The sequence below is a fragment of the Leptodactylus fuscus genome, chromosome 6 (assembly GCF_031893055.1).
Source record: "Leptodactylus fuscus isolate aLepFus1 chromosome 6, aLepFus1.hap2, whole genome shotgun sequence".
Classification (NCBI taxonomy): Eukaryota; Metazoa; Chordata; class Amphibia; order Anura; family Leptodactylidae; genus Leptodactylus; species Leptodactylus fuscus.
In genome coordinates, this window is record NC_134270.1 from 182,502,706 (window position 1) to 182,574,794 (window position 72,089).

The 72,089-nt window shown below is 48.7% G+C and overlaps 4 protein-coding genes across 4 annotated transcripts in view; 2 read left to right on the forward strand and 2 right to left on the reverse strand.

Moving 5' to 3' along the window:
• PLAUR (plasminogen activator, urokinase receptor) overlaps positions 1–3,149 on the reverse strand; it is a 37,704-nt gene extending 34,555 nt beyond the window's left edge. Inside the window, exons 1-2 of the mRNA XM_075278145.1 lie at positions 3,074–3,149; positions 2,531–2,614 (exon numbers count right to left, since the gene is read on the reverse strand). Of these exons, the coding sequence (XP_075134246.1) occupies positions 2,531–2,614; positions 3,074–3,149 (160 nt within the window). The remainder of the gene's footprint in view (positions 1–2,530; positions 2,615–3,073) is intronic.
• A 7,105-nt stretch (positions 3,150–10,254) lies between these two features.
• LOC142209044 (interferon-inducible GTPase 5-like) lies at positions 10,255–15,499 on the reverse strand. The gene is made up of 3 exons (XM_075277982.1): positions 15,383–15,499; positions 13,525–14,168; positions 10,255–12,950 (listed from the first exon to the last, which is right to left on the reverse strand). The coding sequence occupies exons 2-3, from the start codon at positions 14,163–14,165 to the stop codon at positions 11,837–11,839; spliced, it is 1,755 nt and encodes a 584-aa protein (XP_075134083.1). The 5' UTR covers positions 14,166–14,168; positions 15,383–15,499; the 3' UTR covers positions 10,255–11,836.
• A 10-nt stretch (positions 15,500–15,509) lies between these two features.
• LOC142209045 (uncharacterized) lies at positions 15,510–23,778 on the forward strand. The gene is made up of 3 exons (XM_075277983.1): positions 15,510–15,600; positions 16,588–17,242; positions 19,360–23,778. The coding sequence occupies exons 2-3, from the start codon at positions 16,596–16,598 to the stop codon at positions 20,402–20,404; spliced, it is 1,692 nt and encodes a 563-aa protein (XP_075134084.1). The 5' UTR covers positions 15,510–15,600; positions 16,588–16,595; the 3' UTR covers positions 20,405–23,778.
• Positions 23,779–25,578: 1,800 nt separating this feature from the next.
• LOC142209049 (uncharacterized) lies at positions 25,579–40,296 on the forward strand. The gene is made up of 3 exons (XM_075277989.1): positions 25,579–25,672; positions 36,764–36,869; positions 38,998–40,296. The coding sequence occupies exons 2-3, from the start codon at positions 36,794–36,796 to the stop codon at positions 39,966–39,968; spliced, it is 1,047 nt and encodes a 348-aa protein (XP_075134090.1). The 5' UTR covers positions 25,579–25,672; positions 36,764–36,793; the 3' UTR covers positions 39,969–40,296.
• Positions 40,297–72,089: the final 31,793 nt, after the last annotated feature.

Below are 72,089 nucleotides of genomic sequence, written 5' to 3' on the forward strand. Positions count from 1 at the left end.
TATTACAGTCCTGTATTTGGGACACGAGGTGATAATAGTGGGTGATATTACAGTCCTGTTTTTGGGACAGTCAGTCATAATAGTGGGTGATATTACAGTCCTGTTTTTGGGACAGTCGATGATAATAGCAGGTGATATTACAGTCCTGTATTTGGGACCGTCAGTGATAATAGTGGGTGATATTACAGTCCTGTTTTTGAGACGCTCAGTGATAATAGCATGTGATATTACAGTCCTGTATTTGGGACAGTCGGTGATAATAGCGGATGATATTACAGTCCTGTTTTTGGGACAGTCGGTGATAATAGGTGATATTACAGTCCTGTTTTTGGGACAGTCAGTCATAATAGTGGGTGAAATTACAGTCCTGTTTTTGGGACAGTCGGTGATAATAGCGGGTGATATTACAGTCCTGTTTTTGGGACAGTCAGTCATAATAGTGGGTGAAATTACAGTCCTGTATTTGGGACACTCGGTGATAATAGCGGGTGATATTACAGTCCTGTTTTTGGGACAGTCGGTGATAATAGCGGTTGATATTACAGTCCTGTTTTTGGGACACTCGGTGATAATAGCGGGTGATATTACAGTCCTGTTTTTGGGACAGTCGGTGATAATAGCGGGTGATATTACAGTCCTATTTTTGGGACACTCGGTGATAATAGTGGGTGATATTACAGTCCTGTTTTTGGGACAGTCAGTGATAATAGCGAGTGATATTACAGTCCTGTTTTTAGGACATGAGGTGATAATAGTGGGTGATATTACAGTCCTGTTTTTGGGACAGTCGGTGATAATAGCGGGTGATATTACAGTCCTATTTTTGGGACAGTCAGTGATAATAGTGGGTGATATTACAGTCCTGTTTTTGGGACACTCGGTGATAATAGCAGGTGATATTACAGTCCTGTATTTGGGACAGTCAGTGATAATATTGGGTGATATTACAGTCCTGTTTTTGGGACACTCAGTGATAATAGCAGGTGATATTACAGTCCTGTATTTGGGACAGTTAGTGATAATAGTGGGTGATATTACAGTCCTGTATTTGGGACAGTTAGTGATAATAGTGGGTGACATTACAGTCCTGTATTTGGGGCAGTCTGTGATAATAGTGGGTGATATTACAGTCCTGTATTTGGGACACTCGGTGATAATAGCGGGTGATATTACAGTCCTATTTTTGGGACAGTCAGTGATAATAGTGGGTGATATTACAGTCCTGTTTTTGGGACACTCGGTGATAATAGCAGGTGATATTACAGTCCTGTATTTGGGGCAGTCTGTGATAATAGTGGGTGATATTACAGTCCTGTATTTGGGACACTCGGTGATAATAGCGGGTGATATTACAGTCCTATTTTTGGGACAGTCAGTGATAATAGCGGGTGATATTACAGTCCTGTATTTGGGACACTCGGTGATAATAGCGGGTGATATTACAGTCCTGTTTTTGGGACAGTCAGTGATAATAGTGAGTGATATTACAGTCCTGTTTTGGGGACACTCAGTGATAATAGTGGGTGATATTACAGTCCTGTATTTGGGACAGTTAGTGATAATAGTGGGTGATATTACAGTCCTGTATTTGGGACAGTTAGTGATAATAGTGGGTGATATTACAGTCCTGTATTTGGGACAGTTAGTGACAATAGTGGGTGATATTACAGTCCTGTATTTGGGAGAGTCGGTGATAATAGCGGGTGATATTACAGTCCTGTTTTTGGGACCGTCAGTGATAATAGCGGGTGATATTACAGTCCTGTATTTGGGACAGTTAGTGACAATAGTGGGTGATATTACAGTCCTGTATTTGGGAGAGTCGGTGATAATAGCGGGTGATATTACAGTCCTGTTTTTGGGACAGTCGGTGATAATAGTGGGAGATATTACAGTCCTGTTTTTGAGACGCTCAGTGATAATAACAGGTGATATTACAGTCCTGTATTTGGGACAGTCGGTGATAATAGTGGGTGATATTACAGTCCTGTATTTGGGACCGTCAGTGATAATAGTGGGTGATATTACAGTCCTGTATTTGGGACAGTCGGTGATAATAATGGGTGATATTACAGTCCTGTATTTGGGACAGTCGGTGATAATAATGGGTGATATTACAGTCCTGTATTTGGGACAGTCGGTGATAATAGTGGGTGATATTACAGTCCTGTTTTTGAGACGCTCAGTGATAATAACAGGTGATATTACAGTCCTGTTTTTGGGACACTCAGTGATAATAATGGGCACTATTACAGTTCAGTTTTTGCCATGCTCAGCTATTGGCTGCCGTCCCAGTAATATCGACCCTGGGTAAATTGCCCGCTTATCCCTGCCCTCCGCGGGTTACCGTCCATTAGTGCGATACGACGCAACTCTCATCTACTTAATCCATCTTTGTTAAAAAGAGAATTTGCCGGAAAGCCGCATTACATTAATTACACCTCATTATCGGGGGGATTTCACACCATTCAGCGTCTTAAGCCACTTACAGAATTAGATTCGGTCATTATAGCAGCCAGCGAGGACTTACCCAGACACAGGAGGGCGCTGTAGAGGCCGGACTTCAGAAGCAGCTTCATGATGGGGTGAGATGTGACTGTCTGCAGGCTGGATCCTACAAATGGTGCGGTATATAAACAGGTCCTACTGCTCCCGACATGGGAGGACCAGGGAGGGGTGACAACCAGGGCGATGGTTAGTACTAGTGATACCTGCAAGTCAAGGCCTGATCTTCCCCGGAGGGGATTAACCACTTCATGGCCACACATCTTGTTTATTGGGAGCTGCGGTGACTAAGTGGTATATAAAGTAATTTGTCCAGACATAATAGGGCGCCATAGGAAGACGTGACATCTGCAACGCGCAGAAATCCTAAAGTTTACTTAGGGTTGGACTGACTGGCCCTTGCATCCTTCAGTGGATCTAGAAGAAGACAACCCCATGTGGAGGTAACTTTGGAGCAAAGACTATTTCTTATTGCTGATCACAAGTAATCTACTAGATCTTATTACAATGTGGATATAAGTGGATTTGTCCAAGATCTGCAGAGGTGACCCTGGAAATAGATAAATACTATCTGACTGCTCGGTGACCACTCTGTAGATTGATTGCTCAGCCAGTTCTAGATCTACCCATCCATATACATTCATGCTTGGTTCATATGAGTGTGCAGGTGTTGCCAGAGGAGGGCGGTGAGTAAGACACTGTCAGTCCACTCGGTCCCCTCCAGACCCCACTTGCCCCTTCAAAATGCTCTTTCTCCTTCCAGACTTCTGTGTCCCTCTCTAGACTTCTCTGTCCTAATCCAGACCCCTTCGTGCCTCTCCAGACCCCTCTGTTCCCTCCAGACTCCTTTGTCCTCCTTCAGACTTCTCTGTCCACTTCCAAAATCCTCTGTCCCCCTCCAGACTCCTCTGTCACTCTCCAAACTCATCTGCCCCCCTTCAGTCCCCTCTGTCCCCCTCAAGACTTCTCTGTCCCCCTTCAGTCCCATTTTTCCTCTTCCAGTCTCCTCTGTCCCCCTCCAGACTCCATTGTCCTAATCCAGACCCCTCCTTTACCCTCCAGACTTCTCTGTCCACTTCCAGACTTCTCTGTTTCCCTCCAGACTCCTCTGTCACTCTCCAAACTCATCTGTCCCCCTTCAGACCCTTAGTTCCCCCTCCAGACCCTTCGTCCCCCCTCCAGACCCTTCGTCCCCCCTCCAGACCCTTCGTCCCCCCTCCAGACCCCTCTGTCCCCCTTCAGACCCCTCGTTCCCCCTCTGTCCCCCTCCAGACTTCTCTGTCCTCCTTCAGACTTGTCTGTCCCCCTCCAGACCCCCCCTGTCCCCCTCCAGACCCCCCCTGTCCCCCTCCAGACCCCCTCCAGACCCCCCCTGTCCCCCTCCAGACCCCCCTGTCCCCATCCAGACTCCTCTGTCCTCCTCCAGACCCCCCATGTCCCCCTCCAGACCCCCCATGTCCCCCTCCAGACCCCCCATGTCCCCCTCCAGACCCCTCTGTCCCCCTTCAGATCCCCCTGTCCCCCTTCAGATCCCCCTGTCCCCCTCCAGACCCCTCTGTCCCCCTTCAGATCCCCCTGTCCCCCTCCAGACCCCTCTGTCCCCATCCAGACTCCTCTGTCCTCCTCCAGACTTCTGTCCCCCTCCAGACCCCCCATGTCCCCCTCCAGACCCCTCTGTCCCCCTCCAGACCCCTCTGTCCCCCTCCAGACCCCCCATGTCCCCCTCCAGACCCCTCTGTCCCCCTCCAGACCCCCCTGTCCCCCTCCAGACCCCCCTGTCCCCCTTCAGACCCCTCTGTCCCCCTCCACACCCCTCTGTCCCCCTCCACACTTGTCTGTCCTCCTCCAGACTCCTCTGTCTTAATCCAGATCCCTCTGTCCCCTTCCAGACCCTTCTGTCCCTCTCCAGTCTCCTTTGTCCCCCTCCAGATCCCTTTGTCCCCCTCCAGACCACTCTGTTCCACTCCAGACCCCTCCGTTACCCTCCAGACTTCTCTATCCTCCTTCAGACCCCACTATCTTTGCCCCTCCTTTTCTGTTCCCTTCCAGACTCTTTTGCCCCCTCCAGACCCCTCTGTCTTCTCCTGACTCCTCTGTCCCCCTCCAGATCTATATACACACAATCATATGTATTTATACTTTACACGTCGCACCTTGTGTGATCTTGTAATTGTAGATTGGGCAATGATAAGTGAGACAACGTCACCTGAGTCACCACAACACCCAGTACTATCCGCACATACAGATAATCTGGGCGGAGGGGAGACCCAAATACCCAGCCGAAACTCTTACCCAAGATAAAACAGTAAAACTATAGGAGCAGATAATACTGCTGATACCTATGAGCGCTCTATATCCCGTATACATAGGTGACATCTGATACGGCGGCACTGATCACTAATCCGAACGTTCCTTTACGGTTTTATTATCTCCTGGCGATATATTTTAGTGCAGTTATATTAATGCTATTAACACCAGGTGACTCCTAGTGACCAATCAGTGAGCAGCCAATGACATACCAAGCCATAGAGACCGCCCCTGAGGATCCCATAAGAGCTGGGACTGGTGGCCTCCATCTATCTTATGACTACTTGGAGTACAGGTTCTTGTCTGGTCCTGGGGACATCTAGGCCCTTGTTCTAGGTACTGGCGGGGGACGCACAGTGGGACCCCACTAATTTGACATATGTCCTCAGTATACAGCATATATAGGGTGGGCAAACGCCTTGTTCTAGGTAATGGTGGGGGGCCATCAGTAGGACCCCACTAACCTGACATATGTCCTCAGTATACAGCATATATAGGGTGGGCAAACGCCTTGTTCTAGGTAATGGTGGGGGGCCATCAGTAGGACCCCACTAACCTGACATATGTCCTCAGTATACAGCATATATAGGGTGGGCAGAAGCCTTGTTCTAGGTAATGGGGGGGGGGGCATCAGTAGGACCCCACTAACCTGACATATGTCCTCAGTATACAGCATATATAGGGTGGGCAGATGCCTTGTTCTAGGTAATGGTGGGGGGGCCATCAGTAGGACCCCACTAACCTGACATATGTCCTCAGTATACAGCATATATAGGGTGGGCAAACGCCTTGTTCTAGGTAATGGTGGGGGGCCATCAGTAGGACCCCACTAACCTGACATATGTCCTCAGTATACAGCATATATAGGGTGGGCAAACGCCTTGTTCTAGGTAATGGTGGGGGGCCATCAGTAGGACCCCACTAACCTGACATATGTCCTCAGTATACAGCATATATAGGGTGGGCAAACACCTTGTTCTAGGTAATGGTGGGGGGCCATCAGTAGGACCCCACTAACCTGACATATGTCCTCAGTATACAGCATATATAGGGTGGGCAGACGCCTTGTTCTAGGTAATGGGGGGGGGGGGCATCAGTAGGACCCCACTAACCTGACATATGTCCTCAGTATACAGCATATATAGGGTGGGCAGACGCCTTGTTCTAGGTAATGGGGGGGGGCATCAGTAGGACCCCACTAACCTGACATATGTCCTCAGTATACAGCATATATAGGGTGGGCAAACGCCTTGTTCTAGGTAATGGTGGGGGGCCATCAGTAGGACCCCACTAACCGTACATATGTCCTCAGTATACAGCATATATAGGGTGGGCAAACGCCTTGTTCTAGGTAATGGTGGGGGGCCATCAGTAGGACCCCACTAACCTGACATATGTCCTCAGTATACAGCATATATAGGGTGGGCAAACGCCTTGTTCTAGGTAATGGTGGGGGGCCATCAGTAGGACCCCACTAACCGTACATATGTCCTCAGTATACAGCATATATAGGGTGGGCAGACGCCTTGTTCTAGGTAATGGGGGGGGCCATCAGTAGGACCCCACTAACCTGACATATGTCCTCAGTATACAGCATATATAGGGTGGGCAAACGCCTTGTTCTAGGTAATGGTGGGGGGCCATCAGTAGGACCCCACTAACCGTACATATGTCCTCAGTATACAGCATATATAGGGTGGGCAAACGCCTTGTTCTAGGTAATGGTGGGGGGGCCATCAGTAGGACCCCACTAACCTGACATATGTCCTCAGTATACAGCATATATAGGGTGGGCAAACGCCTTGTTCTAGGTAATGGTGGGGGGCCATCAGTAGGACCCCACTAACCGTACATATGTCCTCAGTATACAGCATATATAGGGTGGGCAAACGCCTTGTTCTAGGTAATGGTGGGGGGGCCATCAGTAGGACCCCACTAACCTGACATATGTCCTCAGTATACAGCATATATAGGGTGGGCAAACGCCTTGTTCTAGGTAATGGTGGGGGGCCATCAGTAGGACCCCCAGTAACCTGACATATGTCCTCAGTATACAGCCTATATAGGGTGGGCAGACCCCTTTAAAGGGCCGGATCCCTCTAATCTTCCTTGCTGCGTCTAATCCCATTAGCATACATAGATGACAGATCATTTTCCGGTCTTAGGATGCGGCGACGTCTGAAATCCGCCATTTACGGTACATCTGTGAGATATAAAGCTTGTGAGCGCCGCGAAGATCAAGCTGAATAAATAACAATAATCCGCAGACTAGAACAAATCCACAAAGAAATAAAAGAGAAAATAAACTAAATCAGAGCAAACGCCGCGAATTCTCCGGCAAACACAATGTGATATTTATTTATTGACTGCTCGGAAAGGTTACGGCGATCCCGCTGATACGGGTGATGTATGCGCGGCAACCTACAAGTGCGGCCTAATCGCTCATAAGCATCAGCGCGCCCGCCGCCACTATTTCACAATGATAATGTCGCCACTATATCGTACTTTACACCGCCGATATATGGACGCTATTGTACCGGAATAGCATTAGTATTAAATAAACCCCACTGACGGCGAAAAGCGAATCCCTTGCCTGAATGGCGCTAAGTGAAATAAAGGCGGCAGATTAATAGACGGGAGTGAAATACGTCAAGGCTGAGCCGTGGGCAAAGGGAGCGGCGTATCGTCATCCTCTAGGGGGCGCTGACAAGGCCTTCAAGACTCCCTGAGTATGGGCAACAGAGGATACAGGAGGTCGGTGACAACCCTAATGTCCATGCTATGGTGGCGAAGCAGTGTTGTCACTGGCACCGAGGCGGACTGATGGCAGATGTATATCGCAGGTACGCTCCACCGCGACGCCTCAAGACTCCTCTTCTATTGGGTCATAGTAATGGGCAAAGGCTTGTGGCCCCCGTGTCATACCAAACCTGACTTAGGGACACCTCTGAGGCGTCGTCTGAGCAGTCTCTGGTTGATCTGGAGTTCACTACGGATAGTCGGCCATGTCGCTACCCCCTGCAGTAGTCCTGGGGTGGTCACAGGAATGGAGCAATGTACCATTCCTGTTACCCATAGGCCAGAGGTAACAGAGGTATAACAGAAGCCTATAGGCCACAGGTAACAGAGGTATAACAGAAGCCCATAGGCCAGAGGTAACAGAGGTATAACAGAAGCCCATAGGCCAGAGATAGCAGAGGTATAACAGCAGCCCATAGGCCAGAGATAGCAGAGGTATAACAGCAGCCCATAGGCCAGAGATAGCAGAGGTATAACAGAAGCCCATAGGCCACAGGTAACAGAAGTATAACAGAAGCCCATAGGCCACAGATAGCAGAGGTATAACAGAAGCCCATAGGCCATAGGTAACAGAGGTATAACAGAAGCCCATAGGCCACAGGTAACAGAGGTATAACAGAAGCCCATAGGCCACAGGTAACAGAGGTATAACCAAAGCCCATAGGCCACAGGTAACAGAGGTATAACAGAAGCCCATAGGCCACAGGTAACAGAGGTATAACCAAAGCCCATAGGCCACAGGTAACAGAGGTATAACAGAAGCCCATAGGCCACAGGTAACAGAGGTATAACCAAAGCCCATAGGCCACAGGTAACAGAGGTATAACAGAAGCCCATAGGCCACAGGTAACAGAGGTATAACAGCAGCCCATAGGCCACAGGTAACAGAGGTATAACCAAAGCCCATAGGCCTCAGGTAACAGAGGTATAACCAAAGCCCATAGGCCTCAGGTAACAGAGGTATAACCAAAGCCCATAGGCCACAGGTAACAGAGGTACAACAGAAGCCCATAGGCCACAGGTAACAGAGGTATAAGCAAAGCCCATAGGCCACAGGTAACAGAGGTACAACAGAAGCCCATAGGCCACAGGTAACAGAGGTATAACAGAAGCCCATAGGCCACAGGTAACAGAGGTATAACAGAAGCCCATAGGCCTCAGGTAACAGAGGTACAACAGAAGCCCATAGGCCACAGGTAACAGAGGTATAACCAAAGCCCATAGGCCACAGGTAACAGAGGTATAACCAAAGCCCATAGGCCACAGGTAACAGAGGTATAACCAAAGCCCATAGGCCACAGGTAACAGAGGTACAACAGAAGCCCATAGGCCACAGGTAACAGAGGTATAAGCAAAGCCCATAGGCCACAGGTAACAGAGGTACAACAGAAGACCATAGGCCACAGGTAACAGAGGTATAACCAAAGCCCATAGGCCACAGGTAACAGAGGTATAACAGAAGCCCATAGGCCTCAGGTAACAGAGGTATAACCGAAGCCCATAGGCCACAGATAGCAGAGATACAGACATAACAGGAGACATGGGTCTTAACATGGCAGGTGACTAACACATAGAACAGACAAGGTCCGATGGAATGACATATATATATGTCCATGCAGCAGCAGAGATACAGACATGGTCTATCGTCCATACAAGAATAGTTAACACGTGTCCACATGTGAATAGTTGCCAACATGGCAGAAGACCAAAGGCCAAACATCCAGAATGGAAGGTCAAATGTCCAAACACAGCAGAGACCAGGACACAGGGATGGGCTGGAGGAGGTTTAGCAGGTGAGAACACTAATTCTTAAAGAGACAGGAGCACACACAGAGGTAGCTAGGCCGCTAGGACTGCTGGGACAGGTAGTGCACCAACAAGCACACAGCTCCGGCGTTGCCGTCTCTCAGCCCAGGGTTTTTCAGTAACCTGTATTCCTAGAAACCTGTGGGAAAGTAAATAAAAATGTGTCGTGTTCAGGTCCAGATTTGATAGGAGTTTCTTTCTTTGGGCCCCGGTTACATCACTGAGCCTTAGTATTGGGGATTTTTAAGGCGATCACATTCAGGCCCCCTCCCTGCAGATGCTGCTTAGGGCAACCCATATTACCTGCAGGGCTGAAGAAGGGATAGTGGAGCACAGTAGGTTTGGGGGTGTGGCCTATTAACAATTTTGGGTGATGCTTAGGACACCCCTTCTTGCAATCTCCGATCCCAATGTCGCCTCTGGATCCTGGCAGAACGTATCTCAGAATCTCCGCACTCTCAGATGAAGTTGTAGACCAGTGATCGGGCCGTGGACGGCGCTGGAGCCGGGGGAGGTAAGTGACTCCGAATTAACCCTTTCAGTTACATCGAACCCCTGTGATATTTCCATTAACCTCTTCTCTACCAATGCCCCCTCACTATTGACTTGGTTGTACGGTTTGGGAGAGGGCGCACGGTTTTCCTCACTTGTCTTGAGCCTTGCGTCTCTTTCCTCGCGTCCTCTCATTTCTTACTAATTGCAGTTCCCTTGCCGCCCAGCAGGTGAACGCTTCAGGGCACAGCATGATACGTGAACCTCGGCAGGTACGCTAAATGGATGGCGACGCTTGTTGACAACACGAAGAAACAACAAAACCCGAATTTCATTTCATGTTCTTTTATTTTACAAGGTCAAATAAATTAAACCAGACGCTGGCGGGCATGCAATTATATTTCCCCATGGAAAGCTGCCACAGGACGAAGGATCGGTCACCTTACTTCAGCGTCTTCCTGGAAGCAGCAGGTGGCGCTATGTGTCACAATATAGCACAAGGCATATGGCTGTGTGTTAATTAACCGCGCGGCGCCCCAGCGAAGGCCGCACTTCTGGCCGCTAATGAAGAGCGCTTGTATTACGGTATTAATTAGTGCGTACGTCTGGGATCCCGCTACAACAGAGTATGGCGACAAATCCCATGTAGTATATCACAGCAATAATTATGACTGTGCGGCATCTCTCTGCTTACTGCGGATGCATTGTAATAAAACAAGGCCTGTTATAGAGAGGAGAGATTATATACGGTGACTGTGCAGGCAATGAGCGGTTATTCACTATGGCCGCCTCCACTGCATCTAGACAACACACTGCAATATAAGGAATATAAAGGAGACGGGGACTGTATAGCGGTTTTTTAACACAGTAGGTTAGCCTTATAGATGCTGCTGTGCCCTAAATGTCCCATATGTATCATAGGGCTCAACCATACTGACCTACGTCTGATTTTTCATCTTAAACTGGTATATAGTGTGGGCAGGGACTGTATACTGGTTATTTCCAATAGGTCAGCCTTATAGATGCCGCTGTGTCTTACATGTACCATATCATTCATAGAGCTCAACCACATTGATGTAACGTACAGCAGGTCCATCATCATATTAAACCATTGCATGCAATTCGTAAAAGCCCAGGTATAAAGTGTGGTCAATAGGTTAACCTTATAGATGCCGCTGTGCCCTACATGTACCATATACATCATAGGGCTTAATCATGCCGACCTACGTAGGGTCCATCATCTTAAACCATTGCATGCAATAGCTAAATGCCCAGGTATAAGTGTGGTCCATAGGTTAGCCTTATAGATGCCGCTATGTCCTATATATACCATATACATTGTAGAGCTAAAGCACAGGGACTTCACCTATATCAGGTTCTTCATGTGAAACCATTGGATCCAGTGCCCACCAGCTTGGGGATGAACGGTGGGTCCAAAGGAGCCATTGGAGTCAGGAAGGTCACCTTTACGAATTATGACTGAAAACCTTGCTATGTGCCAAAAAATCCTAAAATACGATGAGGATGATGATTGTAACTCAGTGGGTAAGAAATACGAGGCAGATGCCCATAGCAGCCAACCCGGCCGTCATCTGTCCAAGGCCCCTCTGAAAATGAGAGTAGTAATGTGATTGGTTGGTATAGGCCGCCGCCTCCTTGTACCTTCCTGCATAAGACTATGTAAAGTGCAGATAAAAACATAAAAGTTAAAAAGCATCAAATTAGAATCCCGGGGACTGCGCCCGGCCAAGGACGATGGTGCAATGTAATAGTAACAGGGGCCTTTAGGTCATCGGTGGGTTTCTCAATAACCATCCCCATACAACTTACATCTATGACAGGTGCTCCTCTAAACATGGCTAGATGTAGTGGGCGGCCATATTTATTGTATGCAGTAGCTATAGACCCCATCGTAATAACACAAGGTCTAGACAGGTGACTGTGCTCTGGATAGCACTCTCTGAGCATCCTCCGCCATGGCCTCCAGACAACGGCTCAACACCAAGTAACTGGCGTGGAAGGCAAATCCTCCAGTGGCCAAGGGACCTAGAAGAGGAAATCTATGCAAGAAAACTCCCGCCACCTCCAACCCAATTCCAGTGGCTGACCCTAACATTTTCTGGACAAGCTCACGTGTCACCCCTTTCCCTGCGGGGCTCTGGATCTCTAACATCAGCTTAGGGACCGGCACTCCTGATTTATGGGAAAGGTTGGCTAGCGAGTCAGCATCCAGTCCTAGTTCTTGGCGATAAGTGTCCAGACGGGCGGTGAGCAAGGAAAGGTCACATGCAATGGCAAGGCCCGGGACAGGGACGCTCGCCACCAGGCTGGACAGCAGGGCGACCTTCCAAACTTCCTGATAAAGGGCTTCCTTTTTCTTCTGAATGACTTCAGTGGAGAGGTTTGGGAGGGAGAGCATGAAGGCTCGCATTTTATGACTGGACAGTTTCTTCTCCAGATGAAGCAATAACCTATGAAATTCTGGCCCGGGAAGTTTTGCAGGGGATAGAACAAAAACTCCATCTTCTGTTGGTCCAGGTGGCATCTCATCCCCCTCACAATCCTGGATGAAAACGCTCTTCTTGCCCTCCTTCTTTAGCTCAAGCACCAGAGATCTGTAGCTGCTCGAGGCCTCCTGCCAGGGCGTGAGGAACAGTAGGGTGAAGTCGTATCGATTGATGTGCACACTCTCCAGATACTTCTTTGGCTGAGACTCTAAGCTTTCCATTCCGGGAAGGTCCCACAAGCTGGCCTTGGGGTACTTCAGACTAGCATACTCTATTGGGTTTTCTGGATTTCCACCATGGGCCGAGCCATCCTCTCCATCCTTCAGTCCACGAAGGGAATTTAGAATAGAGTGACGGTATCCGGGGTTACCCCCCATTAATGCCAGATCAAAGCGGGTGTCCAAAAGAGAGTCCAAGCTGCTCTGGATGAATCTGACCATCTCTGAGATCCCACCTCTTTCTAGTGCAGACTGTAGTTCCGCAATTTCTTCATAGCCGATCACCTCGTAACCCTGCTGGGCAAGACACAAGGCCCTGTGGAAAGAGAAGAAGAGGGGTTAAGATGGTGAAGAAGAAAAAAAGCCAATATCCTCCTCCTCCTCTCTGCCTTGTGCCTGGTGGTAAGACAACTGGCTGCAGCAGGAGCCCTGTTCTTTATATCCCACACTGGTTGGTCTATGGCCATGTCCCCTCCCTTTCCTCTCCATTCTGTGCCTGGTGGTAAGACAACTGGCTGCAGCAGGAGCCTCCCCCTGTTCTTTATATCCCACACCGCTTCGTCTATGGCCATGTCCCCTCCCTTTCCTCTCCATTCTGTGCCTGGTTGTCAGACAACTGGGTGTCACAGGAGCCCCACTGCTGATCTTTCGGCCCCACCCTTTGGCTAAGCATCCCCCACCGGTTTGTTTTACCGCCATGTCCCCTTCTCCTCTTATATGTCCTTTGCAGGAGCAGGAGCCTTCCTCTCTGATCTTTCTGCCCCATCATTTGGCTAAGCCCCATCCTTACAACCAAGTCCCGTCAAAGTGGAGGCAGACCAGCAGGAGATTTTGTTCGTACAGTGAGGGTGACCTACCATTACTTCTATTTTGCCCAAGTGTCAGCTCACCTGCCAAGTTCCTTTGATGTCATCTCTATCTTGGCCTTCAGCGCCGGCGCGTCCAGTTTGTGTGGTTCATATCCAGATATCAAGTATAGCGGTAAGGCTTCCTTCATTGGCAAGTCATTAAATGGCTGTAGGATGACAGTGCGTAGGGCCGCCAACACCTCCACCCTGGAGTAGTCCTCCTTCATCCTCCTTTTTAGGGTGTGCATGTCACAGTCCACCTTTGTGCGCACCAAGCACAGTCTTTTAGCCTGAATAAGGGCACTATGGGCCAAGTCAACATGGGCTTGTGTGAACTGGGCATCGGTGACCAGAAGGAGAAGGTCGGCCTCAGATATCCACTTCTCCGGAGACCCATCATCGAGTGGTAGCTCCCAGAAGGTCAGACCGGGGTGGGAAGGGTGGAGGTACAGTAATGGCCCGTTGGGCTTATTAGGATGTAGGAACGCTGCTCTCGAATGTTGCCCATTCTCGCTGAAGCCCAGAAGGGCCTGAATCAAGACGGTTTTCCCAACACCCGGTCCTCCGGCAACAGCTACAGAAAAATCCCAGCAGTCCTCAGGAGGGGGGTCTTCATGCTGGCCCTCACCTTCATCTTCCGGGGGTCTGAATTCCGTCAGGCTGAGATCACGAAACGTCTCCATGACCTGGAAGGAGAAGCAAGACGATTGTGAGACTGTGCCCAACTGGATCCAACCTGGGCAATCCTCTGTGAGCGCAACCATCTACATACAAAGTAACACTGAACATTCATTACTTATCCTTATGAAATGTGATCATTGGAGGTCTAACGCCCGAGTCCCCGCCGATCGGGGGAGCACTGCAGCCTGATCATTACTTACCAAGCACAGCGCCACACATAGTATAGTGGCTGCGCTTGGTATTGCAGCTCAGCCCCATTCACTTGAATAGGACTGAACTGTAATTTTTTTCAAAATTACAAAACCAATACATTTTAATGCAGCTTTAAGTTTACTGCAGTGAAAAACGCAACTTGTCTGCACCATCTGAATAAGGTTCAGGCTAAACGGTGACTTTGGCTGCAACATCGCAACTATAGTCAATGAGGACGCGTCAGTCAGGGCTCAAATTTTTGTGATCCCATTCACTTCCATCAATGTTGTAGCATCCTAAGTCATTGATACAAGTGAACGGGGTCACAAAAATTCGATCTTTAGACATATGATGGCTGCTGCGGCCAAAGTCGCTGTATAGCAACTAGGCCGAGCCTAGACCCTAATGGTATATAGGGCCGCGGTCTCCAACCTGCGACTATCCAGCTCTATCCGCATTATGGACAGAGTTGGGTGCATGCATACGGTGCTGTTTTGATGCAGTTTCTAAATGATTTTCACCTACAAAAATTAAGAAGTTGCACCAAACTGCATGACAACTGCACCATGTGCATGGACCCTTAACCATTTCACACCCTGCAGCGTGTCTCTAGAGGAAGCGTTACTCCCATCTACAACTACTCCCATCATCGCACAGGCTGTCAGGGATGAACAGTTAGTAGTATACAGGGTATATAGAGGGATACAGACATACTGTATATCTAGAGAGAGGGACTATTAAAGGGAAAGTGGGGTCCAGCGAATAATCCAGGGCCTCACATATATCTAGGATTAGTAAAGCAGGGATTAGATTGAGGAGGGGGATGGGATGTACGGAGGTAACCCGAAACCCAATCATAGAAGGAGGGGGGATGGGAGAGAGCGGATATAATTTGGGAATATCCTAGTATAGATACATGGTGGATACAGTGTATCCCAGCAGGGCACAGGATGGGCAGCGGGGCGGCATACAGCCGGCGGGGGTTACATGGAGATGGGGGGTAGGTGGGGTTTGGGGGTCTCCTCACTGGTTCAGGTGCAGCAGATCTCCAGGTGGTAGGAGACAGTCAGCGGGGCCTTCCTGTGTCAGGGCAGAGATGTCTCTCCTCCTCCTCTTCTTCCTCCTCCTTCCTCTCACATGTCCCTGTTTTCTTCCTCCTCTGCAGTGACGCGGCTCTGTCTCCTCCCTGACCTGTATACAGCAGCGAGGCCTGGGGCTGTCTATAGCACAGGATCTGAGCAGCAGGCAAGTATATATATATATGTCCCTGTGCGTCCCTTGTGTCCCCCCCACTGCTCGCCGCCCTTTCATAGTGACCCGTCATTCTAGATCTCCATTGTTGTCTCGTGTCATTGCTTTGTATTCTGCTGTGTAATGTGTAAGTGTGACGGCTGCCCCGGGCACAGACAGGTAGGACAGCCGACGACTGCTCCCTTGTGCCCCGGTGGTGGTACAGATTGTATAGCCTTGGGCGGCCCAGCACGGCGACCATGGACATGACCGTGATGCAAGGACCCAGGGTATCATTGCAGAACCCCATAATATGCCCGTCACGTCTCTGCCGCCCCATATCTGGAGGTGAAAATCTCTCCGTCATGTCAGAAATCTGATAAATCTTTCATGCCAGGCTATTTCTGAGATCGGACGTCAGTGCCCGCTCATTGGCAGCTCCTCCTGCTGCGCACTCACTGCCATCTTGTCCACCTTCATATGATGTAGGAAGTATTTCCACACTCGCCCATCTTATTGTCATGTCCGTCCACGTCTGGCCACCTTCTTGTTTCTCTATGTCCACACTCACCCGCTATCTTATAATGTCTGTCTGTCCACACTCACTGACTTTCTTATGATGTCTGTCCACGCTCGCCCGCTTTCTTATGTCTGACTGTCCGTGTTCGCCCGCTATCTTATAATGTCTGTTGTCTGTCCATGCTCACCCGCTTTCTTATGTCTGTCTGTCTACGCTCGCCCGCTTTCTTATGTCTGTCTGTCTACACTCGCCCGCTTTCTTATGTCTGTCTGTCTAGGCTCGCCCTGCTTTCTTATGTCTGTCTGTCCACGCTCACCCGCTTTCTTATGTCTGTCTGTCTACGCTCGCCCGCTTTCTAATAATGTCTGTTGTCTGTCCATGCTCACCCGCTTTCTTATGTCTGCCTGTTTGCGCTCGCCCACTTCTTTTGATGTCTTCTTTCCCTTTTCAGTTTTAACCTCTGATTTTTATCTCCTTGTAAGAATCAGCTATGGCCGACACGGAGATCCCTGAAGAAGTTGCCTCCGGCCCCCCAGCCCCTGAGACTGCACCACCTCCAGAGTCTCTGCTCTTCACAGTCGCCATCATTGGCCCCCGGGGTTCTGGGAAGACCACCCTCGTGCGCTCGCTCTGTAACCACACTGAGACATTCGGTCCTACGTTCCTGGACTCGTACTTTAGGGGTGAGGACGGAGAACATGGAGTGGAGCAGCACATCTACCCACCATTGCCCAATGTCACTCTCCATGACTGCCCAGGGTATAAACCTGGTGACTCCGCTTCGGTGTATCTAGACGGCATCAACCACGAGGGGGTGCACTGTCTGGTGGTGACATTCGGGGAGATGATCACGGACGCAGACTGGCAGCTCCTGGGGGCCACAAAGCACTTAGGGAAGCCTGTCTGTATAGTACAGACCCACACTGACCTGAGCCTGCACACAGAGAAGAGACAGCAGGGAAAGGGTTACTGGAGGGGGCAGACACTGATGGGCCTGCGGGGCAAAGTGCAAGAAGAGCTGGTGGCGCACGGGCTGCAGGGAGTCGGGGTCTTCCTGGTGTCTGCTCTAGAACCGCACAACTACGACTTTCCAGGCCTGGTGGATTATATGGAGAAGGAGATTCTGCAGTGGAAGAGGTGAGAACATGAGACATGGGATATATAACACGCCGGCATATACTACATGTGATATTACATGGATATACTACACGAGATATTACATAGATATATTATATAGAGATATTACATAGATCATAGATATATTATATAGGAATATTACACGGGATATATTACACACCGGCATACACTACATGTGATATCACATGGATATACTACACGAGATATTACATAGATCATAAATATAGTATATAGAGATATTACAGGGGATATATTACACGCCAGCATATACTACATGTGATATATTACATGGATATACTACACTAGATATCACATAGATCATAGATATATTACATGGATATTACATAGCTATATTACTATTACAAGCATATACAGTATGACATGGATACACTACATAGGATATCATGTGTATATTACTCTGATGAGGGTTTTATATTTGAAGACGATGGAGCAGATTTATCAAACAGTCTTAGTTGTCTATAGCAACCAAATACAACCCATAGCAACCAATCACATCACAGCTTTCATTTTGTATTCTGCTCCTGAAATATGAAAGCTGCGTTGTGATTGGTTGCTATGGACAACTAGACTGTTTATTATGACATCTCTATGGGGTCGACCTAAAATCTAGTATGAGGAGGCGTTTATTGCAGGCCGGCGGTACAGCTTCCATGGTAACAGAATACCACCCATAGCGTATAGCAGGCATATCTGCGGCCCACACAAAAGTCTCAAACTTTGTCTCTAAACTTTAGACTTTTGTGCGGGCCGCAGATGTACAAAACTCACGATCAGCACTTCCGGTCTCTCTGCCTGCTCCGCCCCCTCCTCCCCACACGCCGGGTGGCCACGTAATCAGGCCCGCACCCGACGTGTGCCTGCGGCCTACGTGGTCTCACAAGACCGCTGTGCAGGCTGAAGAGCAGAAGCAGGTAAGCTTCTGCAGAAGAAATTGTAATTTTTCAAGTATTTAGGGGATAGGGGATAAATACTAGATTTATGATGATGGGGGGGGGGAAGGGTTGGGGTGCTGGGGGAGGGGGGCTTTTTGATGTCTGTCTGGCCCTTCCTTGGGCTTGAGGACTGTTTTTTTTTCCCACCCACCTTGTAATTCTTTCACTTGGGGGTTAATTGGAGCATTACAGTCTGTAGCGCTCCTATTAACCCCCAAGTGCAAGAATTGCAAGTGGGTGGGAAAAAATAGTCCTCAGGCCCAAGGAAGGGCCAGACATACAGAAGCCCCCCTCCCCAGCACCCCCCCCCCAGCACTCCCCCCCCCCCCAGCACTCCAACCCTTCCCCGGCACTCCAACACAATAACGGTGTCTGCCAGCTTTAACTGAGGTGCCATTTTACTGGCAATCGCGGGCACCCGGAGCAAGATTCGAGGCCTGCGTGCATTTTTATGGCAGCCGGGAGCCTTGTGAGGCTCCAGCCTGTCATTCTATACTTTCTATTGTAGGCTACTCTATGTAGCCTGCAATAGAAATGCCGGATTTTTGCGATGCATGGTATTAGTGATCAGTCCCCTAGGCCCTAGCCATTAGCTGCTGTGTGCGGCCCTCGCAACAACCTCTTGTTACTCATGTGGCCCTCGGGATACCCTGAGTTTGACATGCCTGGCGTATAGTGCACCGGACCTATTAGATTAGGTTGCTGATACTATCTGGGCATTTTAGGGTTGCCATGACAATTCCACCACCCCGCCTACAGTAGCGTCTCTCCATACTGGATTTTACCGCAAGAGATGGACCACTGATATAATGATTGGTGGGGATCCAAACCCTACTGTGACCCCCACCCATAACATCCCCTAATACATCTACACCCCTTCAAGAAGATGTCAGCCATTATAAGACCCCTCCTCTCTCATAATGCCATACAACATGGCGTCACATTGCAGCTCCTCTGGCAGATATCCATCACCTAGGCATTTCTGCATCAGTTGTCTAAATTGGTTCTCTATTAAGATGAATGGATGACCAAATGGACAATTGGTGGAAAAAAAATCCACCCATGGTCCAATCCCTTCCACTTCACGAGACATTTGCCAGCAGAGCACCAATATAAACCAAGCCAAGGACAAGGCATTCATTGCTCATCTCTTTTTACTTGCAGGCCGGTCCCTTTCACCACCGAACCTCATTGCCAGGACCTGGTGTCGGTGTTTGAAGTTCAATGTGACCAGGAAGGCCTCTCCGAGTTCTGCTCTCTCCTTAGCATCTTCTTAGATAACCCTCCACCGGTCTCCGCTGTGGTGGGTGTGACTGGCACCGATAAAGAAGCCACCGTCGCCGCTCTCTGTGAGCCCCCACTTTCAGGTCTTGTAGTGAAACCGCTCCCTGGTCCAGGGACACCCCCCGTATCAGTGGAGCAGTATCTGCAGAACTTACAGTCCGAAGCCTGTGATGTCTACCTAATTTTGGGCTCAGGGATGGACAACAGCGCCCGTGCTACACTGGTTGAAGCTTTGGTGGCAGCTGGCAAACACTGTATGCTGATCGGTGGAGAAGGAGACAGAAGACACAAACATGATGCCAAGGGGCACGAGGAAGGAGGAAAGAAGTGCCATGCTGGAACTGACTTGCCAGGTCTGAGGGTAGCTTTAGAGAAGGGAGCACCACAATTGGTGAGGGAAAGGCTCCTCCATGCCATCCCCGCCATCATTGTCCAGCTGGTGCGAAGAGAACGGAGAAGGCTTATGATGGGGATATATGAGATCTGTTTGGACGTATGTGCCAAGGCAAGTCAAGGGCATTTACAAGATGCCTTGGCCACGCTCTCCTCGAAGTTGTCATTGTTCCGCGCACGTTTTGGTTTGGATGAAGATTCCTTAACCTTAATATCACAAGTGACTGGGTGCAGTCCTGAGGACTTGCGAGCAGAGATTCAATGTGCCCTGGCGCAGGATCCGAGTGCCGACCAACTGCTTCAGCTGACGTCTCAACCACTATCCCTGACCGAGCTTGTCTGGAGTTACGTACCGCACTGGGGCGGAGGAGAAGAGACTCCCACCAAACTATCTGCAGACCGTTCCTACCGGCTACTGGTGGAGGCCGTATGGGGCATGGCCGAAGATGCAGAGAGGGTCCTGCTACATGGGTGTACCAACCAAAAGGTGGCAAAAGAAAGGACTGCCTTCTGCCATTGGCCTTGCGTGTGATTTTGCCACCTACTTACCCCGAGCCGTGCCCCCTGAATACATATTTATGCCTTGATGTATCTTTGTCCAGGTGGCATGCTTGGCATAGCCCTTAAACCCTATAAAACCTACCAGAGCAGCAGTTCAGAAACAATAGTGCACGTCGTAGTAATATAGACGAGGAATAAACCAGTGCATTGTCCTTACCGAGGTTCCTCATTGTGCCGCTTGCCCTCCACTAGAACAGGGCACCATCTAATATCTGATATACCGTCAATGCATGGAGTCTCTTCTGCCTACATGCCAATGTGATACCCGGCTGTCATATATGCCCAGCGCATCCCAGTTTTCATATATACATAAAATATGAGGACGTGGATGGAGATAGGTGCAGACATTGGAACACATGATGGCGGTAGAGTCACGTGACGTGTCCTAAATTGTCACCACTATGGCTGCTAATGCCAAAAATAATCCCTACTTACTCATACAACCATTAATGGGTATGTGGGAGGATAGTCTCATGATATGCTACATGGCAATAAGATAGTCCATGCTATAGTAGCGCCACATAATGTCACTTGTGGAATATCACCCAACAGTAGCGCCTCTGCAATAGTAAGTGCCAGGGGGGTAGGAGATGCAGAGGTAGCAAACACCACTGGGCCCTGGAGCCTGAGGGGGCCAAAAGGCCTCTTTACTATATAAGAAGACACCAGTATTACAGATAGCACATGGTAAATGGGGGGCCCATTACAGACGGTGAATTGGGGCCCAGGACACACAACTGTGGTATTAATGGGACGTATACAGTAGACACCTGGTGGTGCGGTAGATGATATAGGGGTATAATTAGGGTCTGTAGATGTAATGGTGCACAGTCTGGTCTGTAAGTGTAGGGCAGATAACAATAGTGCCCATACCGGGGTGACGTATAGTAGCGGTAGTACCATCAGGGGCAGAATGTAAGAACAAACCTACCACATGGCTGTGAATGCTTATGGCAACCAACGCATTAGGGTTGTAGATGCGTTATAACGGAACCCATACAGGGGCAACACAGGCTTTGTTTCCAGGTTAGTGGGTGCAGTTTTTGAAGCCTAAACCATATGCACTATATAACATTAGAGAACCTATAAGGCCTCCTGCACAAGGAGGAAACGGGCAAGAAAAGTTGGTCTTTGCACTGGCTGGATTTTCCATCCAGAACCCAGTCAACAGACCTGGACTCCAAACAACGTAGTGCTCTATAACGATAGGAGCCCCTGCACCTGCACTGTTATGTATAGTATATAGTATGGGACAGTAGAGAGGGTAAGGACTCCTACCGTCACCAATCACTGTACTGCAGGATATCCTACTGCCACAGATCACTATACTGCAGGGACTCCTAATGTTACAGATCACCATACTGCAGGGACTACTAGTGTCATAGATCACCATACTGCGGGGACTATTAGTGTCACAGATCACTATATTACAGGGACTCCTACTATTACAGATTACTAAACTGTAGGGACTCCTAATGCTACAGATCACCATACTGCAGGGACTACTAGTGTCACAGATCACCATACTGCACGGACTCCTACTATCACAGATTACTATACTGCAGGGACCCCTAGTGTTACAGATTACTATACTGCAAGGAATCCTAGTGTCATAGATCACCATACTGCAGGGACTATTAGTGTCATAGATCACCATACTGCAGGGACTACTAGTGTCATAGATCACCATACTGCAGGGACTACTAGTGTCACAGATCACTATACTGCAGGGACCCCTAGTGTTACAGATCACTATACTGCAAGGACTCCTAGTGTCATAGATCACTGTACTGCAGGATATCCTACTGCCACAGATCACTATACTTCACGGACTCCTAAAGTTACAGATCACCATACTGCAGGGACTACTAGTGTCACAGATCACTGTACTGCAGGATATCCTACTGCCACAGATCACTATACTTCACGGACTCCTAAAGTTACAGATCACCATACTGCAGGGACTACTAGTGTCACAGATCACTGTACTGCAGGGACTCCTACTATCACAGATTACTATACTGCAGGGACCCCTAGTGTTACAGATCACTATGATGAGACTCCACGAACTGTTATACCCCAAAACACCCACCCCACCCCCCATACCCACCACTTACCTACCCAAATCCAACTCCCCCCCCCCCACTTTACTAGCTTTGGCAATGCCAAATATCTATTTGGACATGCCAATAAAGCTTGCTTGATTTGATTTTACTGCAAGGAATCCTAGTGTCATAGATCACTGTACTGCAGGGACTCCTAATGTTACAGATCACCATACTGCAGGGACTACTAGTGTCACAGATCACTGTACTGCAAGGAATCCTAGTGTCATAGATCACTGTACTGCAGGGACTCCTAGTGTTACAGATTACTATACTGCAGGCACTCCTAGTGTCATAGATCACTATACTGCAGGGACTCCTAGTGTCATAGATCACTATACTGCAGGCACTCCTAGTGTCATAGATCACTATACTGCAGGGACTACTAGTGTCATAGATCACCATACTGCAGGGAGTCCTAGTGTCATAGATCACTGTACTGCAGGGACTCCTAGTGTCACAAATCACTATACTGCAGGCACTCCTAGTGTCATAGATCACTATACTGCAGGGACTCCTAGTGTCATAGATCACTATACTGCAGGCACTCCTAGTGTCATAGATCACTATACTGCAGGGACTACTAGTGTCATAGATCACCATACTGCAGGGAGTCCAGGCTTCCCAACTGGATTCAGGCCAGAAAATCTAACGGATGTATGAACATCCCCGATTTGGGAGACCCTGTGGACAAATGGTAGTCATCGACTTTTAAGTTGAGAAAATAGTAACAGGTAAGTCCCAAATCTAAAGTGGATGCCACCATCTATTGTAGAACGGGTGTTTTTGACCCTCTCCCTTCTTCAGTCCGGGATATGCCTGGATTTGATAAGATTCTCAGGACTTTTCTGGCTAATCTGGGACATTTGCCAACTTTGGATTGTATCCTATGACTTCAGTCTACTGGTTTCGGCTACAAAAACTGCCTCATAAACCCTGAAGGTGAAGACCCCGCCAAACTCTGAAACTCCCAACATGTAATGAGCGGTACGCGAGTGGGAGAATGACAACCTGTTGGCGCTAATTGATCCTAATTTGCATAGTGCAGTAGTAAGCGGCTGTGATTTGCATATGTGCATTATTAGTGCTACAACTGCTTGACTATACGCCGATCTGTCATCGTGTCGCTCGCATCGTCGCTCGCAGGTGTGTACAGGTGTAAGCATTTGACGCCCTGTCTGATTATTGCCCCGTATCTTGTTATGGTAATTCCGCTAATAAACAAGCTGTTGTCGCACCAGTCAGTCTCGTGTTTTGTGCTTCCTGCGCGGAGGTGAAACGCGTGTGTATCGTTCCGGTGATCAGACCTGTCATTGTTACCAGTCTGCAGATGTCGTGGAGAAATGTACAGTGAAGGCGCAAGTTGGTAAGAGGGGAATGTGTGGTGGGGAATCTGGCTGCAGTGGGGAGGGCTGAAAAATTGCACTTTTTGAGAGTTGGCAAGATATGGAGGTGTGACATGGAGGTATGACATGGAGGTATCAGCATGGAGGTGTGACATGGAGGTATCAGCATGGAGATGTGACATGGAGGTATCAGCATGGAGGTATCAGCATGGAGGTGTGACATGGGGTATCAGCATGGAGGTGTGACATGGAGGCATCAGCATGGAGGTGTGACATGGAGGTATCAGCATGGAGGTGTGACATGGAGGCATCAGCATGGAGGTGTGACATGGAGGTATCAGCATGGAGGTGTGACATGGAGGTATCAGCATGGAGATGTGACATGGAGGCATCAGCATGGAGGTATCAGCATGGAGGTGTGACATGGGGTATCAGCATGGAGGTGTGTCATAAAGGTATCAGCATGGAGGTGTGACATGGAGGTGTGACATGGAGGTATCAGCATGGAGGTGTGACATGGAGGTGTGACATGGAGGTATCAGAATGGAGGTGTGACATGGAGGTATCAGCATGGAGGTGTGACTTGGAGGTATCAGCATGGACGTATCAGCATGGACGTATCAGCATGGAGATGTGACATGGAGGTATCAGCATGGAGGTGTGACATGGAGGTATCACCATGGAGGTGTGACATGGAGGTATCAGCATGGAGGTGTGACATGGAGGTATCAGCATGGAGGTGTCAGCATAGACATATGACATGGAGGTGTGACATGGGGATCTGCTCTTACCAATGGACCAGTCTTTGGTTTTGACCAGTGTAGAACTTACTTATCCAGCCTTCAAGCCCAATGGTTCGTGTCTTCTGCCCCATATCATCAGCACTGACCCCAGTCCTGGCTCCTTGACATTGAGCATAGACACTGCAACCTCCCCAGAAGATCCCGCCATACTTGACCACTCTCCTGGAATGTCTTGGAGGCTCCTGGCCTCCCAGAAGAGTTGTCACTTGTCCTTAGACTCACAAGAACCAACCGGAACGACATGTTCTATGGATATCACATCATGGGGGGGGGGGGAGCGGATAAAGGGAGTGCCGTGTTTATGGAAATAAAGTATGGCGGTCTGCGTGGTGGGCCGTATTCTGTCATCTCACAGGCGCCAATTTCGGCTGAAGTCCTTGCCACATGTGACCACAGCGGCCAATCAGCGGTCTAAGGAATGGAGTGGGAGACATCGGAGAACCGGGATTGAAGTTTTTTCGTTTTTTTTTTTTTACACCTTCCCCGACCTCCTTGTTCAAAACTGCATATGCCGGACAACCCCTTTAAGAAAGAACTTTGAGGCGAAGAGCGGTCACATTCCTGCTAAACCAGATAAAACCCTGCACCTGAGTTTCTGCAGCACATCTGTCAGGTGTGAACATAACCCAAGGCTGTGTTCCCTCATGGACACATCTGCTGCAGATAATTTGCAACTAAATATCATACAATGGAGCCAGATCGTTTCTAGAATCTTCCCTGCACGAACACGGATCTTAATATTAATAAAATACGACTATTCACTTCGGATTTCTGTGATGTGATGCCGCCTCCAAGATGGCCGCCGAGGCAGGACGCTCACGTGACGGCGGCCGTCTTCCTGTTTTCTAAGCGCTGTGACGTCATGTGCAGAGGGGGGGCTGACTCCTCCCACCGGCTGAGCATCATCTGTCTGTGCGTTTGGTTGTGATGGAAACGGCGTTCAAGGCGCTGACCTCTGACCCCTGAGGCTGCCCGGAGGGACGAGGTGAGGAGAGCGGTCATGTGACCGGGCTGTGACGTGATGATGGGGGAGGGGGACGGAGCTGGAGGGGGGGGGGGAAGGGAGAAGAATCTGCCCCAGGGCTCAGTGACCTGGTGTGTGAGGGGAGGTGGGGGGAGGAGGTATGGGACCCTGGAGACAGTCACGTGATGTCTGCAAGATGGAGGCCTCCTCACACCGTGACTACCTGGACCGCCATATGTGGGCAGAGACCTCAGTAATATGGCCGCCCCCGAGCGGCGGAGGAGGCCCCGCCCAATACAAGAGCGTTTACGGTGTATAGTAGCGCCCCTCTAAGGGCCGCAAGCCACGGGTATGGGCTTGTGGGCGTGTCTCAAATTGTATAGATTAACCCTTTAAAGTAGAGCTCCGCCCATTGCGCCCATTGGTATTCCTCCACTGACCCTCTCGGGGGCGCCAAAGTATTAAAATAAATAGAGATCTGCTCATCCTAGTATGGGCGACGTGGTACCTACAGGTGGTACAGTGGCGGGTGTTGCTACACAACTCATGTAGTGACCGCCCATTAATTTAAAGGGGTGCTCCACCTATGGACGATCCTTACTTATTAGTAGGGACCCTTAACGGTACACGGCCCCCTGCGAGGACCCCCATGTTTGGGGGGGATGTACAGATTTTTAGGGTGATTTACCCATATTTGCCAATAGTTACGGAAAGAGGGTGGGCCAGCTATGAAGGGGCGGGGTTTCGGTTTGTGGGCGTGTTCTGGAGGGGCCAGAATTGTGTTGCCAACGATGGCTTTAAGGTAAGGACCACAGTCATGTGACGTAAGGTCCTGCGCGGTCACATGGTGTCGACGCCCACAGTTAACTCCTTCTCTCCCTTCCAATCCCAATCATTAACCATTTAGTGGTCATGATTAATGTCCCCAGCGTCCTTACAGAATCCCCGTAACCTGGGTGGCCCTAACAAACAGCCCCCCATTGTCAGCCCTAAAGCCTCCGAAGAGCACAAGACTTCCCGGCGCGCTCGCCTATATCGCGTGCCGCTCCTGCCGCCGTCTCTTGTAACCTTCTCGCTGACGCCTCAGCCGTACAACGCTCCCGTCTTACCGTGTGATGAAATTCATGGACTTGTTTAATGTCGCCTCCGGGAAATGTCAGGCCGTTCCGTATGAAGCCGTCTATTGCCAGGACTTTAGAAAATTACCTGCTGTATTTTCCCCCGATCGCACGGCTTATTCGTCCGCGTTTTCGGAAAATGTTGTTATTAATTATTCATAGGTCGCTGAGCCGATTAAATTACATCTAGAAGAAGAAGAAGAAGCAGCGATGGCGGGAGCGTGGAGAAGTGACGGCGTAGACATGAGAGGTGTTACTGAGGCTCTTCTGATCTGTCCCTGTGACAACACTTAGGGGTGGTGATTTAACTCCTTAGGAACTGCTGCAATTTGGGTTGTCCGGAAAATCTTCCCGCTCTATTTCTCCATCTCCGTCAGCCTGGACTTGCCCATTCCAGTTCGTTCTTGTTCTTACAACCACCGGAACACACAACATTGACCAGCGCCGGCCTTGGCACGTAGAGTGACGGACCGTGATCGATGAGGACTAAGATTCTGTCCACCTTTGTGGGTGAACAACCTCACAATAGAGGTCTAAGTAGACGGCTAGCGCAAAAAAGAAGCGAGTTGTCCCTTCTTCAGGCGGATTCCGCAGCTGATCGAGCGACAGCACCCTCTGTACTAGGCCCATTCACTTGGACCTACTCCGAAGCGGGAAGCCGCAACAGTCGCGGCAGGCGCATTTGGTCCTATTCTGACGTGGCCAAAATCAGGACCAAAATACGCGGTCACTAGCCCTGTGTGTGAATTTCCCACTTAGCACAGTTTTCTCTGTGTACGAAATTGTCAGTGACGGAACGTCTGATGGCGACGTGAACAGGGCCTTATACCCCTTGTGACTGGATTTATTGTCCTTGCTGCGGTTCTCTGCTCGGACCAGGCTCAGATCGATGGCCGGCGTTCATCACATGACCCGAAATAGAGCGGCACGTCCGTACCCGGCATTGGTATTCACGTCGGGCCTGCTCCATATATTTTGCTGGCGGTAGGAGCCTCGCTGTCTGCGTTGAGATGAGATTATTTCCGGACCTGGACCACACAGACGATACGCTTCTGATTTGCGCACAGAATGTGTCCCACCTGTAGACGGGCCGTAAAACTTGTCCGCCGCGCCTGTCGTCTGCTCCGTATTACAACAGGTGATTTACGCCGCAGCCTCCATGTGGGAATATTCTGTGAAATGAAGACCTGCATTGGGCTGGCGAGACGCCACAAATCTACAAGCGCCGGATCTTCACGTTATGCCAATTGTCGTATTTATCAGGATATTTTACATATAATAAACGTTTGTGCGATGAGATCCTTATGATTCAGCGGTAAAGAGGAGCTGTCGCCATGTTTGGGAACGCTTTTATTTCCTGTATTCCTCCTGTAAGGATCCTATCCTATCCTAGTCCTAGGATATTATAAATGTGAAAGTTTCTGTGTTTGGATCCTCAATCACGCCTAAACGGGCGAACGGATTTGGCTGAAATTTGACACACACATACCTTGGGTCCTGGATTGAAACATAGGCTACATGGTGTCCCCGTACGCCACTGAAATTGACGTTCGCGCCCGGTGATTTACATGTCTGAATTTGCTGAAGGACCTGAGATGACGTCATCCCAGGCCCTTCAGCTGCTCACCCGGTTGGCTGCCACTTCAGTGTGGGCGGAGCTATCGGCCATCCACCCTGAAGAACATCAAGGCGTCTCTGAGAAATCCACAGCGTCCGGCACAAGCGCCCGTACTGTCGGTCAGCGAGCAGTGCATCGGCTGCCCCGCCTGTGTGCGCTCGCTGCAGGACCACACTGATCTGCCACGGCCGGCTAGGGGGTCTGGGGATTGCCAGTCCGGTGGGGGCCATGGGTGGGGGGGGGGCCTTAGAAGGTAGAGCCAGGGGCCCCCCAGGAGGAAGAGGGGGCCAGGGGCAACGCAAAAGGGGCCACCGAGGGGATGGGGGCGCGGGGCCCAGGGCCATAGAAAGCAGAGGGGGTGCCGGAGCACAAAGGAGCAAGAGCGCGAGGGACGAGGCCAGCCAGGGGAAGCAAGGTGCTGACGGTAGGTACAGAGGCCGCGTGGGTGGGCTAGGAACACATCTGGCGGGGCTGCGCAAAGGTAGGCGTGTCGGCGCATGACGGATCAGAACCGGGCACGCATGTGTTAATATCACTGGCTCAGCGCCAACGCTAACCTGCAGACGAAGTCGCGGGAAGATGCTAGTAATAAATAAGTGACACTTGTGTGATACCGTTCTCCCTCGGCAGTGGGGCCTCTCCTTACACACTCCAACACTGTCAGACAGTACATACACAGTCCAGTCATATTAATGTGAGCACCGCCTACTTTTGACGTCGAGGAGCACCAGGATGGGTTTACCGTACTCCCTTGGCCAGCACATTCCCTGGATTGAACCCAAACAAGAATCTGTAAGACCACCTCGATCAGGTTGTTCGTGCCATGGATGCTCAACCGCGTAATCTAGCGCAGCTGGCCACAGCACTGGAGTCGGCAAGGCTCAACATCCCAGTGATCATCATCACAACATCTCTCTTCCTGCACGTCTCGCAGTGGTCCACTCTGCCAAAGGTGGTTATTCTGGATTGTGACAGGTGGTTACATTAATGTGACTGGACTGTGTACATTTCCAAAGCGTTGATCCTCGAAGACAAAAAAATCAAAGTTGATCGAGGTCATTATGGAAGAACAGGTCCCTTCCATTTTGCCTTTCGAGGTAAGTTTTGAGAAGTTTTGGCTACCTTAAAAAAGTTGGTGAGATCTTAATGGAAGTTAAAGAACATAAACCCTGGCCAACATCTCAATGTCCGTCAGCTTTGTTTCCTGTACCGTATCCGTGTGCTTTTTGGAGGAGCTCAAGTGAAAATCTACCAAAGGCTGACTCGATATCATATTTTCTGCTTGTGACTGAACCGTGAAATACAGTCATTACCCTGGCCAGCTAACCTTACCGGAGCCTGCCCTCTTCACTGGCCACAATCTGATTTTTTCCCTTTTTATGTAAAGGCTCATAAATCGCTGGTGGATAAGGCGAAGATTAACATCGTGCCTGGATGTAATAAACGGGACAGGAATTTATGGGAGGGTGAAAGAAGTAATGGTGGCATCACTTGTATAGGACTATGGACGGGGAACATCAAGACACATCCGGGGGCAGTGGGTGCGTTTCCTTATAGTTGTGCCTATAGTGATAGCAAAGAGGTATAAGCAGCATAATCCATGGCATAGTGGATTTCCGACCATTTTCCAGTCGATCGTGATCGTGAAATTTGCTCGATCGGGATCTGATCTTTCCCGATCACTTAACCCTAGTCAATGCTTCTCTATGGGAAAAGTCACTTTTAAGGCTGAGCCGATCTTGAGATTTCAAAATACGATTTCCGATCATTTTCCAGCCGATGGCGATTGTGAAATTTGCTCGATCACCGATCGGGATCTGATTTTTTCCGATCCCCATCGCTCAACCCTAATTGTAGGCCGTGTGCCTTCCATTGGGTCCCTTGTGGCTTAGGCTGGCCCTACGTGTGAGACACCTGTTGACCTAACTCCGTACTCTGTTCCTGATCCTTGCCTTGGTCTTGTTCCTGGTTTACGCTTTAGTCTTACCCTTTGGATTTGCCGCTTGGTATCTGCGGTTCTACTCCTGGTATCAATTCCTGGATCACGGTTCGCATATGATTCTGTCTCATCCCCAGTTGACTGCATCCTTTTCTATTGACAACCCTTGGGGTCATCCCTGACTTCATTAAAGATGTTTACTACCGTGCACCTTATTCTGGGAGAGCTTATGTGGGGGTTCAGCTGGGAGAATGGGGAGATTCCTTAGATTTCACCCCAGTCTACTAGTGCCAGACTTAGAAGATTGCCTTCGTTGGACAACCCTTAGTGTGGCGGCTTTTTGTCATCTCTATGATCTGCAGCGCCCCTACAGGAAAGACAAAGTATTTCAGGTGCCAGTTGGAAACAGCCAGTTCCATTGGACAGCTGAGTTCTTCCAGAGATGGGAAGTGCAAACCTATGGATCCCGATCTCTTAGTCTAACGCAACAACCCCTTTAATACCAGAACCATGGACGTTCCTTTTTTGCTGGAGGGCACAGATGATGATCATAGAGTGTCCTGGTGCTGGGACCTATGCTGGAAACAAAAGTGATTCATTCCCCTTCATCGCCACCCCAGGACATATGAAGTACTACACCTTTTTCATAGAAATCAATGTGTATGTTTAATGCTTAGACATCCAGGTCTATTGCAAGATTCTCACCCTGGTGGACCTGGGATGTCCATGCAAGAATGTCCACTCTTCGTAGCCCCCCTGGCTGATACATGTACTGACCAGGGAATCTACTACTTGGCTGGTTGACTATCTACTAGGATTGAGTGATCGGGATTGGAAAAGATCGGATTCCGATCGGCGATTGAGTAAATTTCACGAACGGAATTCCGATCTCGATCTGTTCCAGCGGGATCGAGGTCGGAGGTTATCTCAAGATCGGCTCAACCCTGAAAGTGACTTTTCCCATAGAGAAGCATTGACTAGGGTTGAGGGATCGGAAAAGATCGGATTCCCATTGGCGAACAAGCAAATTTCACAATCGGGATTGGCTGGAAAATGATCGGAAATTGGATTTTAAAATCGATCCTGAAATTTCCAAATCGGCTCAACCCTCCTCTCTATAGTTTTTCGCAGTCTGATGTCCGCCTGTCTTATCAGTAACCCTATCCCTCCCCCATATTCTACACGACAGCTCAGCTTGTACAAGTCGGCTCCGGTGTAGACGCACAAGCCCTTCGAGAAGTCAATGCAACAGTCACAGAACCTGTTTTCTTTTTGTTTTGTAAATTCTGCCGTCATTTGAATATTAATTTGCATAAAAAAAAGCAAAAGACCCATAAAATGGTGCATTTAACAATCCTGCACCGCCCACCAATACATCCGGCCTGGTACGGTACAATAGCACGCAGGCTGACCCTGTTAGTCGTGGAGCCGGGAGAAGGTAGCAATTATTTTATTTTGATAATTATTTAGTCCTCACTTCCATTTCCCTTTTTAGAAATCATTTGCGCAGGCGGAACGTGTGACGGTAATGAGGCCGCTTCCCATTTAGTAAGATAACATTTGCTTAGTAGCAGCCGCGTGATGGTGTTATTGACAAGCCGGCAGACAACTGCGAAAATTAGCCTGGGAATGTTAATGTTGTAGTGATGTATTTCACACTGTCATCCGAGCGCTCTAATTAGACTCACTCCTAAGACAAGACGTCTCGTGTCGCTTCTTACAAGGACCTGTTTGATGTGAAGACATAAGGAGCACAAGTATCCGTATAAATCTTCTATACTGTGACCGCCGGAGCAGCCTCGCCGTCATTCTTGTGATATTAAAGAGGCAGCTATTAGGGATTGTGTATATCAGAGGTACGCGGTAAACAAAATGACGGCTCTGCGCTATAGTCAAGGCCTTAAAGCGGTATCCATGGGGCGTCTGCTTCCAGACACAAGCTGTGGTGAGATGGGACCCACAGCTATCAGACATTAAAGGGGAACACCCAAGGAGACCGACTTGCTACATGGCACCATAACATATAATATCAAATGGGAGTTAATAAGGGCGTCGTGTGATCAGGAGTAGGGTTGAGCCGATCTTGAGATTTCAGGATCGATTTTAAAATCCGATTTCCGATTGTTTTCCAGCCGATAGCGATCGTGAAATTTGCTTGATCGGGATCTGATCTTTCCCGATCACTTAACCCTAGTCAATACTTCTCTACGGGAAAAGTCACTTTTAGGGTTGAGCCGATCTTGAGATTTCAAAATCCGATTTCCGATCATTTTGCAGCCGATCGGGATCGTGAAATTTGCTCGATCACTGATCGGGATCTGATCTTTTCCGATCCCCATTGCTCAACCCTAATCAGTAGCCAAACCATTGAATCCATCACTTGGCCTTCCAAAGTCCGATTTCAGGATCGATTTTAAAATCTGATTTCCGATCATTTTCCATCTGAAACCAATCAAGAAATTTGCTCGATCGCCGATCAGGATCCAAACTTTCTCGATCTTGATCACTTAAACCTAGTCAATGTTTCTCTACGGGAAAAGTCACTTGTAGGGTTGAACCGTTCTTGAGATTTCAAAATCCAATTTCCAATCATTTGCTAGCCGATCGCAATTGTGAAATTTTCCGATCCCGATTGCTAATCAGGAACTAAACCATTGAATCTACAACATGGCCCTCCAAAGTCTGAGTCAGGCTAGAGACTGGGGTTGAGCCGATCTTGAGATTTCAGGATCGATTTTAAAATTCGATATCTGGTCATTTTCCATCTGATCCCAATCGTGAAATTTGCTCGATCGCCGATCAGGATCCGATCTTTTCCAATCCCGATCACTCAACCTTACTAGAGACTTATATATGCTGATCTCGGCCATTTTTCAGCGATTTACAATTGAGGGCAACTGTTTGTCTGTAGGGTACAGACCAGACGTTAGTTCTGATGTAAGTCTGAGACGTGATGTGAACAGAGTCGAGGAAAGCAGAACAAACACGACTCTACAGTTCCCAGATCCATGTACGACCGTCACGTAGCTGCTGTACAGGCGATGGATGTGATCGCCCCCAGCTTGATCAATCAGTTAGAGAAGTGAGTCAATATCGCTTTGTTTGGATAATTCGCCTTCTTTACACTCTACGCGGGCGAGCGCCATGGTACATGAAAATCACAAAGCAGCGAGTCGCTAGAGATGGGGAGAGGCCATGTTTTGTATGTAAGATTGGATGGATTTGTGGTAAGTTCCTGCCTTGATGCTTTGTTATTGGTTACAGTGTTGGCCAAAAGTATTGGCACCCCTGCAATTCTGTCAGATAATACTCTTGTTCTTCCAGAAAATGATTTCAAGCACAAACTCTTTGGTAATATCTTCATTTATTTTGCTTGCAATGAAAAAACACAAAAGAGAATGAAAAAAAAAAGTCACATCATTGATCATTTTACACAAAACTCCAAAACTGGTGCGGACAGAAGTATTGGCGCCCTCAGCCTAATACTTGGTAGCACAACCTTTAGACACAATAACTGCGCACAACCGCTTCCGCTAACCAGCAATGAGTTTCTTACAAGGCTCTGCTGGAATCTTAGACCCTTCTTCTTTGGCAAACTGCTCGCGGTCCCCCCTGAGATGTGAAGGGGGCCTTCTCCAAACTGCCACCAAGAGATCTCTCCCCCTCCCCCACAGGTGTTCTATGGGATTCAGGGCTGGACTCATTGCTGCCACTTTACAAGTCTCCAGGGCTTTCTCTCACCACCATTTTCTAGTGCTGACCTGAAGTGTGTTTTGGGTCCTTGTCCTGCTGGAAGAGCCCTGACCTCTGAGGGAGACCCCGCTTTCTCACACTGGGCCCTACATGATGCTGCACAATGTGTTGGTCGTCTTCAGACTTCATAATGCCATGTACACGGTCAAGCAGTCCAGTGCCAGAGGCAGCAAAGCCACCCCAAACCATCAGGGACCTCCGCCATGTCTGACTGTAGGGGGCGTCTTCTTCTCTTTGAAGGCCTCTTTTTTCCTGTAAACTCTATGTTGAGGCCTTCTCCTACTTTTGTCTCCTCTGACCAGAGAACATTCTTCCAGAACGGTTTTGGCTTTCTCAGGTAAGTTTTGGCAAACTCCAGCCTGGCTTATGTCTCTGGGTAAGAAGTGGGGTCTTCCTGGGTCTCCTACCATACAGTCCCTTCTCATTCAGACGCTGACACTGGATAGTACGGGGTGACACTGTTGTACCCTCGGACTGCAGGGCAGCTTGGACTTGTTTGGATGTTAGTCGAGGTTCTTTATCCACCATCCGCACAATCTTGCGGTGAAATCTCTGGTCAATGTTTCTTTTGCGTCCACATCTAGGGAGGTTAGCCACAGTGCCATGGGCTTTACACTTCTTGATGACACTGCGCATGGTAGACACAGGAACATTCAGGTCTTTGGAGATGGACTTGTAGCCTTGAGATTGCTCAGGCTTCCTCACAATTTTGCTTCTCAAGTCCTCAGACAGTTCTTTGGTCTTCTTTCTTTTCTCCATGCTCAATGTGGTCACACAAGGACACAGGACAGAGGTGGAGTCAACTTTAATCCATTTCAACTGGCTGCAAGTGTGATTTAGTTATTGACACCACCTGTTAGGTGCCTCAGGTAAGTAACAGGTGCTGTTAATTACACAAATTAGAGAAGCATCACATGATTTTTCCAACAGTGCCAATACTTTTGTCCACCCCCTTTTATGTTTGGTGTGGAATTATATCCAATTTGGCTTTTTGACAATTCTTTTTGTGGTTTTCCATTGAAGACAAATTAAATGAAGAAAATACCAAAGAGTTTGTGCTTGTAATCATTATCTGGAAGAACACGAGTATTATCTGACAGAATTGCAGGGGGGCCAATACTTTTGGCCAACACTGTAGAAGTGATTTTGTTGTCGGTAGGTTCCCTTTAAAGCAGCTCCGTTTTCCATCCCGATCCTCATATATTTTGGGCTTTCACCCCTTCTTGAATGCCTGGAGCTGATGTTCGGTCTCTGACCACTTCCAGCCTCATCTCCCCCTGTAGTAGAGGTCGGCGGCGGCTCCTGCAGGGCAGTGGACATATACAGTGTTGAGTTAATCTGCAGCCATTATTGTGGCACGCCGCTTATCTCTGAGCCTCTCTGTCCTTGATCTGAAGTGTTTTGTTCTTTCTCACGTTGGTTGTCAGGTAACGGATGAAACACTTTCACTTTTTTCTTGAATTTTCTTTTTTTTGTTAATTAATTTTTACTTCTATATAAAGATCGGAGTAATATCTGACCTTATATTGGACCAATAGTCACTGTTATCCCAGTGCTTACAGAGTTGTCACCAAGCTTTCCACAAGTCCTGCATTCTTCTCACTCTGACCAGACTCTCCACCTTCATACAGGAAGGTCTTTTTGCCTCTTACAACCCAGCGATCATATTCCCCACAGCGCCCCTGCAGGTGACTGCAAGCATTGTCTGGTCTTCACCAATGGGTTGGCTGTATAGTGCATAGACGTGCTGGGTCCTTCAAGATGTTCTTAAGGATAATCGATGGAGATCCAGAATGAGACCCCCGACACACTATCGATGGTGCAGAGAACCAAGGCCGACTCCGCTGCTTTATATTAGTATTTACTGGTGATTTCATGGATTTTAGAGGAGATGTTGCCGAATCTCCGGACCCCTCCCCCACCCCCGGTATATTGGCATACGATGTGTGTTGTGTCTGGAGACTCGTCTCTCTCCTTGCGCCTCCAGCCTCCCCGGCCCCTCGCTATGCCCAGACCTTTCCCTATAGACATTGCTCCTCTGTTGGGTATAAATACCCCGGCGGCCGGTGCTGAGCGTGTGACTGTCTGATATTGGCAGTGATTGTGTCCAGGACATGTGCGGAGGGTCTGTATACACCGAGGAGAGTGACCTAGACGAGGAGGCTTCATTTAGTGACAGCGGCCTGCACTCCGCCATGAGCACATCCCTCAGACCAGGGAACCTCAGACATTGCCTTTAACTCCTTTGTTGGCTGCTTCACATTTCTTCCATGGTTATTTAGGAATCTTCCAGATTGATTTGCTCCTTTTTATGTGTCTGTATGAGCAGCTTGGTATGAGCGGGCATCGCCTGAAAGCTGGCGCAGCAGAAAACTGAGGATAGAACCATAGCCTTTAGTTTTTACACCATCACATCCTACTTCTGTCTCACCAGAGTTGTCATCTGCCCATCATATTCTGGTACCACCAATGTTGTCACCTTCTCACCTTACTTCTGTCCCACCAGAGTTGTCACCAGTGATGCTGAGGACTATTGGTACCATCACTTGTGGTTGAGACGGGTGATCTCTGATGACATCCATGACTGTTGTCAGATATACCTGTTGTCAGTGCTCCTCCTCGTCCATCAGTATGGATTTTTCTGGAGACCATGTCCCATCAGGCTTTCCTTCTTTTCTTTCTAGAGTTCCACCCGGCACCATTACCCCATAGACATGTCAGTGTTTGAGAAGGACTCAGGAGAATCCAACTGGGAAGGAAAGTCTGAGGAGCAGCTCGATACGACCCCCGGTAAGTTTGTGCTCCCTGCTTAAGTCATCCTCATATTGCTGAGTTACATCCCTAAGACTGGGCTTAAATTTGTACCAGAGTTATAATATTTGTAGTGCAAGGTCCTCTACCGTGCCCACCAACGTAGGGATCAGCCGTCACCGCCCTTCACATCTGAGAATGGAAAGACCACCAAGCTATAGGTCTACACTAGGTCCGCAACGTATCACAGTCCTAAAACTACAACCTCTAAGACCTTCCAATAGACTTTGTGCTCCAAGTCCTCTCCGATGGTGCCCATCTGAAGACTTCCCCTTTAAGGGTCATATATTTATTTCTCCCTATAGCAATCCTTATACATGGATCCTATAAATATGGCGGCCGGCCCCGTATATGGCAGAGGTCAGACCCCGCATTACGCCGTCTATAGGAGTCTACACTAGTCGCGGGCCCTTCGGATGAGATGCTCAGCACATGACGGGAGCGCCAGCTCTGCAGTCCTGCTGTTTGTTAAGCGATCGGCCATGGTGCAGACAGCAAACATCATATACATTCTCCCTAATTAACATTAATGAGCTCGGATTCTGCTGCCGCCGCACTTTCTGACGACTATAATTGCAATCTGTTCTTATTATCAGCTGCCGAATTCTGCTCGACTGCAGATCTCAGCGGAGAAAACGCGGTAATTCCACAGCGACGTTCAGACAAAGGAGCCCTCGTAAATAATTGATGTCTTTGTTTATGAATTCCATCACAGAAAGTGATGTCACCGGGGACGTGTTGTTTTTCGGAAGGGGCGGGGCGCTATTACTTTCCTCTTACATCAGATGAACACAACGTAGAAATGCGAATCACAGGCAAATTAGAGGAGACTCAGCCCGGATCATCAACGCTCGGAATAGAAATGAGGCGAGAAACGCTGCGCTGGCTGGGCCGAGGTATACTGCACTGCACTGGCTGGGCCGACATATCCTGCGCTGCACTGGCTGGGCTGAGATATGCTGCAATACACTGGCTGGGCCGAGAAACGCTGCGCAGCATGGGCTGGGCAGACATATGCTGCGCTGCACTGGCTGGGGCGACATATGCTGCACTGCACTGGCTGGGCTGAGATATGCTGCAATACACTGGCTGGGCCGAGAAACGCTGCGCAGCACGGGCTGGGCCGGCATATGCTGCGCTGCACTGGTTGGGCCGAGAAAAGCTGCGCTGCACTAGCTGGGCCGAGATATGCTACACTAGCTGGGCTGAGAAATGCTGCTCTGCAAGGGATGGGCCGACATATGCTGCGCTGCACTGGCTGGGCCGAGATATACTGCACTGCACTGGCTGGGCCAAGAAACGCTGCGCTGCACTAGCTGGGCCGAGATGTGCTGCACTGCACTGGCTGGGCCGAGATACGCTGCGCTGCACTAGCTGGGCCGAGATATGCTGCGCTGCACTGGCTGGGCCGAGATATGCTGCGCTGCACTGGCTGGGCCGAGATACGCTACACTGCACTGGCTGGGCCGAGATACGCTGCACTGCACTAGCTGGGCCGAGATGTGCTGCGCTGCACTAGCTGGGCCAAGATATGCTGCGGTGCACGGGCCGGCCCGAGATATGCTGCGCTGCACTAGCTGGGCCGAGATATGCTGCGGTGCACGGGCTGGGCTGAGAAACACTGCGCTACACTTTCTGGGCCAAGATGTTCTGCGCTGCACTGGCTGGACCAAGAAACGCTTCACTGTACTGGCTGGGCCGAGAAACGCTACCGCTCCCTGTTGTCAGCCATTAGTCTATAGGAAATCCCTGCCCGAAAGTCACAACTCTGCCTGCCCCAACTCATGACAAGGAAGGGTCGGGCATGATGAATTTTGGAGAGAGACGTGTTTGGAGGGAATGGATGTCTGGCAGTACGCTGCTCCCTTCTTCCCATTCAGAACACATGCATGCTCGGTCCCTGGGGGAATAGCAGGCGCAGTATATGAGTGCTATTAAAGCAGTATTAACATGACACATTTGTAATAAGACTGTATCCATGTTAACAGACTACAAGTAAATCCGGTGCAGTCTGATAGTGGAGTATAGCACACAGTCGTTACCACCCGATACATTTTTTGGGAACGCTGATTAATTGCATTTCCTTCTCTTCACCATTGTACTGCAGAACCCCTGGAGGACAGTTCCGACACCCACTTGGCGGCCGAGGACTCCCCTCCTCCCCCATGCCCCGACTGCGGACGGACTTTCCAAACTCTTCGAGCGCACAAACTTCACCGACGCAACCATGCCGCCGACCTTTCATACACCTGCAAAGACTGCGACGTGGCCCGGGCTGGGGCCATCGAGGGAAGCGAGAAGCCATATTCTTGCTCCGAATGTGGCCGCCGCTTCTGCTGGCTTCTGGCCTTGCACGGCCATCATGAACAACACACAGGCCAACGTGGCTACCAGTGCTCGCAATGTGGCAAGCAGTTGTCGAGTCAGCCAGCCTTCCGTAGACACCAACAAGCTCATCGCAAGGATCGGGTTTGCGTCTGGTGCGGGAAAGCTTTCAACTGCTCGGCCAAACTGTCCCGTCACCTGCGTATCCACACCGGGGAGAGACCCTACCGATGCCCGGAGTGCCCACAAGCATTCACCCAGCTGGAGACTCTCCGGGTCCACCAGTGGGTGCACGAGGATCCCAAACCCTACCAGTGTCAGGATTGTGGCAGAAGGTTTCGGGCCCAACGCACCTTCGAGAAGCATCGGAGCTTGCATATCTCTCGGAAGCCTCACGCCTGTCCCATCTGCGGCAAGACTTTCTTCTTCTCCTCTCGGTACAAGCGCCATCTGCGAATTCACACCGGAGAGAGACCCTTTCAGTGCCAACAGTGCGGCAAGAGCTTTAACCAGCGCTCCAATTACCAGAGGCATAGGGCGGTCCACGCCGGAAAGAGACCCTTCCCTTGTACCCTCTGCGAGAAGAGTTTCAGCCAAGCGTCCAACTACCGACGGCATCTTCAGACTCACCGGAAGGAACGGGACAGGTGGGAAGAGAAAGGAGAGTATAAGTGTATTGAGTGTGGGGTACGCTTCACACAAGAAGGGGGGCTCCATGAGCACTATATACAGCACGCCAGGGGGGAGCTGTGATACGGATCCAATGAAGAGTCTCCTAAAATTTGCAGGCTCCTGTCCCGGCCCAATCGCCATGTGTATATAATGTAAATCCACACCTGTTCACATTGCAATGAGACTATATCAGGTGCCAGCTGTCTGGTAATTTGTCACGCTGGCCACTAGGGGAGCTATTCCTTCCATGTATTACCCAGCATTTATTCGGAAACCATTGGACATGCATTTCGTTGATGTTTTTTTGGTGCAGCCCTGCCGCCTGTGCCCATATTACCTGTACCCATGTGTCCACTTCTTCCTTTTAAATAGGGTAACATCACTTTTTTGGTGTAGAATATACACTTAATGGTCAGTATTTGTCACTGTAAAAAAATAAATGGTGTGCAACAGCATGTGTGACTATAGGAGGCGCTATACTGGTAAAGGGAGGCCATGACAGTGGTTCTGCAGACTGACCAAGGACATATCTAAACTCTGGTGTTGGTCAGGATCGTCCTTCACAGACATGGTCCGGGTTTCTGAAGATTTTCTTCATGGACTTGCCAGTCAAAGTCGAACGTTGTTCACTAATTTCAAAATTTTACCAAAATTTACATTAAAGGGCACATTTCACCACCCCCATCAACTCTAACTCTTTACATCCTTCTATAGTCGCTGCTCCGCTCATTCCAGTACAGTTGGAATTTTTTCTCTAGCCTCCACCGTTCCCGAGCAATCAGTGCGGTTAGTTGTAGCACAATTAGATTCTCTCTATTCAGGTGGGCGGTCCTGGACTGGAGCAGGTAGTCTGAGACCGCCCACTTGTGCTGAAACTAATATCAGTGATTGCTCAGGAATGGTAGGGGCTAACGAAAAAATTCCAACTGCGCCAGAATCAGTGGAGCAGGACCTAGTGAAGGATGCAAAGGTGGAGACAGTGAAAGGTCCTCTTTAATAACTTCTGTCTTGAGCCCTTTAAAGAGGACCTCTCCACTCTCCTAACACTTCCATTGTAGTTAATACTTGAATTCCACATGCAGTAACAATTGGGGCTTCTTTTACAATTGTTATGCTGTACCTCTGTTGTTCCTCCTGGAATTGTATAAATTAATTGATAAATGTTGCTACCATTCCTTCTTGCCAGACTGGTGTGTCCCTACGTAGTCCCTGATATAGTCAGCAATGATTTGACACCCAGTTGTCAATTTGTTTCATGTGTTTCCAGTAGGAATAACAAAGGAACACTACAATACTGTTACAAAAATAAGATGTTCTGTAATTTAAAGGGGTTTTCCAGTGTTTCCTTAGGATATACCATCAATTTTAGAGAGTGTTGACCAATGGCACGGCCTGGAGCGTGGGGCCATGCCCAGTGCTGCACTAGTGGTGGTTATCAGTACTGCAATGGGGTTCTATTCTAAGTCTATGGGACAACTGTCTACCAATCTGTGCTGATGATAAGAGTACGGCGAGCGAGCAACCCCTGGCATGTAGACAACGCTGGAAACAGCTGATCTGCGGGGGTCCTGCATCTTAAAGTAAGTCACCAGTTGTATCGATAGGTGATCAATATTAGAAGGTTATGTAAATATTTACTAAAACATAAGTTACATGTCCATAAAGAGTTAAATGAGTGGGGGCTCAGAATTCCTAACTTATTATACCGGCCTGGTATCCAGCTGGGAGGAGCTAACAATGCCCCGCCCAGTTATCCTTGACACCAGGCTCTGTATATACTATCACCCCATATACTCGGAGCTCTTATTGCTCATTGGTTTAACCCCTTATAGACAGATGTAGATGTTATTTACACATCACTGTATGTAACCCGAAAAAACAAGAACTGGCCGAGTCGTGCAGAATCGGTGATCGGAAACTTCTGGATCTGCCACATGGGTTTGTGTTCGTCTGTATCACATGAGCAGGAACAGGAAAAGCTCTGCCCGTACCGAACCTCTGCAACGTCATCATCATCCTCGTGTGTATTTATTATCGTAGCCCACGTTGCCCTCCCCTCTTCCGCCGTACACTCACTGTGTATTTATTATCGTATCCCGCGTTGCCCTCCCCTCTTCTGCCGTACACTCACCGTGTATTTATTATCGTATCCCGCGTTGCCCTCCCCTCTTGCGCCGTACACTCACCGTGTATTTATTATCGTAGCCCGCGTTGTCCCCCCCTCTTCCGCCGTACACTCACCGTGTATTTATTATCGTAGCCCGCGTTGCCCTCCCCTCTTCCGCCGTACACTCACCGTGTATTTATTATCGTAGCCCGCGTTGCCCTCCCCTCTTCCGCCGTACACTCACTGTTTATTTATTATCGTAGCCCGCGTTGCCCTCCCCTCTTCCGCCGTACACTCACTGTTTATTTATTATCGTAGCCCGCGTTGCCCTCCCCTCTTCCGCCGCACACTCACCGTGTATTTATTATCGTAGCCCGCGTTGCCCTCCCCTCTTCCGCCGTACACTCACCGTGTATTTATTATCGTAGCCCGCGTTGCCCTCCCCTCTTCCGCCGTATACTCACCGTGTATTTATTATCGTAGCCCGCGTTGCCCTCCCCTTCCGCCGTACACTCACCGTGTATTTATTATCGTAGCCCGCGTTGCCCTCCCCTCTTCCGCCGTACACTCACCGTGTATTTATTATCGTAGCCCGCGTTGCCCTCCCCTCTTCTGCCGTACACTCACCGTGTATTTATTATCGTAGCCCGCGTTGCCCGCCCCTCTTCCGCCGTACACTCACCGTGTATTTATTATCGTAGCCCGCGTTGCCCTCCCCTCTTCCGCCGTACACTCACCGTGTATTTATTATCGTAGCCCGCGTTGCCCTCCCCTCTTCTGCCGTACACTCACCGTGTATTTATTATCGTAGCCCACGTTGCCCTCCCCTCTTCCGCCGTACACTCACCGTGTATTTGTTATCGTAGCCCACGTTGCCCTCCCCTCTTCCGCCGTACACTCACCGTGTATTTATTATCGTATCCCGCGTTGCCCTCCCCTCTTCCGCCGTACACTCACTGTGTATTTGTTATCGTATCCCGCATTGCCCTCCCCTCTTCTGCCGTACACTCACCGTGTATTTATTATCGTATCCCGCGCTGCCCTCCCCTCTTGCGCCGTACACTCACCGTGTATTTATTATCGTAGCCCGCGTTGCCCTCCCCTTCCGCCGTACACTCACCGTGTATTTATTATCGTAGCCCGCGTTGCCCTCCCCTCTTCCGCCGTACACTCACCGTGTATTTATTATCGTAGCCCGCGTTGCCCTCCCCTCTTCTGCCGTACACTCACCGTGTATTTATTATCGTAGCCCACGTTGCCCTCCCCTCTTCCGCCGTACACTCACCGTGTATTTGTTATCGTAGCCCACGTTGCCCTCCCCTCTTCCGCCGTACACTCACCGTGTATTTATTATCGTATCCCGCGTTGCCCTCCCCTCTTCCGCCGTACACTCACTGTGTATTTGTTATCGTATCCCGCGTTGCCCTCCCCTCTTCTGCCGTACACTCACCGTGTATTTATTATCGTATCCCGCGCTGCCCTCCCCTCTTGCGCCGTACACTCACCGTGTATTTATTATCGTAGCCCGCGTTGTCCCCCCCTCTTCCGCCGTACACTCACCGTGTATTTATTATCGTAGCCCGCGTTGCCCTCCCCTCTTCCGCCGTACACTCACCGTGTATTTATTATCGTAGCCCGCGTTGCCCTCCCCTCTTCTGCCGTACACTCACCGTGTATTTATTATCGTAGCCCGCGTTGCCCTCCCCTCTTCCGCCGTACACTCACCGTGTATTTATTATCGTAGCCCGCGTTGCCCTCCCCTCTTCTGCCGTACACTCACCGTGTATTTATTATCGTAGCCCGCATTGCCCTCCCCTTCCGCCGTACACTCACCGTGTATTTATTATCGTAGCCCGCGTTGCCCTCCCCTCTTCCGCCGTACACTCACCGTGTATTTATTATCGTAGCCCGCGTTGCCCTCCCCTCTTCTGCCGTACACTCACCGTGTATTTATTATCGTAGCCCACGTTGCCCTCCCCTCTTCCGCCGTACACTCACCGTGTATTTGTTATCGTAGCCCACGTTGCCCTCCCGTCTTCCGCCGTACACTCACCGTGTATTTATTATCGTATCCCGCGTTGCCCTCCCCTCTTCCGCCGTACACTCACTGTGTATTTGTTATCGTATCCCGCGTTGCCCTCCCCTCTTCTGCCGTACACTCACCGTGTATTTATTATCGTATCCCGCGCTGCCCTCCCCTCTTGCGCCGTACACTCACCGTGTATTTATTATCGTAGCCCGCGTTGTCCCCCCCTCTTCCGCCGTACACTCACCGTGTATTTATTATCGTAGCCCGCGTTGCCCTCCCCTCTTCCGCCGTACACTCACCGTGTATTTATTATCGTAGCCCGCGTTGTCCCCCCCTCTTCCACCGTACACTCACCGTGTATTTATTATCGTATCCCGCGTTGCCCCCCCTTCCGCCGTACACTCACCGTGTATTTATTATCGTATCCCGCGTTGCCCTCCCCTCTTCCGCCGTACACTCACCGTATATTCATTATCGTATCCCGCGTTGCCCTCCCCTCTTCCGCCGTACACTCACTGTTTATTATCGTAGCCCGCGTTGCCCTCCCCTCTTCCGCCGTACACTCACCGTGTATTTATTATCGTAGCCCGCGTTGTCCCCCCCTCTTCCGCCGTACACTCACCGTGTATTTATTATCGTAGCCCGCGTTGCCCTCCCCTCTTCCGCCGTATACTCACCGTGTATTTATTATCGTAGCCCGCGTTGCCCTCCCCTCTTCCGCCGTACACTCACCGTGTATTTGTTATCGTAGCCCGCGTTGCCCTCCCCTCTTCCGCCGTACACTCACCGTGTATTTATTATCGTAGCCCGCGTTGCCCTCCCCTCTTCCGCCGCACACTCACCGTTTATTTATTATCGTAGCCCGCATTGCCCTCCCCTCTTCCGCCGTACACTCACTGTGTATTTATTATTGTAGCCCGCGTTGCCCTCCCCTCTTCCGCCGTATACCTGCTGCCAGCTGTAATCGCTCCTGTGTGTACGGTGACACTGGCTCTCTGAGCCGCCTTCATTTGGATGCAGGTAGGCGCGCACCTCGCCGCTCCATATGCCGCCAGTTACCTTGGTCTGGTGCTTCTGTATTTGGGGAAGAAAATTACACAGTTTTATTTGGCTTTCATTTCAGTCTCTGCAGACTCAGAACATTGCGTTTTGCACGGCGGCTCCACTTCAAAGCCCCTGCTTGTTTTGCTTAAAGAAATACGGCCCCGAATCCATCGCTATAGAAATATTCCATTATTTACCGCGAAACACTGGTGAGGCTCCGCAGGTCACAGCCAAAGCAAGTGAGGAAGAGGAGTCCGCACGGAGAGAGGCCACAGTGTGAACAGCGGGCAGAAGAGATCGGGGGAAGAGAAGAGACGGCAACTAGGGATGGGATACACACCTCAGCTGCTGCAGAACATCATAATACAGACCTCAGCTGCTGCAGAACCTCATAGTACACACCTCAGCTGCTGCAGAACCTCATAGTACACACCTCAGCTGCTGCAGAGTCTTATCATACACACCTCAGCTGCTGCAGAACCTCATAATACACACCTCAGCTGCTGCAGAACCTCATAATACACACCTCAGCTGCTGCAGAACCTCATAATACACACCTCAGCTGCTGCAGAACCTCATAGTACACACCTCAGCTGCTGCAGAACCTCATAATACACACCTCAGCTGCTGCAGAACATCATAGCACACACCTCAGCTGCTGCAGAACATCATAGTACACACCTCAGCTGCTGCAGAACCTCATAGTACACACCTCAGCTGCTGCAGAACCTCATAATACACACCTCAGCTGCTGCAGAACATCATAATACACACCTCAGCTGCTGCAGAACATCATAATACACCTCAGCTGCTGCAGAACCTCATAATACACCTCAGCTGCTGCAGATCCTCATACTACACACCACAGCTGCTGCAGAACCTCATAGTACACACCTCAGCTGCTGCAGAACATCATAATACACACCTCAGCTGCTGCAGAACCTCATAGTACACACCTCAGCTGCTGCAGAACATCATAATACACCTCAGCTGCTGCAGAATATCATAATACACACCTCAGCTGCTGCAGAACATCATAATACACACCTCAGCTGCTGCAGAACATCATAATACACCTCAGCTGCTGCAGAACATCATAATACACACCTCAGCTGCTGCAGAACCTCATAATACACCTCATCTGCTGCAGAACCTCATAATACAGACCTCAGCTGCTGCAGAACATCATAATACACACCTCAGCTGCTGCAGAATCTAATACACCTCAGCTGCTGCAGAACCTCATAATACACCTTAGCTGCTGCAGAACATCATAATACACCTCAGCTGCTGCAGAACCTCATAGTACACACCTCAGCTGCTGCAGAACCTCATAGTACACACCTCAGCTTCTGCAGAATCTCATAATACACACCTCAGCTGCTGCAGAATCTCATAATACACACCTCAACTGCTGCAGAACCTCATAGTACACACCTCAGCTGCTGCAGAACCTCATAATACACACCTCAGCTGCTGCAGAACATCATAATACACACCTCAGCTGCTGCAGAACATCATAATACACCTCAGCTGCTGCAGAACCTCATAATACACCTCAGCTGCTGCAGATCCTCATACTACACACCTCAGCTGCTGCAGAATATCATAGTACACCTCAGCTGCTGCAGAATATCATAATACACACCTCAGCTGCTGCAGAATATCATAATACACACCTCAGCTGCTGCAGAACATCATAATACACACCACAGCTGCTGCAGAACCTCATACTACACACCTCAGCTGCTGCAGAATATCATAATACACACCTCAGCTGCTGCAGAACATCATAATACACACCACAGCTGCTGCAGAACCTCATAGTACACACCTCAGCTGCTGCAGAACATCATAATACACACCTCAGCTGCTGCAGAACATCATAATACACCTCAGCTGCTGCAGAACATCATAATACACCTCAGCTGCTGCAGAACATCATAATACACCTCAGCTGCTGCAGAACATCATAATACACACCTCAGCTGCTGCAGAACCTCATAGTACACCTCAGCTGCTGCAGAACCTCCTAATACAGACCTCAGCTGCTGCAGAACCTCATAATACAGACCTCAGCTGCTGCAGAACCTCATAATACACACCTCAGCTGCTGCAGAACCTCATAATACACCTCAGCTGCTGCAGAACTTCATAATACACACCTCAGCTGCTGCAGAACCTCATAATACACACCTCAGCTGCTGCAGAACATCATAATACACCTCAGCTGCTGCAGAACCTCATAATACACACCTCAGCTGCTGCGGAACATCATAGTACACACCTCAGCTGCTGCAGAACCTCCTAATACACCTCAGCTGCTGCAGAACCTCATAATACACACCTCAGCTGCTGCAGAACCTCATAATACACCTCAGCTGCTGCAGAACCTCATAATACACACCTCAGCTGCTGCAGAACCTCCTGATATACGGCCCCTCCCCTGCAGGACACCATGTTACACGTCTGTATTACCCGCTCTATCTGGGCCGCTCCTTACTGTTGCACCTTCGTGTTTTCCGCACTTTGCACTTTCGTGACTTCTCCTCCGGCCTCCGAGACGCCGCCGCGCATCTTAATGACCATTGTCAAGATAAATCCTCCAATTTTTTGAGCAGACAAACAATTTGAGCGTTGGCGTCTTCCTGGGAGGATTAGATGGAATAAATCGCATTCAGCGCAGGTGTTAGCCCCGGTCTGACCTCGTCCGCCGCAGCGCCGTCCGCCACTCACCGCAACGCTCATCATTGTTAACTCGTGTAATAATAAAACCGCCGCCATAGCGTTCACATAATAAGCAGACGTCGATGTCAGGGGGAGGCGGCGGCGCGGATCCTGCGATCTGCTCTATAATTAATGATAGCTGAACTCTGCGTTGCGCTCGGCGCTGACCTGCTGCCGCCGCACAGGATTCTGGGAGAGGCAGAGCTGACCCCGCTATGGTAATGTGCCGCAGCTTCTAAGCCGACGCACAGTCATTTCAATAATATGTGAGGAGCGCCACAAAACACAAACAAGTCTACAAAGAGAAGTCTACGGAGCCGGCGAATCGCAACGACGACCCACCAGACATTATCCGTTCCAGAACTTTAAAGCGCCCTCGGTCTCCGGAGAGACTCGGAACGGAAAGTTTTGCTCGGAGTTGGATTTACCGCCGCTAATTGGACCCTGCGTACCAGTCTGAGCCCACCGCGGCCTGCGCCGAGCCACAAGAATCTGACCCCGCGCCACGCACCACTAATCCTGCCTGATACTACAGCAAGAGCAATACCAGACACGACCAGGGGTGGCGCTGCTCCCAGGGGAAAACTGCCATGTGATTCCAATCTTAAGAGTTGTACGGGAAAGCAGAAACAGCGCCTCCTTATCTGTGGGCGGTGTGCGGTATTGCATCTTAGGTTAATAGAGCTGCAATACCAGACACAATCAGAGGTGGCGCTGTGGTCAGGAGAAAGCACCTCTGTCTAATGAGACACAGCGCCTCTCGACTCTACAGGCTGTGGGTTGTATTACAGCTCCATTGTCAAGAGGCAGCGCTATTCATAAGACAAAGGCAGCCATGCTTATCCCGTCCTGACAACGCTTATAACACATTGCCATAGCGCCTCTCTTGTCTGTAGTCTGTATCTGGTATTGCAGCTCATATTAGTAGAGCTAAGCTGCAATGTCAATGCTGTTTCTAATACAAAGCTGATGTAAGATTCCGGAAACAGCGCCTCTCTTGTCTATGGGCCGTGTGTGGTATTGCAACTCTATTTAATGAAGACAATCTGCAATTCCAGACTCGGCCAGGGGTGACGCTGTTCTGAGGAGGAAGCCGCCAAGTTTCTCCAACACTTTTAACTCCACTTCCATAAACAGCGCCTCTCTTGTCTATGGGCTGTGTGTGGTATTGCGGGTTGTTCCTATTTAAGTGAATGGACCCAATTTACAAGAATAATCGCGGCATGTTTAGGCTACGGCCTGTATAAAGTTGTGTCTCCACTGGTGGAAATTTCATACCCTGAATTTACCAAGAAAACTGACGTTTCCTATGATGATGAGCTGCAGTACCGCACGCAGCCTGTGGACTATGGTGGCGCTGTTTCTGGGAGATATATAAAAATACATTTCTGTACAAAATATATATATAATCTTTCCAAGATTCCTCAAGTCCAGACTTTCCTTTGTGATAATGGGTGGGTTAATGCTGAGGAGGGGGACAACTCGGGCTTCGCTTTGGGATTTAGAGGGTTAAATCGTGAAATGATTTTTACCTTTGAAAAGACGTCACTAAAGCTGCAGTTCGGGATCTGCCACCAGGGGGCGAGCAAGACCGGCTGTCGTGAGAGTGTAGTGCACACGCGTGACTGCGGGGAATACAGATGTTATAGTCAGATGTAATACAAGGAGATGTATACAGGACCCCGAGCCGCCATAACAATAAAACCCTCTGCCTAATACCGTGTAGCCCCCCCTATCTGAGCCCGCTACATCTCTGCAGGGTCCTATCAGTCCTGTACGCTGCTCGCTGCCACCTTCTTGGATGGGCCTTGTCCTCCAGATTTGGAGCTGAGTCCCCACCTTAATGTCCCTCATTCCTGGAATTGCCATTAGGGGGCGCCGCCATCACAATGCTGCCCTAGATCCTTCCGCTTGCCCATAGTTCCTGCTTCCAGACTTGACTGCCTGCTTGCTGCCTGATATATACCACCACTGGGGGGCGCCATTGTCACCCCATGTTACAATGTGTCAGTCTGGAGAACAAACTGTCTGGACAGGAAGCGACTGCAGCGAACCCTCAGCCGTGAGAAGCTTCTGGTTGTGAAACACGAATAAACTTATTTACTAAAAGAAAATGGCGACAAAACATGAACAATCCCGGAAATGTTTACTGTATAGGAAGGATCCATCATTGTGCCTTGTGTGGGTGACGTGTAGCAGTGGCGCCCCCCTGCTGGTGAGCCTAGGTAACTGTCCCATAGTCCCCGTTACCTCACAGCACCAGGCGCCGGCTCATTTACAATGGCTGTCACCGTCCCTCACGTTCCGCGCCGCTCGGCTTCTTCTGGCTCACCGAGACGCTTAGAAAGAATTAAGTCGTCAGTGAACGCGCCACGTGTCAATTATTCAATTGTTTCCTTTGGAATACGATTATCTGCGGCGTAATTTATTTACAATAACACAACATTAAAAGGCGGTAAAGAGACGGCGAGATATGGTATACACGTGTGTGCGAGTGTGAAAACACCACAGAGCGATACATAGTATATATATGTAGAGTATACACGTGTGTGCGAGCGTGAAAACACTACAAAGTGATACATAGTATATATATGTAGAGTATACACGTGTGTGCGAGCGTGAAAACACTACAAAGTGATACATAGTATATATATGTAGAGTATACACGTGTGTGCGAGCGTGAAAACACTACAAAGTGATACATAGTATATACACTCACCGGCCACTTTATTAGATACACCATGCTAGTAATGGGTTGGACCCCCTTTTGCCTTCAGAACTGCCTCAATTCTTCGTGGCATAGATACAACAAGGTGCTGGAAGCATTCCTCAGAGATTTTGCTCCATATTGACATGATGGCATCACACAGTTGCAGTCGCAGATTTGTCGGCTGCACATCCATGATGCGAATCTCCCGTTCCACCACATCCCAAAGATGCTCCTCTATTGGATTGAGATCTGGTGACTGTGGAGGCCATTGGAGTACAGTGAACTCATTGTCATGTTCAAGAAACCAGTCTGAGATGATTCCAGCTTTATGACATGGCATTGCATTATCCTGCTGAAAGTAGCCATCAGATGTTGGGTACATTGTGGTCATAAAGGGATGGACATGGTCAGTAACAATACTCAGGTAGGCTTTGGCGTTGCAACGATGCTCAATTGGTACCAAGGGGCCCAAAGAGTGCCAAGAAAATATTCCCCACACCATGACACCACCACCACCAGCCTGAACCGTTACCGATACAAGGCAGGATGGATCCATGCTTTCATGTTGTTGACGCCAAATTCTGACCCTACCATCCGAATGTCGCAGCAGAAATCGAGACTCATCAGACCAGGCAACGTTTTTCCAATCTTCAATTGTCCAATTTCGATGAGCTTGTGCAAATTGTAGCCTCAGTTTCCTGTTCTTAGCTGAAAGGAGTGGCCCCCGGTGTGGTCTTCTGCTGCTGTAGCCCATCTGTAGCCTCAAAGTTGGACGTACTGTGCGGCGTTCAGAGATGCTCTTCTGGCTACCTTGGTTGTAACGGGTGGCTATTTGAGTCACTGTTGCCTTTCTATCAGCTCGAACCAGTCTGGCCATTCTCCTCTGACCTCTGGCATCAACAACGCATTTCCGCCCCCCACAGAACTGCCGCTCACTGGATGTTTTTTCTTTTTCGGACCATTCTCTGTAAACCCTAGAGATGGTTGTGCGTGAAAATCCCAGTAGATCAGCAGTTTCTGAAATACTCAGACCAGCCCTTCTGGCACCAACAACCATGCCACGTTCAAAGGCACTCAAATCACCTTTCTTCCCCATACTGATGCTCGGTTTGAACTGCAGGAGATTGTCTTGACCATGTCTACATGCCTAAATGCACTGAGTTGCCGCCATGTGATTGGCTGATTAGAAATTAAGTGTTAACGAGCAGTTGGACAGGTGTACCTAATAAAGTGGCTGGTGAGTGTATATGTAGAGTATACACATGTGTGCGAGTGTGAAAACACCACAGAGCGATACATAGTATATACATGTAGAGTATACACGTGTGTGCGAGCGTGAAAACACTACAAAGTGATACATAGTATATATATATATATATATATATATATATACATACTAGCCTCTGTCCGCGACTTTGTCTGCGTGTTGTTGGCGTCGATGATCCGCCTATATTTAGCAAATTGCTGCCGTCGATAGTTCGCCTGCTCCATTACTTCGGTAGCTCTCAAGTTGTCCTGCTGCTGAACTTGTTCCTCACACCGTGCCTGTGATTGTTCCGGCATCTCAGCAGCTTGCTGGGACACCGTATAACCGGTGTTTCGACAGCTGTCAAGCTGGCCTTCCGCTGAACTCGTTCCTCGCACTGTGCCCGTGATTGTTCCGCAGCTCATCAGCAGCTCTCTGGGATGCCATATAACGAGTGTGTTGTTGACGTCGATGATCCCCCTCAGCTCCGCTTGAGGAAAACTCTGTGACTTCTGGCTCCTTCATAGCTCTCGTTGTTTGCAAAAAATTAGATTCTCTTTCCAGGCATGTTAGAAATTGGCAAACTGCCAATGTGGATTAAAGGTGTTTTCCCATCCAGTGTGTCAGCACTGCCTGGAGCAGATCAGATAATATGCAGATGTGTCTACACACTGAGGGTTAGTGTGTATTTACACAGAGAGATAACAGCTCTGGCTAAGATAAGGCTGCTGCTAAGAGCAGTGTAATATAGTATGTGACCATAAATTCATAACAGTCATGAAACCATGTCATGTACCGGGATAAAAAGTAGCCTATATGTTAACCGAGGTTATAATGTATCTATGTGCTGAATTTCATTCAAATCCGTTCAGCCATTTTTGTGTGATTGAGGAACAAACAGCCAAACTTTCACATTAATAATAATAATAATAATAATAATAATTAGTAGGATAGGATTGTGGGAGGGCTGGCTTGGTAGCAGCAGTGGTGCGGACCCGATCAGTCAGAGGCAGCAGTGGTGCGGACCCGATCAGTCAGAGGCAGCAGTGGTGCGGATCCGATCAGTCAGAGAAAGGACACAGTGTCTGGTGCAAACAGGTTTATTTGGAAAAACAGCAAATAATAATTAAACCTTCACATAAGGCACAGAATAAGCAAAATAACATCCGGCCGTAACTTCAGGCAAAACAATGTGATTTGTGTGACAATGTGACAAAACAATGCTCGTCTGAGCACTAACTAATAGTAACTACTAACTGTACATGGGGCTTACTACCAGCCACACGAATTAACCAAAAATAACACAATACCGTCTCAGTAGACTCACAGTGTCAGGACAGACCCCGGCGCCTCCTCTACTACCAGGATCTGCCCTGAAGTGCAGGCTCTGCAGCCTTTATGGCCCAGTAACAAGTCTATGACCCAAACCTGGGGCTGAGGCCTACACAAGACCGGCCCAGGACCACTCATAGGTCAGGAATCTGGGGCTGATATAGCGGGACTCCTGCACTCTGCCTGTCACCTTCTCACAATATATATTGTATATAGAAAAACAAGTGTACAGTATATACATGTGCAAATGTAACAACACTACAGGGCGATACAAAGAAGTCACCTGACTGTCGGCTGACCTCGCTTTTGCACTACTGAACCTGCAGAGTCTCTTTTTTCCGGTGTCACTTTCTGGCTCTTGCACACTTCTGTCTATTGCATCTCTTTAGATCACATCTGACTTGTATCCAACAGCCGGTTCTTAAAGGGATTGTCCAGGGAGTCTTCACTCACTTCCTTCAGGGGTATGTATTATTCGGGACTGGGTGCTACCCCAAGTAATATGATAAGGATCAGCCCCTGGCCCCTGGGTCCCTCTGCTCCACTGGTTAGCCCACAAAACAGGAGAGGAGGGAGCAGGTAGAGCAACCTGGGGCCAGATGCTGGTTCTGGTCACGTGACACAAGGTTGGAACCACCCCAAAACTTCTACGTACAACAAAACAGCCCTTTAACTGACTTTGGACAAGTTCTACTTGTTGGAAACGTTCCATCTCATAAAGCTCAATAATCAGCTGATCTGTAGAAAATCTTCTTGTAGGTCTTCAGTTTTCCTGCAGCGCCACCACAGGGGCAATGAAGCATTGCACTATGTCCATTCATATCAGTGGATGGTCTGTGTAATGTAGGACAGGACGGGTCCTCCAGAGTGATAGACGCTCCGTATAAGTGCTTTGTACCAGGAGATCCCGAGCAGAGAACCCCCAATAATAACTACATATACATGAAGTAGACAACCTCTGAGGAGAGCGGTGAAGGGCCCGAGCAATGATGTCACTGGTCCCTCCGGGCATTTCCCGGCACAGGAAGAGACAAATCTACCAGCGTTACCATTCCCATTGCTAATCCAATTGACGTCTAATGAGAATTTTCCTATTAATTTCCTGTTTATTGCTCGCACATTTCATTAAATTATATTCTAATGAGAATTTATGGCCTCATTAGACAAGTAGATGATTTGTTAAGAGGAGCTCGGGTGGGTGAGGACGGAGGACAAGGCGGCCACTTCAGGATTCTCGGTACGGGACGTCGTCGCGGAGAAGCTTCATTTACTTATGAAGTGAAAAAAATCGTATCCTTTGCTAATGGAAGTCTCGGGGACTGGAGGGGTCATCATTGGGGGGTGGTCATTGTAGAGTAGGACCACACGTAGTAGATGAGGTTGGATGAGGACAGCAGTCCATCAACATTGGTTGTTTCCGATATATCAGTCCTGTCCGGCTCTGGAGTCCTCATCTCCTTGTGATGGTCATGTCCAGTGGGCGCCTCTTCTCCTCCTGTCCTGACCTCTGCTAGTTTGCAAGGTTCTCGATGGTGCTGTATCCAACCAGTGCCAGAAGATGACATCAGGCCTGGTGGCCTATTTAATGGGGCCTCATTGGACCATGTTTTGCCTGGTTGTTAAGGTGGTATTCTCTTCTTAAGCATTGTTCCTTACCCTGACCTTGCTCCTGCCCCTTGGATTGTCTACCTGGTACCTATTGGTAACTCCTGGACTTGACCCTAGGTGACATTCCTGACTACTCTCTCTTCTTTTGTCCTCCTGTCTGTTGTATCTTGATGTCTCACCTGGTGCCGTCCTTTGGCTTCGTCCCTGCTTGTGCTACTGGCAAGACTGCTGCTGATTGTGATTATTCTGAGGACCACGATCTGAGGACCTTGCGGCAGATCCTTGCAGGGATTAAGGGTGAAACTGGAGAACTGGAGAACATATCCTCTGCAAGTTCCCCATGGTAATAGATCGGTGGGACGCATGCTCAGCCACCACTATGGCCTCTGATGAAGATCACCATCCCTGAAGTCCCTTAGTAGTGAATTGCGCATGCACACCAATGCTGTTCACATGGGTCCCGGTTGAGCCTCCAGCAAGAGCCAGTTAGTCCTTATCCTGTGGATGGAGAGGAAGTGTCTATAGACGGAGAAACCCTTAAACTCCACAAGCTGGTATGAACCTGTGCTCCAGGAGGATCTCCAGGTCAATCTCCAGAATAGTCAGCAAAAGCGCCCATGTGATGATGCAGAAATGGTGTAGTCAGGAACGGAGCCAAGGGTTGTCACCAGAGGTGTGGTCAGACTGCAAAGGGCTAGAGGATAAGATGGAGGCGTGCTCAGAAACAGAGGTCAAAGCCAGGAGAAGAACAACAAGTACCAGGTTATCATTCCAAGAGAACGAGCAATATCCAGGAACAAGATGAAGGTCAATCACAGTCATATCAGGAACATACAGGGATGAGGTCACCCCTGACCAGCCGGACCCATCTGATCCTCCACATAAATGGTGGTGTCACATATGGGGATGAGGTCACCCCCTACTGGCTCCATCTGATCCTCCACATAAATGGTGGTGTCACATATAGGGATGAGTTTACCCTCGGCCGGCCCAATCTGATCCTCCACATAATCGGCGGTGTAACGTATGGGGATGAGGTCACCCCCGACCTGCCCCGTCTGATCCTCTACATAATTGTCACCATTCGTCTCGTATCTCCTGTCAATGGAAAGTTTTTGCTTTGTAACTTTTCTTTTTTGGATTATTTTGTATCTCGTGGGCTTGAAATTAATATAAATGTGTGTAAATAGTTCATTAAAGAGACTTTCACACAAAAATCACCGTGTGAGCCGCGGCCATCCATCTCGCCATCCCAGCGTCCTGACTATTATGAATAGTTCTTAATAAACATCTATAGATCTGCCGTCTCGCCGTATGACAAATGTGTCCCAGATATCAGCGCCATTATTTCCATAAATCAGGTTACATTTACATAAAGCACAAGTGTTATTCATCTCCTCGCAATCTCCATCCACGGACACCGGAGGTCGAGCGCCGGATTCGCTTCCAAACCCAAATGGGATTGTTTATTATTAACCGTTGCCTTCCTCGGGGTCACCTGGGGTGTGGGCGGATGAAACATCAAACCTAATGGACATCTATCATAACAAGTATGTCAGGCCTGGAACCGTCCCAAGAAACACTTGGCCAACGTGTCGGGAACTTTATTTTTTTTATGGCACCTAAACTATTACTTTTGTTTCCCTTGACGTTTATATCGGTACTTAAAGGGCTGCTCCGTATTTAGTAACATAAAGGCTGGACATAAAACACAAGACCAGAGATCTTGCAGGAAACCCGCGAGGTTCACTGGAGCAGCGGCGCTGGATTGGAGGTGGATTTATGGTATCTAGTTTGGAAAATCCCTTTAAGTTAGGTCATTTTTGGATATGAAAAATGGCATTTTACTCCTTCTCCCCTCCATGTTCTGGTGTCGAGTTCCTCATGTGGCCGTTGCAGCCAATCACTGGCCACTAGGGTTCAGTCGATCTTGAGATTTCAGGATCGTTTTTAAAATCCTATTTCCGATCCCGATAATAATTCCGATCCTAATGCAAGTCAATGGGATTTTTTTAATGATCAAAACTTTACAAAATTTTTAAAACGATCCTATTCACTATACAGCATGGAGTCCAAAAATTGAACGCTTTAATTTTTGGACTCCACGCTGTGTAGTGATTAAAAAAAAAATCCTCTGGCTACTTAGTTCCCCCCTGGTGTCCACTTACCTGTACAGATCCGATGCCGCTGCCGCTTCCCGTTCTTCTTGCTCCTCTTCTCTCTCATTTACAGGCCTTCAAGGCGCCGTGCATGCCTCCCTAGGCTAGTGTTAGAGATGCTGGGATTAGGCGAGGCTTGTTGTGGCTTAGGAGAGTGTGAGCGGGTACAGGGCAGGGAGATGTGAGTGCATCCCAGTACCCACCCACAAACTCCTAAGCCACAAGCCCCGCTTTCTTCCAAGGTCTGTAACACTAACCTGGAAGGCGGAGGCACGCACGACAGTCTGAAGGCCTGTAAATGAGAGAGAACCAGACCGAGAAGAATGGGGAGCGGCAGCATATCTGTGCAGGTAAGTTGAGCGATCGGGATCGGAATTCCGTTCCCAATCTAATTTAAGCGGGATCAGAACGCGATTGTGAAATTTACTCTATCACCAATCAGGATCCGATCTTTTCCTATCCCGATCTCTCAACCCTACTGGCCACACAAGACCACCATGTCCACAGGTTGACACCGGAGTGTACAATATGTTACCATTGCAGAGCATTCAGCGCAACCCATTGAGGAACACTGAGGGTGCGGTGCTGGATTGAAGGGGAATTTAACAGCTTCTTTTTTTATATATATATTTTATCACATTTTTTCCCTTTAAAGTAATTTTTTCCAATCTAGAAAACCCCTCGAAGTCAACACCTAAAATGGACCTCTGACTATAATCAAGGAATATTAAGAAATTAAAGGGGTTTCCTGGGCCAAAAAAACCTTAAGGGCAAATAATGGTGGGCAACACTAATGTCTTATACTCACCTCTTCCTCCACCCTGCGTTGCAGTGGCGAGCCCCCAGTGGTCTCCATTTCTGGTACTTATGTAAATGGCCCCTCATGCGGACGTTGCAGCCAATCGTTGGCCACAGTAGTCCTGCATGGTTAGTGCTTGGATCTCCACATCAACCGACTACGTCCATGACCCCTACTGAAAATCCAACGCAGAATGTTAGATGGAATCGAGCACTGCAGACACAGGGCGGCGCCATCGCGCACGTTCCCACAGCCCTAAGCCTTACTTTATTCACGCTTATGAGATTTTGGGACTGAAAGGCAAAAACGGAACAAGGAAACAACAGGATAGATGGAGCAAAATCGTAATGGGAAAAGTTGACGTAAATGAGGTCAATTGTCCCCGTCCTGTAAATTGTCTGAAGGTCAAAAAGTCCAAAAAATCTTACAAGAAGTAACAATAAGTAACATGTATAAAGTCTAAGAGTCTGAGCAAAGACAAAACAAGCTACAAAGAGCGGCGACACCTCGGGGTATGTGGCAGCTCCTTCTGATCTCCTCCTGACGGCCTGTAGGGAGAAGGTTACTGACGTCCCCTCCAAACATGCCGCATGGTAACCTTAGTGTCTGAGCAAGGCCGATCCCTCAGATCTGATCTCTGTGATGTCTGATTCCTCTATAATTGAACCCTACAGACAGTATATGGGCAGAATACGTATGGGCCCCCTCCTCTTATAGGCAGATTAGGAAACATCAGGAACTGCAAGGAGTTACAAAAATATCACATTATTGAGTTTCTATCCTTTGTATCCCACCTTGAAGACATCTTTCTTTTGTTTGACCATGATTTTTTGGTGACCTCAAACTTTTCCTAGTCTGTCCTAGGAGTTGTCTGTGACCCTTCTGTGCTATGGAAAGAAGTGGAAGTGATAACACGATGGGTGGAAAATGACTGAGAGTTGTCACCTGAGGAAGGAACAGCTGTCAGCAGTGCAAGAAATAACTGGTAGTGAAATAAGGAACAGCTGTCAGCAGGGCAAGAAATAACTGCTAGTGGAATAAGGAACAGCTGTCACCAGGGCAAGAAATAACTGCTAGTGGAATAAGGAACAGCTGTCAGCAGGGCAAGAAATAACTGGTAGTGAAATAAGGAACAGCTGTCAGCAGGGCAAGAAATAACTGGTAGTGAAATAAGGAACAGCTGTCAGCAGGGCAAGAAATAACTGCTAGGGGAATAAGGAACAGCTGTCAGCAGTGCAAGAAATAACTGGTAGTGGAATAAGGAACAGCTGTCAGCAGGGCAAGAAATAACTGGTAGTGGAATAAGGAACAGCTGTCAGCAGTGCAAGAAATAACTGGTAGTGGAATAAGGAACAGCTGTCAGCAGGGCAAGAAATAACTGCTGGTGGAACAAGGAACAGCTGTCAGCAGGGCAAGAAATAACTGGTAGTGGAATAAGGAACAGCTGTCAGCAGGGCAAGAAATAACTGCTAGTGGAACAAGGAACAGCTGTCAGTAGTGCAAGAAATAACTGGTAGTGGAATAAGGAACAGCTTTCAGTAGTGCAAGAAATAACTAATAATGGAATAAGGAACAGCTGTCAGTAGTGCAAGAAATATCTGCTGGAGGAATAAGGAACAGCTGTCAGCAGGGCAAGAAATAACTGATAGTGGAATAAGGAACAGCTGTCAGCAGGGCAAGAAATGACTGATAGTGGAATAAGGAACAGCTGTCAGCAAGGCAAGAAATAACTGGTAGTGGAATAAGGAACAGCTGTCAGCAAGGCAAGAAATAACTGGTAGTGGAATAAGGAACAGCTGTCAGCAGGGCAAGAAATAACTGGTAGTGGAACAAGGAACAGCTGCCAGCAGTGCAAGAAATAACTGGTAGTGGAATAAGGAACAGCTGTCAGTAGTGCAAGAAATAACTGCTAATGGAATAAGGAACAGCTGTCAGCAGGGCAAGAAATAACTGCTAGTGGAACAAGGAACAGCTGCCAGCAGTGCAAGAAATAACTGGTAGTGGAATAAGGAACAGCTGTCAGTAGTGCAATAAATAACTGGTAGTGGAATAAGGAACAGCTGTCAGTAGTGCAAGAAATAACTGCTAGTGGAATAAGGAACAGCTGTCAGCAGGGCAAGAAATAACTGATAGTGGAATAAGGAACAGCTGTCAGCAGGGCAAGAAATAACTGGTAGTGGAATAAGGAACAGCTGTCAGCAAGGCAAGAAATAACTGGTAGTGGAATAAGGAACAGCTGTCAGCAGGGCAAGAAATAACTGGTAGTGGAATAAGGAACAGCTGTCAGCAGTGCAAGAAATATCTGCTGGTGGAATAAGGAACAGCTGTCAGCAGGGCAAGAAATAACTGGTAGTGGAATAAGGAACAGCTTTCAGTAGTGCAAGAAATAACTAATAGTGGAATAAGGAACAGCTGTCAGCAGGGCAAGAAATAACTGCTGGTGGAATAAGGAACAGCTGTCAGTAGTGCAAGAAATAACTGCTAGTGGAATAAGGAACAGCTGTCAGTAGTGCAAGAAATAACTAATAATGGAATAAGGAACAGCTGTCAGTAGTGCAAGAAATATCTGCTGGAGGAATAAGGAACAGCTGTCAGCAGGGCAAGAAATAACTGATAGTGGAATAAGGAACAGCTGTCAGCAGGGCAAGAAATGACTGATAGTGGAATAAGGAACAGCTGTCAGCAGTGCAAGAAATAACTGGTAGTGGAATAAGGAACAGCTGTCAGCAAGGCAAGAAATAACTGGTAGTGGAATAAGGAACAGCTGTCAGCAGGGCAAGAAATAACTGGTAGTGGAACAAGGAACAGCTGCCAGCAGTGCAAGAAATAACTGGTAGTGGAATAAGGAACAGCTGTCAGTAGTGCAAGAAATAACTGCTAATGGAATAAGGAACAGCTGTCAGCAGGGCAAGAAATAACTGCTAGTGGAACAAGGAACAGCTGTCAGTAGTGCAATAAATAACTGGTAGTGGAATAAGGAACAGCTGTCAGTAGTGCAAGAAATAACTGCTAATGGAATAAGGAACAGCTGCCAGCAGTGCAAGAAATAACTGGTAGTGGAATAAGGAACAGCTGTCAGTAGTGCAATAAATAACTGGTAGTGGAATAAGGAACAGCTGTCAGTAGTGCAAGAAATAACTGCTAGTGGAATAAGGAACAGCTGTCAGCAGGGCAAGAAATAACTGATAGTGGAATAAGGAACAGCTGTCAGCAGGGCAAGAAATAACTGGTAGTGGAATAAGGAACAGCTGTCAGCAAGGCAAGAAATAACTGGTAGTGGAATAAGGAACAGCTGTCAGCAGGGCAAGAAATAACTGGTAGTGGAATAAGGAACAGCTGTCAGCAGTGCAAGAAATATCTGCTGGTGGAATAAGGAACAGCTGTCAGCAGGGCAAGAAATAACTGGTAGTGGAATAAGGAACAGCTTTCAGTAGTGCAAGAAATAACTAATAGTGGAATAAGGAACAGCTGTCAGCAGGGCAAGAAATAACTGCTGGTGGAATAAGGAACAGCTGTCAGTAGTGCAAGAAATAACTGCTAGTGGAATAAGGAACAGCTGTCAGTAGTGCAAGAAATAACTGCTAGTGGAATAAGGAACAGCTGTCAGTAGTGCAAGAAATAACTGCTGGTGGAATAAGGAACAGCTGTCAAAGTGTGTAGAATAACTGTCATTGGAATGGAAAAGAGTTGTTAGTGACATAGGGAGCAGTTGTCTGTAACATAGCTGTCAGTAAAGTGAGGAACAGCTGTCAGTGGAACAACTGTCTGTAAACCAATGAGAAACAACTGTCATTGGAAACAGAAACAACTTTCATTGCAGCAGGAAACATCAGTTGAGGAAAGTAAATCTGTCAATAGGGTGTGGAACGACTGTCCGAGGAATGAGGAGGAATTGTTGGTTGGATGGGGAGCGGCTGTCAGAAAAGTGAGGAACAGCTGTCAGTGGAACAACTGTCTGTATACCAATTGGAAACAGCAGTCACTGGAATGAGGAACATCTGTCGGTAGGGAGAAGAACAACTTTCAGTGCAGAAGGAACATCAGTTTTGGAAGAAACACTTGTCACTAGGGTGAGGATTGACTATCAGCAGAATGGAGAAGAGTTGTTAGTGGGATGGGGAGCGGCTGTCAGTAAAGTGAGGAACAGCTGTCAGTAGGGTGAAAGACGACATCATTGTAATGGAAAAGAGTTGTTAGTGGGATGGAGAGCAGCTGTCAGTAAAGTGAGGTCAGCTGTCAGTAGTCTGGTGGTCTCAGTAGGCCTTGTCGGGGGTCCTGGTCCTCTTCGTCCACCAATGTGATGCTCAGAGCAGTTGCCTCTTCTCCCAGTAATAAATACATCCATAATGGCGTCCCTGATGTCCCGATGAGACAGATCCACTTTCTAACGCTATGATTGCAGGAGATAAAAGCCCCATCATCCTCCATCACTCTCCACATCCAGCTCTTGTTCCTAAAGGACGTCTGGAAAAGAAATGTTCAGCAATAACGCGCAGAGTTTGGGTTTCTTCGCCGCCTCCATATATGATTCTCATTAACAGAGAGAAGAAGCAGCAAGAGCCTTAGACAGAAGCGCTGACCCCTCCGGCAGTGAGAGGCTTATGTTTTATTAACAGCCTACTGACACTAGTTGTACTGTATTACCGGCGTCTCAGCCCCTCCGTGCTCTGCGGCGATCGGCGCTCCGCACTTGAATCGCACAATATCCAATCTCAGGAGATGAAGTTAAATGCTATTTAGTGAGGTGACCGTCATCTCCTTACTGCGACACGGCGGATATAGGAAGATGTCACCCACTATAGGGACAAATGTAGAAGAGATCAGATGGTTATTGCCTTCTATTAATACAATGTCACCGGGCTCTGTGCAAACCAGTCATGTCTTATTCATTCGCCTGCAGAGGAGCCACAGCGTCAGCGCCATATTGTACTACATCTAAGGGGCCTGTCTGTGGTGTACTGCCACCGGCCGAGCAGGAGTGGCCACCACATATATGCCAGACTGTCCTGACAGGAGTGGACACCGCATGTACACCATACTGGCCTGGCAGGAGTGGACACCGCATGTACGCCATACTGGCCTGGCAGGAGTGGACACCGCATGTACGCCATACTGGCCTGGCAGGAGTGGACACCACATCTACATCTACTCCATTCCAGCCCAGTAGGAGTGGACACCACATCTACATCTACTCTATACCAGCCCAGCAGGAGTGGACACCACATCTACATCTACTCTACCAGCCCAGTAGGAGTGGACACCTCATCTACATCTACTCCATACCAGCCCAGCAGGAGTGGACACCACATCTACATCTACTCTACCAGCCCAGTAGGAGTGGACACCTCATCTACATCTACTCCATACCAGGCCGGCAGGAGTGGACACCACATCTAAATCTACACCATACTGGCCTGGAAGAAGTAAACACCACATCTACATCTACTCTATACCAGACCAGCAAGAGTGGACACCACATCTACATCTACTCCATACCGACCCAGCAGCAGTGGACACCACATCTACATCTACTCCATATCAGCCCAGCAGCAGTGGACACCACATCTACATCTACTCCATATCGGCCCGGCAGCAGTGGACACCACATCTACATCTACTCCATACTGGCCCGGCAGCAGTGGACACCACATCTATATCTACTCCATACCAGCCCAACAGGAGTGGACACCACATCTACATCTACTCCATACTGGCCCGGCAGCAGTGGACACCACATCTACATCTACTCCATACCAGCCCAGCAGGAGTGAACACCACATCTACATCTACTCTATACCGACCTGGCAGCAGTGAACACCACATCTACATCTACTCCATACAAGCCCAGTAGGAGTGGACACCACATCTACATCTACTCCATACTGGCCCGGCAGGAGTGGTCATGACATCTACATCCACTCCATACCGGCCCAGTAGAAGTGGACACCTCATCTACATCTATTCCATACCAGCTCAGTAGAAGTGGACACCACATCTACATCTACTCCATCCCAGTTGGACCTGAGGGTATAGCCAAGCCTCCCTCCTCCACTGGTGTAAGATCAGACAACCACTAGGCCCACACCTGTCATAGGATGAGACTATATGGTGACACGAAACATCACTTTGCCCTGGAGTTGCTCATTTGTATGCATCCTCCTGTACATATAGGCACCTACAACTGGGTGGGGACCATTGACTTGATACATGGTCGCTTGGTCAGACATCTCCATTGTGTTTCTGCTCCTTACCATCCATTTTATCAAGAATTTGTTCATCTGATTGACCTCACTAGGTGTATGGATTCCTTCAATGAGAAGTAGACTTGAATCAATGGCTTATATTGAGGTAGTCTTTGCTTCTGGTGTGTGGCCCATGGATAAGATGCCACCAACTCTGGGTAGACCTTGGAAGACCTTCTTCTGCTTTCCGTAGTAACTGCAACCTTAGCAAACATTGGAAGGGTTAAGGTTCTCCAGCCAAAAGATGAGACAAACACAAGGACCTGTTGCTGGGATAACAAATTTCCATCCGCAGTTACATTTTTCTATGCAATGGGCTCATAGTTGGCCAATCATCACGTTACGGCCCTTGATGGAACCCTCATGAATATAATAACGGTCATGTTAAAGTTAACTTAAACTTCGGAGGAGACTGAATGAGTTTTAAGAGCTGCGGCGAAGCTATCAGAGTGTGGGCCGTGAAGAGACCACTTGTAGATACGCGAGACGAGTGTCACAGATGAGAGAGGAGTCTTTGAAGTGTGCGAGGAGACTCATAATACAAGAACCTCTGTACAAAGGAATTGATTGAACGCGTCCACAAGCCAGGATGGCGATCACGCCAAAACCGCTCCTCAAATTACACTTGTTAATTGCAGGATTGTTTTATTAGACGGGTGTTACATTGTGTAATTTATGAGACCTTCGCAGGCACCATCCTCGGGGTTATGGATCACTGTCTACCAGGATTAATTGGAGATGATTCATTATATCTTAATAATAATAGGATGAGATGGATTCCGTTCTGGTCGTTTGCTTCTTTTCCAAATTCTTATGGCTTCCGAATGTGGAGTTTAATGACCTTCGCACCTCCTCCTGGTGTTGGGCGATGTTTTGAGAGCAGATCAACATTTATAAAGGCCTTAAAGGGTTTGTCTGCTTTAGAAAACCCATTGTCAGACCCTATTAGTGAGATATTGGGGTAGACAAAAGTAGAGCAGGCTCACAAAGAGCGTCTCTCACTTTGGAGGACCTCTCCTGCCCTCCATTACACAGACATCCCATTATTGTGATTGGACCCTGTGTAATACTCCATTTTGCCTGTGGGGGCGATGAAGGGAATCTAATCCCTCTTACATGAAGACGTCCTATCACTTACTGGGCTTGGTTTGGTGCAGTGTCCCAATATAGCCATGGTAGTGTAGTAGCCCGGGAGTTTAGGTAGCATTAAGCCAGTGGGTTACCTCGAAGACTGGTGGAGGTAGTTGTCTTGGGGCTCTGGGTATTCATGATGGCGAGGCTTCTCTCCATTAGTCCTACCAGATTCCCAAGGCTAGCACAGTGTTGGGTACACTTAGACATACTGGGTCCCGGAGGGCACACTATAAAAAATATAGACTGTCTCATGGAGGTTGAGGTGCCCTTGGTGTTGTAGTGCGATACACATGGATAACTTGCACAATTTACGATTTTCATTACTGAAGGAAGCAAGTCCCATAAATAATGTTTAGAGACGTTCCTTTGCGGGTCATTAGAAATGGAACCCTGTCCTATTAGTTTTATAATCTCCCTGAAAACTTTGCTTACACTAAAAGTCAATGCCCAAGATGAGGGGTGAAGGTCCAAAAACCAGCTTGGAACCGGCAAGACCTGGCCCAAAATTCAGAAAGTCCTGGTCAAAGCTTGTGAACCCTTGAGACAAGTCATCATGGACTGCTCTGCACATGTAGACACACCTGCCTGACCAAGAGGAAGGGGTGAGGTGTGCCCAGATAAACAGAGCCAGACCCCAGCTAGAACATACTATAGTTTTGGCCTCCATTGTGGCATCCTGGTCTTCTTCCCAGGCCATCCATCATGGCCTCAAGGGAAGCGACGTCATTGCCTCCTTGGTCTCTACTGAGATCTATGATTGGGTCTCAGTTTAAAAACACTCACCTATCTTGGCCTCCATTGTGGCATCCTGGTCTTGTTCCCAGGTCATCCATCATGTCCTCAAGGGTGGCAATGTCATTGCCCCCCTGGTCTCCACTGAGGTCTACAAATGGGTCTCAGTTTTTAACACACTTTGACAACCCACCTGTGATTTGGCCTCAACGGTGACCTGGGGGCTGGAAAAAATTCAAGACAGCCTGGAAAGAAGACCAAAACGCCAGAGGATCCCTCATTGGAGCACAAGGAAGGGGAGTAAGTCTTTGTTTCTAATTTTTCCATACCCTCCGCCAAGACCCCAGACTATAATAGTCACCTCTCTCCTGCATTTCCAGTTGAAAACAAATTTTCTTGGCGAACCTCGTAGATTCACCCATCACTAATACCTGTTCTCAATCCATGTGATGGTCTCCATCCATCCTGTTGAGCACCAGTGTCATGTGTGACGGCCTGGTTGCTAGAGACACTCTGCCTAACAACCGCAGTATCGGGGCCGGGACACTTGGTTGAATACAAAACCTACATCTTTCACTCCTAAAGTCTTAGTTTTACATCTCTCTCAATAGGAAGAATTTGCAAATCTGTCTTCCATGATGTAATTAGGAAGTCAGAAGCTAATTACATCATGGAAGGCAGATTTGCATATTCTTCCCATGGTTCCTTGCGAAGTGGAGTGCTAAAGGCTTAATAAATCTCCACACACCTATATGGTGGTCTCTCCCTAAGGAGTGACAATATCCCCTTAAATCTCTCTCAATAGAATTGGTGAAGAACTTTTTGAAATATTTTTGTTATTCTGTCGAAAGTCAAATGTGGGATGAGGGGATTTTGGGGCCTCAAAAAATTGATTCGCATCATCATAAACAATGGTGTTACTGACGTAGGCTGTGTTCACATTGCATTGTGGGTAGAGGTAAATGTTGGGGGTAGGGTTGATCGATCGGGAAAGATCGGATCCCGATCGGCGATCGAGCAAATTTCACGATTGGGATCGGCTGGAAAATGATCGGAAATCGGATTTTAAAATCGATCCTGAAATCTCAAGATCGGCTCAACCCTAGTTGGGAGGACCAATGACATATAAAGACAATGGAGGGCTGAAGCATATTATCCAGTATATAGCCATGTGGTAGCATACATGGGCCATCGCCTCCCCTCTTTTATCGTGTCCCTCTCCATAGGAATGCAAATGGTTCTCCTCCAGAAGAAGAAGAACGAAAACTGTCCCTCTAGAGCCACCTCTACGTAGATAATCCGTAAGTCAATGTCTGACCCATAAAAGACTCCTAGAATATGACTTTAGGTGGAAGCCAAACCAGAGTTTCCTCCAAACGACCTGTAGACAACTGTTTTGGTGGCTCCTAAGTGGCTCAGACCAGTGGCGTAACTAGGAATGGCGGGGCCCCGTGGTGAACTTTTGACATGCCCCCCCCCCCATCCCAACTGACGCTGAAGACCTCGACCGACCCCCTCCTCCGCACTCTATTATGTCCCTTACTGGCCCCTGCACACAGTATTAAACCCAATAGTGGCCCCTGCACACAGTATTATACCCCAATAGTGGCCCCTGCACACAGTATTATCCCCCATAGTGTCCCCTGCACACAGTATTAACTCCAATAGTGTCCCCTGCACACAGTATTAACCCCAATAGTGTCCCCTGCACACAGTATTAACCCCAATAGTGTCCCCTGCACACAGTATTATGTCCCTTAGTGGCCCCTGCACACAGTATTATCCCCCATAGTGTCCCCTGCACACAGTATTAACCCCAATAGTGTCCCCTGCACACAGTATTAACCCCAATAGTGTCCCCTGCACACAGTATTAACCCCAATAGTGTCCCCTGCACACAGTATTAACCCCAATAGTGTCCCCTGCACACAGTATTATGCCCCATAGTGTCCCCTGCACACAGTATTATGCCCCATAGTGGCCCCTGCACACAGTATTATGTCCCATATTGGCCCCTGCACACAGTATTAACCCCAATAGTGTCCCCTGCACACAGTATTAACCCCAATAGTGTCCCCTGCACACAGTATTAACCCCAATAGTGTCCCCTGCACACAGTATTAACCCCAATAGTGTCCCCTGCACACAGTATTATGCCCCATAGTGGCCCCTGCACACAGTATTAACCCCAATAGTGTCCCTCTGTGGACACCCATAAACAATTATTATACTCTTGGGTCTTTTCAGACCCCAGAGTATAATAATCGGAGACCAGAGATCCGGCCCAGCCTGGATCGGCAAGTGAATAGGGCCCGTAACGGCCTATTGAAAAAAAACCGCAGCGGTAGTGGCTGTCACCGGGCCCCCTAATGGCCTGGGCCCTGTGGCAGCTGCTACTGCTGCTACCACGCTAGTTACGCCACTGGCTCAGACGTTGACTATCGGTGGAATTACAGAGACTTTTTTCCTCCTTCTGGAGCAGACCTAATAGTGCGGACTCATGGAGCATCACCTGTAGGACTCCCTATGTCTTTGTAACGAGAAACAGGACCCCCATCCCTTCTAGCCAACCAGATTCCTGACGAAGGGCAAGACCCCCGAAGCAGCGGTCTACAGGTGGACATCTCTATTGGCTGATATCTCATGTCACTTTTTTGGATGAGTTGCATTGAGAAGGTGGTTATCTATAAGCTGGTGAAGGATCACTCGTGACGTAGACGTGACAATGGACGTCATCTCAAACCCATAGACAACAATCGCTGAGTTTTCACCGCAGGTCAAACGTGCAAGGAAACTTTGGATGGGTAGACAGGAGACTAATAACCTTGCCACATAAGATAATAAGTGACACCGCGTGTCATCTCCCTCTCCGGTGTGAGGCCGCTCCTCATTAGCTTTAACAGCGACCGCCTGACGTTGAGCATTATGTCAAAGCTGGCTGTCTCGGAGTCGGGCTAAATCCTTCTCTATTAAGCCTTGACCTCATTTTGCCCAATTTACTTTGTGTGTAGTGTGCTCAGTCTTGCTTAACAAATGTATAACCTTGCATTTATCTGAATTAAATCTCATCTGCCATTTACCTGCTCAAGCCTGCAGTTTATTCAAGTAGGTCTGCAGCGAAATTATATCCTGCTGGTCGTACATAATTCACACAGCCGTCTGCCGAGACCCGGGCTTTGGTCTTTGTGCTACCTCCAGGTCATTAAGTAAAATCAGCAGCCCCATTACCGAATCTTCAAGGCACGTCACTTACATCTTCAGCAAACCCTGGAAACATGTATATTCCATTTATATCAATTCTTGCTGCCTGACTTCCAAGCGATTCCCACATGAAAATATTTTCCCCATTGAAATGATTTTTTTTTTTTGTTGCGTGGCGCACGCTGTTTGGTCTCCGGGGTGGTCGGCTGTCTCTGGATTCCTCTGCGCGGCCGCCGCAGCCTACGGTATCTCTGACATCTACTCTAATTAGACTGTGCCTTCATGGCTACCTGCGCTGCGCCATGGCCTGTAGCAGCCCCATGTACATCTAATGGAACAAGTCTGACGTGCAGGAGCTACTAATGTAGGAGTCACGCAACGAGGGTCATCGTCAGGCTCCAGCTAACGTCTATGATGAGGCTTTGTACCGTCTACATCAATTACAGTCAGGGCCTTGTCTAATGTCGCTCCCCATTGTCTTACTCCTTCTTATAACAATAAAAATCTGCAAAACTAAAGAATAGAAATAAATGCAAAAAGTTCCCGGGAGGACGACCCTGTGCAGGGTGTCTGTCAGTCTGCACGGTCTTCTACGGCTCTCGCAGAAATTTTGCAGACTAATTCCAAGGCCAAGGGGGCAAAGCTTTCCATAGAGGAGGGGCTAAGCATGCCACACCCCCTGTAGGAGGCGGAGCAGTGGGGGAGGGCTTCTGCTGCAGCCAGTTGCCTTACAGCCACATGAGAGGTAGGGATGGGAAAACTTCTATATAGAATTTTATTTTTCACAATTTTGACTGCAACATGAATTGCTCCAAATTTTCATGTTCCTTTAGTATCTTTACATCCTGGGTCATTCTGGTGAACCGACATATATGTAGGACTGGGATGGAACAAGATTAATACCTGGGCTGGTGCCATTGAAAGTAAGCGTTAGTTGTAGCCTATAGCTGATACGGTGTTGCAATGGCGGGGATTGGAGACAATTCAGATTCCACCTGTCTAGCCCATTAGATGCCGCAGTTAATAGCAGCCGTGGTACGAAGTTGAAGGAGGGCGTCGTCTCTGTCACTCCATTGACACCTCTACAACATGATCTTGGGATACTGAAGGGTTGTCAGCTGGAGATCTAATGAGGTCGGCCATCCAGATGCAGGGCCTAATAGGATATCTGTCAGGCTCACATTGGCCTAGTCCACGGCAGAACAATCACCGCACGTTGTGAGTTTTTGCTCTTTTTTGATGGGGGGTGAGCTCTTTAACATAACGCCTATGGCTGTCTTAGGGTTAACACAATTTCTCCTACATCGGTGATGAACAATGAACGTGTAACGTTGCGGCGGCTTAATCCATTCTTATCCATGCGCAGCCTTAATCCTGATCTGCTTGTGTCTTTACATCCCGTATAGGGGATAATACCCGGTAATATATCGCAGTAATAGACAATCCACACAAGATCATTCATCCTATCAAACAAATGACTCCGAGAGAGCGGGCGGCGCCCACAAGAGTTAGTAAATAGAAAAGCGCTGGCACCGCTCGGCGGGGACGGTTTATCATTAACGCTCGGCGGTCGCGCTTTCTGGGAGCGATAATCATTTATGTAGATGGATATCGGTATGATTGGGACTGGAGGTGTCGGGTCTTCTTATCTTCTTATTATTCATATCGTGGAATGGAAACCGAGACAACAATCACGTGATCGCCGCCATGTGTAAGTCATGGTCATGGCCGATGTGGACCGAGGGGCCGAGTCTAAGGGATTGGGAGATCGTGACCCTTAGCTGCAGAGTTATGTTCTCGCCCACCGGGATCCCAACGCGTAGCGTGCCAATGCCAATCCGTGATCTATTCCCACATAGTCGTGGGGGCAGTGTAGTTGTAGTCGTGTCAGAATGAACAACCAAAACTTTACTGCTCCTTATTGTAGAGACGCTGCGTAAGGATTAGCATTAGAGATGGGCGACCGCTTCATCGCGAGCCATATTACACCCAAATTGTTCCGTTTTTAACAAAAACAAACAAGCATTGCGCTAAATTATTATACGCCATGACATCATGACCCTCGGCGCGCTTATGTCACTCCTCAATGATCCTGAGCGCCGGATGTCATTGAGGAGACCCCTGGACGACTCGAGCAGGCCCAAAAGGGTGAGGGAAGGGGAGTGGGAATGTTTTTTATTTTTTACGCCTCCCTTGGGCCTCCGCCTATGGATGACACTGAACGAACGGAGTCCACATGTCTCTCCCGATAGCAGGTGATGCAACGTAGTCGTAGTCGTGTCAGAAACAACCAGACGCTTATGTACCAGAAACAAAAGTAGGAATACAGAGTAAGCATCAGCACATAACACAATACACAGGGACTTCAGCCACCCGGGGGCCTCCATGAGGAGATGGACATAACCCCTGTCCGTGGCTTCCGTGGCTTCCAGAATACGCTCCGGCCTTTTGTCACCTATTTCCTGCTTTCCAGACCAAACCACCAAATGGATTCCAGTGTAGTCCACATGACAGCCAAAAAAGTTGTGAAGGTGCCCCTATATATATTGAGCCCTTGCCCCTGCACCCAGTCATACCGCAGGACACCTGGACACAACTACAGTTCTGCAAGGAAACCAACAATCTGCACATGGCTTTAGCAATGCAATATAGAATATTAACCCATTGGTGAGCAAAATTATCCAAATACCTTGCTAAGCGGGTCACTGACCTGTCCAGGACAGGGGCACCGTCTATGGTCATCTATGGTGGCCTTCACCCTTCTATGAACACATCTTATTCCTGGTAATCATAGTAGTCATAGTCAGAAGGAGGGGGTCGAGACTGGCGAGGTTCAGCCACACGTGCAACAACCACATTGCGCCTCTGTGTCCTCAGGGAGAGGCCGACCTCGCCCCCCTCGCCATGCGCCTAACCAGATCCTTCATCAATTCCAAACCCATTTTTCTGTATTTGGAGAATGTCAGACAGAAGCGAATCCTCGGAGTCTCTGATTTCCTCTCCGCCTCTTTATTGCTATTTCTTTGTCTCTAGTGCCATAGTCTTGATTTTAGGGGAGAATGACATTACATATGTATCTGCCATCTAGCATTCTGTGGCGGGGGCCGTGTCGCTCTATAGGGCACCATGTTA

Bases quoted from the DNA above. Each gene is read 5' to 3' on its own strand.
- LOC142209044 (XM_075277982.1), bottom strand. From the start codon at position 14,165: ATGGAGACGTTTCGTGATCTCAGCCTGACGGAATTCAGACCCCCGGAA. The intron at 12,951-13,524 runs GTGAGCTGACAC...CTCTTTCCACAG, and splicing joins ACATCAAAGGAACTTGGCAG to GGCCTTGTGTCTTGCCCAGC.
- LOC142209045 (XM_075277983.1), top strand. From the start codon at position 16,596: ATGGCCGACACGGAGATCCCTGAAGAAGTTGCCTCCGGCCCCCCAGCC. The intron at 17,243-19,359 runs GTGAGAACATGA...TTTTACTTGCAG, and splicing joins GAGATTCTGCAGTGGAAGAG to GCCGGTCCCTTTCACCACCG.
- LOC142209049 (XM_075277989.1), top strand. From the start codon at position 36,794: ATGTCAGTGTTTGAGAAGGACTCAGGAGAATCCAACTGGGAAGGAAAG. The intron at 36,870-38,997 runs GTAAGTTTGTGC...ATTGTACTGCAG, and splicing joins GCAGCTCGATACGACCCCCG to AACCCCTGGAGGACAGTTCC.